The sequence below is a fragment of the Hyla sarda genome, chromosome 9 (genome assembly GCF_029499605.1).
Source record: "Hyla sarda isolate aHylSar1 chromosome 9, aHylSar1.hap1, whole genome shotgun sequence".
Classification (NCBI taxonomy): domain Eukaryota; kingdom Metazoa; phylum Chordata; class Amphibia; order Anura; family Hylidae; genus Hyla; species Hyla sarda.
The window spans coordinates 159054452-159118276 of record NC_079197.1 but is presented as its reverse complement, the minus strand read 5'-3'; the positions used below and the strand labels follow the sequence as shown (position 1 = coordinate 159118276).

At 45.3% G+C, this 63825-nt stretch overlaps 1 protein-coding gene across 1 annotated transcript; it reads left to right on the top strand.

Moving 5' to 3' along the window:
- The first annotated feature begins 3221 nt into the window (after positions 1-3221).
- Positions 3222-35808, top strand: GMFG (glia maturation factor gamma). The gene is made up of 7 exons (XM_056539172.1): positions 3222-3364; positions 22153-22249; positions 22342-22391; positions 23463-23514; positions 24651-24731; positions 33641-33714; positions 35655-35808. The coding sequence occupies exons 1-7, from the start codon at positions 3362-3364 to the stop codon at positions 35724-35726; spliced, it is 429 nt and encodes a 142-aa protein (XP_056395147.1). The 5' UTR covers positions 3222-3361; the 3' UTR covers positions 35727-35808.
- The last annotated feature ends 28017 nt before the right edge of the window (positions 35809-63825 follow it).

Genomic DNA, 63825 nt, shown 5'->3' with positions numbered 1-63825 from the left:
TCAAGATGTCTCAGAGTGTGTGCCCAGAGCAGTGGAGGCCTCAAGTGGAGTCCTGCAGCCACAAGTCAAGTGCACAGTTAGCTAAAGTCATAGCCCTGTCAGTCAAGTCAAGTCTGTTGTCTATCCAGCATGGTCTGCACTAAATTCTCCACGTCCACAATCCTGCGAGGTCTCTGTGTCACTGGTCACCTCCTTGGGCCCTGGCTGTACTGCATTGACTGTGTCATCTGTCTTCCCACAGTAAAGCTACCTTTGTCCGTAACTTGGTTTCGGTGTCTTCATTACCTCCGTGCCTAGCCCAGGATCCAGCAGTGTACCTTCAGGTGGTTAAGGCTAAACCACACCCTGGCGTCACAAACACAAGGGGTTAATACCATCTGCCCCTAGGGTAATAACATCTGCCATGCACCACACACCCCGTCATTACCACAACTTTTGGTGTCACAAACAGGATAAGGGTGTGTGCCTTATGCCGCAAGTCCTCCCCTCTAGTCTGAACTGTGTCCAGTATTGTCTGCAAGAAAATTGCATGCCGATGCCAACAAAGTTTGCGCCAGAAAGTGTACGGGACACTTGTGAAATAGAGGTGGAGGTGAAATTCGCACAGAAGTAATGTTACGTTCCAAGATGTCTGTCGTCAAGGGTTAATCTTTTTGAAGAAAAGTGTGCGAAAGGATCCCGCCATGTCCAGCGTCCCGCCCCCGGGCGTGGAAGTCAAGTCGTATTTCCCAGTCCCAAGTGGAACATGAAAGGTCACCCCTTGTTGCCAGGGGGGCAGAAGAAGAGGACACACCGGTGAGACACGTCCGGTCCCAGGCCGGATCATTATTGGCACTATGGAGCGCCTGCTCTGGGCCTCGTGCCCGCAGGAGGCCCCCGTCACACTCGGGACATCCCTATGTCCCAAAAAATCTTTTCAGAACACAAGGATGTCCCCGCGGTTACCTCTCTGCGGCGCCCCCCGCGTTAACTTTAAAAACGCAGCGGCCATAGCAGTAGATCGTGACCCCGGCCCCCGGACCAGAGGAGCGGTGGTCAGAACACTGAAGTGGGGCAGTAAACAGGCATACAGCCTCCAGCCATACACTGTATATGGCTGAAGGCTGTATGTCTGTGGGGGAACTGTACTGTACCTAATGTGGGGAGCTATACTGCACCTACTGTGGGGAACTATACTGCACCTAATGTGGGGAACTATACTACACCTAATGTGGAGGAACTATACTGCACCTAATGTGGAGAACTATACTGCACCTAATGTGGGCAACTATACTGCACCTAATGTGGGGAACTATACTGCACCCAATGTGGGGAACTATACTGGACCTAATGTGGGGGAACTATACTGCCAACCTAATGTGGGGGAACCATACTGCCAACCTAATGTGGGGGAACTGTACTGCACCTAATGTGGGGAACTATACTGCACCTAATGTGGGGAACTATACTGCCAACCTAATGTGGGGGAACTGTACTGCACCTAATGTGGGGGAACTGTCGGGGGAGGGAGGTGGGGGGGGGGGCAACATAATGAAGTCTCCGTCTTCCAGGCAGCCTTAATCTGGCCCTGGTCCCACGCCCTGCTGATGAGGAAGTTCCCGGCCGGCGGCCATTTTGCTGGAGACCAGTATAGGAAGTGGAGCGGAGCTCGACCTCTTCAGTTTTGCGGAAGTTCCTGGTGAGAGCAACAAGATGGCGGATGCGCAGCAGAGAGTCCCAGCAGAGAGTCCCAAGATGGCGCCGGGAGACCGGGAGAGTCGACACGGCCGTGGCGCACGTTTCAGGAGTTAGCGGACCATCTCCAGAAGATCTTCATCAGGGCCAAGGAGGCCTGCCATCAAGTCTCACTGCCCGAGGATCACGAATAGTGGCCTGCAACCCCAGCAGAAGGTACGCCGAAGTCGTCAAGAGAGCCATCGCCTGTGAGGCTGTCACCCCCATACCGGACCTGGGGATCCTGGGCGGAGATCTAAATGGAGGAGACGGAAGTGAGTACCCCAGCCAAGGCCGTGTTTTCTACCCCTCCATCTACCCCCAGTCCAGAGCCAGTGCCCAAGGTCCGGCAGCCCACAGCATGGCCCCAGTGACCACTACTACCCAAGTGGTTATTCGGCGACAAGCCAGCATTAGTCCAGTTCATGATGGACCATCTCATACCCCTGCCAGGGAAGTCCCATACTTGCGTCCTTGCAGCCCAGGCCAAAAAGGCCAAACTTGAGGCCGAAGTGGCTGCCATAATGGAGGAGTTAAGGGAGCAGAGGAGAAGGGAATATGGCCCTAAAGTTATGCCATATGAAGTACGTCATGTCCAGCAACAGGACACCAAGAGCCTTGAGGCCCTACATATCCGGAGGCTAGAACAACCCCAAGAGGGGGAGCCACCCCTAGAATGGCGAAGAGCTACTGTTGTCAAGTTTGACAGATTGAGGGGGTATGGCACATTGATGGACTGCCACCACGGTGGGACTATTCTGGTCAACAGGAGAGCGGTGAAGAAAGACTACCTCCCTCGACCTCTACACTCCCTAGAGAGCGGGGAGATTGTAGAATACACCCCTGTACAGAGCCTGCGAGGGGAATGGGCAGCAGCCGTCACCAGGCCCAATAATCCTACGCAAATCCCCTTGGCCTATTTCCCCTCTGAAGATTGGGACTCAGATCTATTTGGTCTCCTACCACCAAGCATCAAGGGGAAGATCATCCAAGAAGACGGGCACTAAATTCTCCCGTCCACTACAAGTCACTGCAATCCTGCGAGGCCTCTGTGTCACTGGTCACCTCCTTGGGCCCTGGCTGTACTGCATTGACTGTGTCATCTGTCTACCCTCAGTAAAGCTACCATTGTTCCGTAACTTGGTGTCGGTGTCTTCATTACCCCCGTGCCTTGCCCAGGATCCAGCGGTATACCTTCTGGTGGTTAAGGCTAAACCACGCCCTGGCGTCACAAACACAAGGGGTTAATGCCAGCTGCCCCTAGGGTAATATCATCTGCCCTGCACCACACACCCTGCCATTACCACATTATATATGGTAAAATCTAACGATTGGATCCCTTTAGGGGCTAAATGATTAAATTAGTGTTGTTTTTTCTTTTTTGTAAATACTGTAAATTGTCGCTTGAAAGGGAATTTTTTTCCGGAAAGTTTTTTTTCCAAAAAAAAAAAAAAACTAAACAAAAACGAAGCTGGTGTTCTCTGTGATAACAGGATGTGGTACAGAACATGTGCTGAGACAGTGCTGCACTGTGCAACATCCCCCCCACCGTCCCTCCTGCGCCTGCCCCCCACATCCTGCTGTCATCCAGGTCAGGGGTACAAATTCGGCAGACAGGAACCTGGTCACAGAGGAGACGCCCTGCAGGATGGTAAGATGCCTCTGTGCTTAGCCTGACAGATTGTATCTTCTTAGAGCAGTGTTTCCCTCCAGCTGTTTGCAAAACTACAACTCCCAGCATGCTGGGAGTTGTAGTTTTACAACAGCTGGAGGCACCCTGGTTAGGAAACGATGCCTCTGTTACAAATTACTAGAATCTAATGTTTGTTAATATGGTCATGTTGCTACTTGCGACACAACGCGACTGCGAAGCAACAAACACCCAAAATCCATCTTTGATTGATTTGGCTTTTTTTTTTTTTTTTCAACTGTAACGAAATTGCGCAATTTTTAGAAACAAGTCGTACGAGTATTTTGGTTGCACGACTAGGATGTGAATCGGTGTCGTGTGACACATGTAGGCCTAGCCCTAAAGTGGGGAACTAGGGGGGGCAGTATTTTTCTATAATACAACTTGGCGAAATTGTTCTTTTATGCAATCGTCTTATCTCGTCTGCCGGGCCGGAGATTTGTATCATGAGATACTTGAGGCACGTACAAAGCGCAATTGTGAAAGATCCTTGTCTGATATATGCAGGACTGAGAACGTCTATTGAGCAGCCTTATACAGTGGTCCCTCAACATACGATGGTAATACGTTCCAAATGGACCATCGTTTGTTGAAACCATCGTATGTTGAGGGATCCGTGCAATGTAAAGTATAGGACAGTGGTCTACAACCTGCGGACCTCCAGATGTTGCAAAACTACAACACCCAGCATGCCCGGACAGCCAACGGCTGTCCGGGCATGCTGGGTGTTGTAGTTTGGCAACATCTGGAGGTCCGCAGGTTGTAGACCACTGTTAGAGGAAGTTGTACTCACCTGTCCCCGCCGCTCTGGACCGTCACCGCTCGTCACTGCTGCCCTGGATGTCGCCGTCCATCGCTGTCGCCGCGTCCCCGAGGTGTCCCCGACGCTCCGGCAAGGCCTCTGCTTCCCCGGCATCCGCGCTCTCCATCGCCGCCATCACGTCGCTACGCACACCGCTCCTATTGGATGACGGGTCGGCGTGCGCAGCGACATGATGATGATGATGGAGAGCGCCGGCGATGCAGGGGATCCCGAAGAGGACGCGCCGGAGCCCCGAGGACAGGTAAGTGATCGTCAGCGGAGCACACGGGGCACAGTAAACGGCTATCCGGTGGCAGCTAAAGCAGTCTGCGCTGCCAGATAACCGTTTATGCGATGGCCCCGACATACAAAAGCATCGTATGTTGATGTTGCCTTCAACATGCGATGGCCTCTGGGAGGCCATCGCATGTTGAAATTATCATATGTCGGGGCCATCGTAGGTCGAGGGGTCACTGTATGTACATCACTAAGCAGTATGAATGCAATAGGCTATGGTACAAATAATCGCTATATATACATATATATATATAATCCCTATCTTATAAATGATATGAATTATCCCTATCTTATATGTATCTTATTGAGAAGTAATATGAATGATCCCTATCTTCTATGTATTATATTGAGAAGTAATATGAATGATTCCTATCTTATATGTATTATATTGAGAAGTAATATGAATGATTCCTATCTTATATGTATAACTCAGCAGTGATATGAATTATCCCTATTTTATATGTATTATATTGAGAAGTGATATGAATGATCCCTATCTTATACATATTATATTGAGCAGTGATATGAATGATCCCTATTTTATGTGTATTATATTGAGCAGTGATATGAATGATCCCTATTTTATATGTATTATATTGAGCAGTGATATGAATGATCCCTATCTTATACATATTATATTGAGCAGTGATATGAATGATCCCTATCGTGTATGTATAATATTGAGAAGTGATAAGAATGATCCCTACGTTATATACATAACACCGAGCAGTGATATGACTGATCCCTATTGTCACGATGCCGGCTGGCAGGTAGTGGATCCTCTGTGCCAGAGAGGGATTGGCGTGGACCGTGCTAGTGGATCGGTTCTAAGTCACTACTGGTTTTCACCAGAGCCCGCCGCAAAGCGGGATGGACTTGCTGCGGCGGTAGTGACCAGGTCGTATCCACTAGCAACGGCTCAACCTCTCTGACTGCTGAAGATAGGCGCGGTACAAGGGAGTAGGCAGAAGCAAGGTCGGACGTAGCAGAAGGTCGGGGCAGGCAGCAAGGATCGTAGTCAGGGGCAACGGCAGGAGGTCTGGAACACAGGCTAGGAACACACAAGGAAACGCTTTCACTGGCACGATGGCAACAAGATCCGGCGAGGGAGTGCAGGGGAAGTGAGGTGATATAGGGAAGTGCACAGGTGATCAGGCTAATTGGAACCACTGCGCCAATCAGCGGCGCAGTGTCCCTTTAAATCGCAAAGACCCGGCGCGCGCGCGCCCTAAGGAGCGGGGCCGCGCGCGCCGGGACAGGACCGACGGAGAGCGAGTCAGGTACGGGAGCCGGGGTGCGCATCGCGAGCGGGCGCTACCCGCATCGCGAACCGCATCCCGGCTGGAGGCAGTATCGCAGCGCCCCGGGTCAGTGGATCTGACCGGAGCGCTGCAGTGAGGAGAGTGTAGCGAGCGCTCCGGGGAGGAGCGGGGACCCGGAGCGCTCGGCGTAACAGTACCCCCCCCCTTGGGTCTCCCCCTCTTCTTAGAGCCTGAGAACCTGAGGAGCAGACTTTTGTCTAGGATATTGTCCTCAGGTTCCCAGGATCTCTCTTCGGGACCACAACCCTCCCAATCCACTAAAAAAAAGGTTTTCCCTCTGACCTTTTTTGATGCCAGAATCTCTTTGACGGAGAAGATGTCCGAGGAGCCGGAAACAGGAGTGGGAGGAACAGATTTGGGAGAGAAACGGTTGATGATGAGTGGTTTAAGAAGAGAAACGTGAAAGGCATTAGGAATACGAAGAGAAGGAGGAAGAAGAAGTTTGTAAGAGACAGGATTAATCTGACACAAAATTTTGAAAGGACCAAGATAGCGTGGTCCCAACTTGTAGCTAGGGACACGGATATTTAGCGGAGAGCCATACCTTGTCTCCAGGGGAAAAAATGGGAGGAGCTCTTCTTTTCTTATCCGCGAACTTCTTCATGCGTGATGAAGCCTGTAAGAGAGAATTTTGGGTCTCTCTCCATATGATGGAAAGGTCACGAGAAATTTCATCCACAGCGGGCAGACCAGAGGGCAAGGGGGTAGGGAGGGGGGGAAGAGGGTGACGGCCGTACACCACGAAAAATGGGGATTTGGAGGAAGATTCAGAGACTCTGAAGTTATACGAGAATTCGGCCCATGGAAGGAGATCTGCCCAGTCATCCTGGCGGGAGGAAACAAAATGTCGTAAATAATCACCCAGGACCTGGTTAATTCTTTCTACTTGTCCATTGGATTGGGGATGATATGCAGAAGAAAAATTTAGTTTAATCTTGAGTTGTTTACAGAGAGCCCTCCAGAATTTAGACACGAATTGGACGCCTCTATCCGAGACGATCTGCGTAGGCAACCCGTGAAGACGAAAAATGTGTACAAAAAATTGTTTAGCCAACTGAGGCGCTGAAGGAAGACCAGGAAGAGGGATGAAATGTGCCATTTTGGAGAATCGATCAACGACCACCCAAATAACAGTGTTGCCACGGGAAGGGGGTAAATCAGTAATAAAATCCATACCAATCAGAGACCAAGGCTGTTCGGGGACAGGCAGGGGATGAAGAAAACCAGCGGGCTTCTGGCGAGGAGTCTTATCCCGGGCACAGATAGTGCAGGCTCGCACAAAGTCCACAACATCCGTCTCCAGAGTCGGCCACCAATAGAAGCGGGAGATGAGTTGCACAGATTTCTTGATGCCCACATGACCTGCGAGATGGGAGGAGTGACCCCATTTGAGGATTCCGAGGCGTTGGCGTGGAGAAACAAAGGTCTTTCCTGGAGGAGTTTGCCTGATGGAGGCTGGAGAAGTGGAAATCAGGCAGTCAGGAGGAATGATGTGTTGCGGAGAGAGTTCAACTTCCGAAGCATCCGAGGAACGAGAGAGAGCATCGGCCCTAATGTTCTTATCGGCAGGCCGAAAGTGAATTTCAAAATTAAATCGGGCAAAGAACAGAGACCACCGGGCCTGGCGAGGATTCAGCCGTTGGGCAGACTGGAGGTAGGAGAGGTTCTTGTGATCGGTGTAAATAATAACTGGAAATCTTGATCCCTCCAGCAGATGCCTCCATTCCTCAAGTGCTAATTTGATGGCTAGAAGCTCTCGATCCCCGATGGAGTAGTTCCTCTCCGCCGGAGAGAAGGTCCTAGAAAAAAAACCACAAGTGACAGCATGCCCGGAAGAATTTTTTTGTAGAAGAACAGCTCCAGCTCCCACTGAGGAGGCATCAACCTCCAATAGGAAGGGTTTGGAAGGGTCAGGTCTGGAGAGCACGGGAGCCGAAGAAAAGGCAGACTTGAGTCGTTTAAAGGCGTCTTCCGCTTGAGGAGGCCAAGACTTGGGATCAGCATTTTTTTTGGTTAAAGCCACGATAGGAGCCACAACGGTAGAAAAATGTGGAATAAATTGCCTGTAATAATTGGCGAACCCCAAAAAGCGTTGGATAGCACGGAGTCCGGAGGGGCGTGGCCAATCTAAGACGGCAGAGAGTTTGTCTGGATCCATTTGTAGTCCCTGGCCAGAGACCAAGTATCCTAGAAAAGGAAGAGATTGGCATTCAAACAGACATTTCTCAATTTTGGCATAGAGTTGATTGTCACGAAGTCTCTGAAGAACCATACGGACATGCTGGCGGTGTTCTTCTAGATTGGCAGAAAAAATCAGGATATCGTCCAGATATACAACAACACAGGAGTATAAAAGATCACGAAAAATTTCATTAACAAAGTCTTGGAAGACGGCAGGGGCGTTGCACAGGCCAAAGGGCATGACCAGATACTCAAAGTGTCCATCTCTGGTGTTAAATGCCGTTTTCCATTCATCCCCCTCTCTGATGCGGATGAGATTATAAGCACCTCTTAAGTCCAGTTTAGTAAAGATGTGGGCACCTTGGAGGCGATCAAAGAGTTCAGAGATGAGGGGTAGGGGGTAGCGGTTCTTAACCGTGATTTTATTAAGACCGCGGTAGTCAATGCAAGGACGTAGGGAGCCATCTTTTTTGGACACAAAGAAAAATCCGGCTCCGGCAGGAGAGGAGGATTTACGGATAAAGCCCTTTTTTAAATTTTCCTGGACGTATTCAGACATGGCAAGAGTCTCTGGGGCGGACAGAGGATAAATTCTGCCCCGGGGTGGAGTAGTGCCCGGGAGGAGGTCGATAGGACAATCATAAGGCCTGTGAGGAGGTAGAGTCTCAGCTTGTTTTTTGCAAAAAACATCCGCAAAGTCCATATAGGCCTTAGGGAGACCGGTTACTGGAGGAATCACAGAGTCACGGCAAGGGTTACTGGGAACCGGTTTTAGACAGTCCTTGGAACAAGAGGGCCCCCAACTCTTGATCTCCCCAGTGGACCAATCCAGGGTTGGGGAATGAAGTTGAAGCCAGGGAAGTCCAAGGAGAATTTCAGAAGTGCAATTGGGGAGGACCAAAAGTTCAATCCTCTCGTGATGAGATCCGATGCACATTAGAAGGGGCTCCGTGCGGAAACGTATGGTACAGTCCAATCTTTCATTGTTTACACAATTGATGTAAAGGGGTCTGGCGAGACTGGTCACTGGGATGTTGAACCTGTTGACGAGAGAGGCCAAAATAAAATTTCCTGCAGATCCAGAGTCCAAGAAGGCCATAGTAGAGAAGGAGAAGGCAGAGGCAGACATCCGCACAGGCACAGTAAGACGTGGAGAAGCAGAGTAGACATCAAGGACTGTCTCACCTTTGTGCGGAGTCAGCGTACGTTTTTCCAGGCGGGGAGGACGGATAGGACAATCCCTCAGGAAGTGTTCGGTACTAGCACAGTACAGGCAGAGATTCTCCATGCGGCGTCGTGTCCTCTCTTGAGGTGTCAGGCGAGACCGGTCGACCTGCATAGCCTCCACGGCGGGAGGCACAGGAACGGATTGCAGGGGACCAGAGGAGAGAGGAGCCGAGGAGAAGAAACGCCTCGTGCGAACAGAGTCCATATCTTGGCGGAGCTCCTGACGCCTTTCGGAAAAACGCATGTCAATGCGAGTGGCTAGGTGAATGAGTTCATGTAGATTAGCAGGGATTTCTCGTGCGGCCAGAACATCTTTAATGTTGCTGGATAGGCCTTTTTTAAAGGTCGCGCAGAGGGCCTCATTATTCCAGGATAATTCTGAAGCAAGAGTACGGAATTGTACGGCATACTCGCCAACGGAAGAATTACCCTGGACCAGGTTCAACAGGGCAGTCTCAGCAGAAGAGGCTCGGGCAGGTTCCTCAAAGACACTTCGGATTTCCGAGAAGAAGGAGTGTACAGAGGCAGTGACGGGGTCATTGCGGTCCCAGAGCGGTGTGGCCCAAGACAGGGCTTTTCCAGACAGAAGGCTGACTACGAAAGCCACCTTAGACCTTTCAGTGGGAAACTGGTCCGACATCATCTCCAGGTGCAGGGAACATTGGGAAAGAAAGCCACGGCAAAACTTAGAGTCCCCATCAAATTTATCCGGCAAGGATAGGCGTAGACCAGAAGCGGCCACTCGCTGCGGAGGAGGTGCAGGAGCTGGCGGAGGAGATGATTGCTGAAGCTGTGGTAGTAACTGCTGTAGCATAACGGTCAGTTGAGACAGCTGTTGGCCTTGTTGCGCTATCTGTTGTGACTGCTGGGCGACCACCGTGGTGAGGTCAGCGACAACTGGCAGAGGAACTTCAGCGGGATCCATGGCCGGATCTACTGTCACGATGCCGGCTGGCAGGTAGTGGATCCTCTGTGCCAGAGAGGGATTGGCGTGGACCGTGCTAGTGGATCGGTTCTAAGTCACTACTGGTTTTCACCAGAGCCCGCCGCAAAGCGGGATGGACTTGCTGCGGCGGTAGTGACCAGGTCGTATCCACTAGCAACGGCTCAACCTCTCTGACTGCTGAAGATAGGCGCGGTACAAGGGAGTAGACAGAAGCAAGGTCGGACGTAGCAGAAGGTCGGGGCAGGCAGCAAGGATCGTAGTCAGGGGCAACGGCAGGAGGTCTGGAACACAGGCTAGGAACACACAAGGAAACGCTTTCACTGGCACGATGGCAACAAGATCCGGCGAGGGAGTGCAGGGGAAGTGAGGTGATATAGGGAAGTGCACAGGTGATCAGGCTAATTGGAACCACTGCGCCAATCAGCGGCGCAGTGGCCCTTTAAATCGCAAAGACCCGGCGCGCGCGCGCCCTAAGGAGCGGGGCCGCGCGCGCCGGGACAGGACCGACGGAGAGCGAGTCAGGTACGGGAGCCGGGGTGCGCATCGCGAGCGGGCGCTACCCGCATCGCGAATCGCATCCCGGCTGGAGGCAGTATCGCAGCGCCCCGGGTCAGTGGATCTGACCGGAGCGCTGCAGTGAGGAGAGTGTAGCGAGCGCTCCGGGGAGGAGCGGGGACCCGGAGCGCTCGGCGTAACACCTATCTTATATGTATTATATTGAGAAGTGATATGGCTGAACCCTATCTAATATGTATTATATTGAGAAGTGATTGAATAATCACAATTTTATATGTATCATATTGACATATTGAGCAGTGATGTGAATGACTCTTATCTTATATGTATAACACTGAGCAGTGATATGAATGATCCCTATCTTATTTGTATTATACTGAGAAGTCATACAAATGATCCCAATCTTATATGTATAACTCAGAAGTGATATGAATGATCCCTATTTTATATGTATTATATTGAGCAGTGATATGAATGATCCCTATCTTATTTGTATTATACTGAGAAGTCATACAAATGATCCCTATCTTATATGTATTATATTGAGAAGTAATATGAATGATCCCTTTCTTATATATATAACTCAGCAGTGATATGAATGATCCCTATTTTATAGCTATTATATTGAGCAGTGATATGAATGATCCCTATTTTTTATGTATTATATTGAGAAGTGATATGAATGATACCTATCTTATATATATTATATTGGGCAGTGATATGAATGATCCCTGTTTTATATGTATTATATTGAGCAGTGATATGAATGATCCCTATTTTATATGTATTATATTGAGCAGTGATATGAATGATACCTTTCTTATACGTATTATATTGAGCAGTGATATGAATGATCCCTATTTTATAGGTATAACACTTAGCAGTGATATGAATGATCCCTATCTTATACGTATAATATTGAGCAGTCATATGAATGATCCCTATCTTATACGTATTATATTGAGAAGTGATATGAATGATCCCTGTTTTATATGTATTATATTGAGCCGTAATATGAATGATCCCTATTTTATATGTATTATATTGAGCAGTGATATGAATGATACCTTTCTTATACGTATTATATTGAGCAGTGATATGAATGATCCCTATTTTATAGGTATAACACTTAGCAGTGATATGAATGATCCCTATCTTATACGTATAATATTGAGCAGTCATATGAATGATCCCTATCTTATACGTATTATATTGAGAAGTGATATGAATGATCCGTATCTTATACGTATTATATTGAGCAGTGATATGAATGATCCCTTTCTTATATGTATTATATTGAGCAGTGATATGAATGATCCCTATTTTATAGGTATAACCCTTAGCAGTGATATGAATGTTCCCTATCTTATGCATATTATATTGAGCAGTGATATGAATGATCCCTATCCTATATGTATTATATTGAGCAGTGATATGAATGATCCCTATCTTATACGTATAATATTGAGCAGTGATATGAATGATTCCTATCTTATATGCATATTATATTGAGCAGTGATATGAATGATCCCTATCTTATATGTATTATATTGAGCAGTGATATGAATGATCCCTATCTTATATGTATTATATTGAGCAGTGATATGAATGATCCCTATCTTATACGCATAATATTGAGCAGTCATATGAATGATCCCTATCTTATACGTATTATATTGAGCAGTGATATGAATGATCCCTATCTTATATGTATTATATTGAGCAGTGATATGAATGATCCCTATCTTATATGTATTATATTGAGCAGTGATATGAATGATCCCTATCCTATATGTATTATATTGAGCAGTGATATGAATGTTACCTTTCTTATACGTATTATATTGAACAGTGATATGAATGATCCCTATTTTATAGGTATAACACTTAGCAGTGATATGAATGATCCCTATCTTATACGTATAATATTGAGCAGTCATATGAATGATCCCTATCTTATACGTATAATATTGAGCAGTGATATGAATGATTCCTATCTTATATACCCTTCACATTTTTGTAGATATTTTATTATATCTTTTCATGTGACAACACTGAAGAAATGACCATCTGCTACAATGTAAAGTAGTGAGTGTACAGTCTGTATATCAGTGTTTAAAGGGGTACTCCAGTTTAGGAAAATGTATGAATAGGGGATAAGGGTCTAATCACAGAGGGTCTGACTGCTGCGATTCCCCGCAATTTCCTGCACAGCGCTCCAGCTTTCCAATTGGATGTCGAGACACCCCCTCTATGCATCTCTATGGCAAAAATCTTAATCCTTCCAGTACTTATTAACTGCTGAATGCTACTGAGGAAATTCCTTTCTTTTTGGAACACTGATGACATCACGAGCACAGTGCTCTCTGCGGACATCTCTGTCCATTTTAGCAACCGTGCATAGCAGATGTATGCTAAGGGCAGCATGGTGGCTCAGTGGTTAGCACTGCTGCCTTGCAGTGCTGAGGCCTTGGGTTCAAATACCACTAAGGACAACAATAAATAAAGCATTATTATAATAACATCAGCAGAGAGAACTGTGCTTGTGATGTCATCAGAGAGCATTCCAAAAAGAAAATAATTTCCTCTGTAGTATTCAGCAGCTAATAAGTACAGGAAGGATTAAGATTTTTTTAATAGAAGTAATTTACAAATATGTTTAACTTTCTGCCAACAGTTGATTTAAAATAAAAAAGGTTTTCACCGGAGAACCCCTTTAAAGGTAAATCAATGTTTCCCTCTCAAATCTGATCACTAATCAGGGCAGCTGTCCTTTGTGCCCAATACTAGTGTACCTACTGCTGTGTGTCTACAGTGCTACAGTGTAATCTCCCCTCCTGTCTCCAACAGTAGCAGCTCAATGCTTAGTGTAACCCTTTCCTTGATCTTAATGCTGCTGTGCTCACAAAGCACCAAGCATCTGTGTGCTACACCTAATAAGATAGTCATTGCACTGCAGATGTGTGGTAGGGCGCGGAGTGTGTGTGGTGCAGGGCAGATGTTATTACCCTAGGGGCATATGGTATTAACCCCTTGTGTTCGTGACGCCAGGGCGTGGTTTAGCCTTAACCACCTGAAGGTATACCGCTGGATCCTGGGCTTGCCAAGGGGGCAAGAAAGACACCGACACCAAGTTACGGACAATGGTAGTTTTACTGAGGGCAGACAGTTGTTACAGTCTATGCAGTACACCCAGGGCCCAAGGAGGTGACCAGTGATGCAGAGGCCTCGCAGGTTTGCTGGGACTTGTAGTAGACTGGAGAATTTAGTGCAGACCATGCTGAGTAGACACAAGACTTGACTTGACTGACAGGACTGTGACTTCAGCTTACTTGCACTTGACTTGTGGCTGCAGGACTTGACTTGAGGCTGCAGGACTTGACTTGAGGCTGCAGGACTTAACTGGTGGCTCCAGGACTTGACGTGAGGCTGCAGGACTTGACGTGAGGCTGCAGGACTTGACTTGAGGCCTCCACTGCTCTGGACACACACTATAGGTGTGACTTGACTGGACCTCAGCACAAAAAGAGAGCAGAGCCCAATGAGAGCGAGGTTAGCTCCAACCAGGGCTTATATGGAGGAGACTAACAGGGAGCCCATAGGTCACCTTTGGGGTCAGCTGGTCACTGGTACCTCCTGGGTAGCAATCACATGGTACATTTCTTAAAGGTACAATACACAATATAATACATAACCTATTTACATGGGGGAAACAACTGCAGGGGGCCCTGGGGACACTGAGGGACACTGCCTGACAGGACAGGGAAGGAACGGGGAAACACCATCCTGTACTGGGCCACAACAGATGTATAGCCCAATGTGACCTCTACCTAAAGTGATGTACTATTGTTAAAGCTAGAAGAAATCTTAAGGGTCGCGATGTCGCAGCTAGTACAGCACCAAACACCCCTTCGATCTCCTGAACGGGGCCTTGGCAGTCTGCCGGAAGCTGTCATTCCGACCCTCGCAGGAAGTCGCCGCCGACACGCCCCCATCTCTATGGGATACATGGAGGGGGCGTGTCAGCCACCGATCTGTGCAGGGGTCTGTATGCCCACTTTCAGCAGACTGCCGGGGCTCCATTCCAGAGATCGCAGGGGTCACAGCGGTCGGACACCCCCACAATCTATAACTTATCCCCTAGCCTTTGGATGGGGGATAAGTTATGTTTCACTACTGAACTCCTTTAAATCAGTTTTTTTCCAAACAGTGTTCCTCCAGCTATTGCAAAACTACAACTCCCAGCATGCCTGGACAGCCAACGGCTGTCCAGGCATGCTGGGAGTTGTAGTTTGGTTACAGCTGATTGGGAAACACTTCTTCTAACAGAGCAGAAGAAGCCTGAGCAATATGGCCGACTATAATAATATACAAAAAGTGAAATAAAAAGGATCTAAAACGTAGGCGCCACATTTCCTTTAACAGGACACTTTAAGGCTTAATCCAGAAGACATATGGCTAAATTCTAGCACTTTGATATAGCAGAGCCGGTGCTAATTTGCAGACATTAAGCGAACGGGCCCCCCCCCGCCCGTCCGCATCTTAGCGATATGTCTGACTGCTGGTTTGTAATTCGATAATGATATCTAGGACGCCTGGTACAGACTGCGAATCTGCCAGGCCTAACGTTATAATTACTGTAAGCACTTAGTACATAAACAGATACGAACGATCACAAGTGATTGGAATACGGTAATGAGGCCCGGGCACCAGGAATGGCGCGGCATACTAAGCTGGGTGGCGCGCACGTCTGTACTTATTATCCTGGACATGATATACGGCTCCGGACGGCGCTGCCTTTTGGACATGTCACCACGATCTGCGTTTGGCATTATTATGCATTGGCTTTTTTTTTTTTTTTCCGCGAAGGTCTCTGATGTATTATAGCCGCCGCGGTGCATTGTGGGTAACGCCGCAGCTTCAAAATAACACATAGACGAGCGCACAGTCATAACGCATTAATAAAGCATGAAAGAGAATCTGGAGAATGCATGAAATTTAATGGCTCGTTCTCCTCGCTCATTTCTGGCATGCGATTTTTTTTTTTTTTTTTATTACTTTTTTTTTCATTTTTAAAGTGGTGAGTGTAAGGAATGAGCCATACTGCCACCTAGTGGAGTCCTACTAGAACTACAGCTTGTTTTACTGCATTGCAATTTCACCGCTTGGACCAAGTTGTTCTAATGCTGCCCGTACATATTAGAGATTTGATGGTGGATCCGGAAGCTGCCAACAATCTTACTTGGCCAATAGGAGAAGAAACAGCAGATTATTTCTTTGCTTTTAAATTGGCTAAACTTTATTTTCTTCAGATGATGTTTTGATATATATATATATATATATATATATATATATATATATATATATATAGCAAAAGGAGAATACAGCAGCACACTGCTAGCACAAAGATATAGATAAAACATGAGTATATAGATAGAACATGAGTATATAGATAGAACATGAAAAGCTATACAGCTGTAATGCAATAAATGAAGATATGAAACTATGAAATTATGAGGTACTTAGCTTGCAAATTTGGTGCCAAATAGCTTGGACCGTCCCACCACGATAAGGTGACCTCATTCTGGGACGGACCCTACACTGTGAATATGCCTCTGTGTGAACAGTTCAGTAAGCATGGCAGGATCTGAAACATCCAAGACACCTTATATATACACACCTGATAGAGGTGGGTGGGGTGCAAGGCCAACATGGAGGTAGCCACTCCCCCGTATGTGTAATACAACCAAAGAATAAGTTGGCCAGCACTATTAATTCCAAACTATTGTATAGACCTGGCTTGCAGGTGTAGGCTGCTGGGCTAAATATACAGCAACAGGAGAATACAGCAGCACACTGCCAGCACAAAGATATAGATATATATAAAAAAGAGAAGGCCTGACTCACGGACTCATCAACGCCCAGCCTAAACCCTTGGCCCTAGAAAGCTGAATTTTTTTTACAGGTGTTGTTTTTAAGACGTAGACAAGGAATAAGAAATTATTTTTTTTAAATTCAACCCTTAAAGGGGTACTCCAGTGGAAAACTTTTTTTTTTAAAATCAACTGGTGCCAGAAAGTTAAACAGATTTGTAGCCTAAAGTCTATGTGCGTGTTCTACGCCGATACAACCCCAGGAAAGGCAGGGGGAGAGAGGCCGTCGCTGCCCGCTTCTCTCCCCCTGCCTTTCCTGGGGTCTAGAGCCCTGCTGCCGGCCCTTCTCTCCCCTGGCTGTCGGCGCCGCTTCTCTCCCCCTGGCTATCGGTGCCGGCAAAGGGGCGCCGGCACCGATAGTCAGGGGGACAGAACGGGCAGCGGCGCTGATAGCCAGGGGGAGAGAAGGGCCGGCAGCAGGGCTCTAGACCCCTACTCTGGACAGTTCTTAAAATGGACAGAGACGTCAGCAGAGAGCACTGTGGCAGTGATGTCAGCAGACGGCTCTGTGTTCCAAAAAGAAAATAATTTCCCCTGTATTATTCAGCAGCTAATAAGTACTGGAAGGATTAAGATTTTTTAATAGAAGTCATTTACAAATTTGTTAAACTTTCTGGCACCAGTTGATTAAAAAAAAAGTTTACCACCGGGGTTAAAAGGGGTTAAAAGTTTGTATGGAAGTCCGTCATTTTTGAAGCTAGAAACATGAAACTTTGTTTTTAGGCTAGCAATTAGAGATAAAGAAACTAGTGTGTTAACGTTTTCAAAAATTCCACCCCTGAAGGGGTGAAACGGGGGTTCAACGTTTGTATGAATCAACCCCTTGCCGCAGAATTCCGGGTATACCCTGCGCTGCGGCACGGGAGGGTTGTGAAGCGTGCTCAGGAGCTGAGCTCGCATCATACCCACACGGTCCTGGCTGCTATCAGCAGCCAGGACCCGTGGCTGATGTCAGATATCCGGCATTAACTCTTTAGACGCAGCGATCAAAGTTGAAAGAATTCGGGTTGTTTGGATGCCCGTAGACTTTACCCAGAGCGGCTTCATTATTATAGGATCTTAAATAGTAAATCTATGTTACCCCAAATTTAACGCGAGCGAAGCCGCGGGCAAAAGCTAGTTCAATTATATATATGCTAGTGAACTTTAAAGGGGTACTCCTGTGGAAAACTATTTTTATAAACTGGTGCCTGAAAGTTAAAAAGATTTGTAAATTCTATAAAAAAAAATCTTAATCCTTCCAGTACTTATCAGCTGCTGTATGCTCCACATGAAGTTGAGTTGTTCTTTTCTGTCTGACCACAGTGCTCTCTGCTGACACCTCTGTCCATGTTAGGAACTGTCCAGAGCAGGAGCAAATCCCCATAGCAAACCTATCTTGCTCTGGACAGTTCCTGACATGGACAGAGGTGTCAGCAGAGAGCACTGTGGTCAGACAGAAAAGAAATTCAAAAAGAAAAGAACTCTGTAGCATACAGCAGCTGATAAGTACTGGAAGGATTAAGATTTTTTTTTAATAGAAGTAATTTACAAATCGGTTTAACTTTCTGGCACCAGTTGATTTAAAAAAAAATAGTTTTCCACCGGAGTACCCCTTTAAAGGGGTACTCCGCCCCTGACATCTTATCCCCTATCCAAAGGATAGGGGATAAGATGTTAGATTGCCGCGGTCCCGCTGCTGGGGAGCCCCGGGATTGCCACTGCGGCACCCCGCTATCATTACTGCGCAGAGCAAGATCGCTCTGTGCGTAATGACGGGCGATACAGGGGATGGAGCAGTGAGACGTCACGGGTCCGCCCCTCATGACATCACGGCCCGTCCCCTTAATGCAAGTCTATGGCAGGGGGCGTGACGACCGCCACGCCCCCTCCCATAGACTTGTATTGACGGGGGCGGGCCGTGACGTCACGAGGGGCAGGGCCGTGACGTAACGCTGCTCCGGCCCCTGTATTGCCCGTCATTACGTGCAGAGCGATCTCGCTCTGCGCAGTAATGATAGCGGGGTGCTGCAGCAGCGATCCCCGGGGTCCCCAGCAGCGGGACCACTGCGATCTGACATCTTATCCCCTATCCTTTGGATAGGGGATAAGATGTCTAGGGGCGGAGTACCCCTTTAATAACAAACATGTCAGTGTATCATATCAGTAGGGTTGTAGGGTTCCATAGAGGACAATACCGCAACTCGGACACTGGTGACTGGCAGAATGGGATTGCTGCTAGGTTGAAAGGATAAGCATAGAACAAAGCTTGTATCAAGAAAAGTTAAGATAAAGAATGTTAAACCGTGGTTTAAAGGAGGCTTTAGGGTGCCGATCTGTAATCTAAAAATATAGGGCAGTGTTTCCCAACCAGTGTGCCCCCAGCTGTTGCAAAACTACAATTCCCAGCATGCCCGGACAGCCAAAGGCTGTCCGGGCATGCTGGGAGTTGTAGTTTTGCAACAGCTGGAGGCACCCTGGCTGGGAAACACTGCTATAGGGGGTGCAGCAGTAGCAATCACATCAGGGTCCTGGTGCCTAAGGGGGCCCCAAAGCACATCTGCCCCATCAGATACCAGTATTATAATTGGCACATGGGGCCCTGTTTCAGATTTTGCATCTGGGGCCCAGAAGCTACAAGTTACGCCTCTGCTAAAAAGAATGTGGGAATGGCGCTCCTGGAGGAAGGCCGGGCAATGTTTGCGGTTGCAGGAATAAATAAATTGCCTAAAAGAGATAGATAATCCGACACTTGCATCACTAGGAGCTAATACACACTCAGAGGAGGGTCAAAGCCGAAACTTTCCGCACCTACTCTGATGGCGGCGCTGCTCAGTCCATGAGTACATAGGAATCAGATGATGACAGATGATGGCACTCACCATTCAGAGGTCTTTATTGCGACAAGCGGTGCAGACAAACTTCACGTCGCGTGAAACAGTCTGTCCCGGTAACCCCTGCCATAGCTGCTTCCGCCTGCTGAAGGCTGTCTGCACCGCTTGTCGCAATAAAGACCTCTGAATGGTTAATGCCATCTTCTGTCATTTCTTCTTTTGCACGAGGAATAAAGAAGTGACTGTTTTGGATGTTTTTTTTGTATTGATTGTTAATAAAATGTGATTGTTATCTAAAAACATAAAGGGTTATACCAATAGTGTCTCTTATGGGGCAAACATCAACAGTACAAAAAGTCAGAGAACCATTAAAGGGGTATTCCAGGCAAACACTTTTTTTTATATATCAACTGGCTCCGGAAAGTTAAACAGATTTGTAAATTACTTCTATTAAAAAATCTTAATCCTTCCAATAGTTATTAGCTTCTGAAGTGTTCTGTCTAACTGCTCAATGATGATGTCACGTCCCGGGAGCTGTGCATGATGGGAGAATATCCCCATAGGAACTGCACAGCTCTCGGGACGTGAGTCATCAGAGAGGAGTTAGACAGAAAACAGCAACTCAACTTCAGAAGCTAATAACTATTGGAAGGATTAAGATTTTTTAATAGAAGTAATTTACAAATCTGTTTAACTTTCCGGAGCCAGTTGATATATAAAAAAAAGTTTTTGCCTGGAATACCCCTTTAAATTAATATCCTGTAGGTACAAAATTTGCTCAGTGTTAAAGGGGTACTCCGCCCCTAGACATCTTATCCCTTATCCAAAGGATAGGGCATAAGATGTCTGATCGTAGGGATCCCGACGCTGAGGACCCCCGTGATCTCAGCTGCGGCACCCCAGACATCCGGTGCAGGGAGCGAACCGCTTCGTGCTGGATGACCGGCGATGCGGTGGCTCGTGCCATCACGGCCACGCCCTCTCAATGCAAGTCTATGGGAGCGGGGGTGACGTGAAACTAGTTGCCTCTTATTGGTGTGCCCCGCCTCTGAGAGCTTGCCGCCTCCCACTCCCCGCTATGTTTCACTGCTATGTTTAAGGAAGTAAAGTCTCTGAGATGCTGAAGAAATATTGGGGTGAGTGCAACTTCATTCATTTCTTCTATCAGCCACTATTCGTACCTTTACATTTACTTGGAGTCTGCACCCACAAATACAGCTGCACGCAGTTAACACCTGTGTAACTGGAGCCATAATTGGGATCGCGTTGCATATACAGTGCCTGATCGACTTTCACATTTACATATACTTTATGAACAATAATGAGTTCCTAAAAGTTCACTTGGTTAGTTTGCCCAATCAGTGTAACAAAACATGCAGATCTTAGACTGTGGAGAAAAAGTATCCGGATAAGTGAGAGGTCACTGCGGAACAGCTTGTTTCTGTAACGGGTGTGTCTATCTCTTGCTCTAGCAGCAGTTTCAGCCCCTCCTGTTCTTCGGCGTCGCCCATCACTGTGACGTCCGGCCATTCATTTTCTGCCCTAGCTGGCTTATGTAAGCAGCACTCTGTCTCCATTTTCTTGCTTACGATAAAGGAACTTACTGTCTGCCTCTGGTTTACTTTTTCTCCTGTGTATCTTGTTTATATTCATGGCCTGTTTCCTTACTACTCTATTGCATTCTGATTCTGTACAGTACAGCTCTCTCTGTTACCGACTTGGCATGTTTGACCCTGACTATGTTTGTTTGTGCATTCCCTGTTTGTGCTCCTATTGCTGTTCTGGTGTTTGTTAACCCTTTTGTGCCATGACCTTTTTTTCTGATTTCAATACCGAGTTGTTTGTTACTTTGACTTTGAAACCCCCTGCACCTTAGGAGCGTAGGGACTAGCACCATGGTTGGGGCCACTCTATTTAAGAGGTGGACACCCCAAAAGGCAGGGACAATGGGTATGAGTAACTTCAGTGCCTCACATCTCTGCCATGTGTAAAGCAGGGTGTCTGGCGTCCGGCATAGTTTCCCACCGGCGGGCACCAGAGGGAAACTGATGCTAGAACTGATACTATTCATTTCACAGTTCACAATTATCCAGTGTCTCAATTTGAACACCGGATCGTTGAACATGTCGGACGGCACCACACAGGAGAATGCAGCTTGTCCAAAAACAATGGATGCCGGATGCCATACAATGCTAATGACAGCTGATGCACATTGCCATTTGTGATGAGCGGCGGGGGCCATATTCTAATTTGCGATATTTCGTGAATATATGGACGAATATTTGTCCTATGTTCCTGAAATTTGCATATTCGCTATGTTGGTTCTCTTTTTTTTTTCATGTGAAAATTCGTAATGAAATTCGCATAGTGCGCATGTGCAATTATATCTTTCACCTAAAAGAAGGGAGGGATCAGTGTCCTCTGACTGGAAGTGCTGATATTTGCGAATATTTGTGAATATTCGCATATGTTCGAAGAATATTTGTCATTACGAATATATATCACTATAGTCTAAATATTCTCGAAATTGCGAAGTGCCGATATTCGCGGTAAAAATTTGCATTTCGAATATTCGAGCTCAACATTAGTTGTCCTCAGTTGGGGCATCAGTTGCGTCAGGGTCTAGGCTGAGTTGACCAATGCTGGATGCCGGACATGTGTACCAAGCCTAATAGTTTCCTTGACTTTTCTTTTACTCTTCTTTTATCACAGTCAGACTCTTTGGTGGTATGTGATGTGGATCCTGATCTCAAGGAAAAGCTGAGGAAGTTTCGTTTCAGGAAGGAGACCAATAATGCCGCCATCTTGAGTGAGTGATCAGCTGTGAGTAAGACGCATATGGGATGTTTCTCACAGCATGTTTTGACGTGCAACTACTCACCAATCTTGCCTCTTTCTTAGTTAAAATTGACAAGGAGAAACAGCTGGTGGTCTTGGAGGAGGAGTTTGAGGTAGGTCATCCAAAAATGTGTTCGCCTACAGTAGAGTAGTTAAATATTACATTAGGCAAAAGAGAACATTTTTTTTTTTTTTTTACCAACCATGTAAAATAGAATCCAGGTGGTCTAAGCTTGGACACATGAAGTGGGGGTTTTGTGAGAGAATGAAAGGAACACTTGGGGGCACTATAACACATACAGTATGTAATGCAGGGGTCTCAAACTTATCTGGGGGCCGCTAAAGGTAGAGGCTGGGTGAGGCTGGGCCGAATGAAGTATGCCACAAAAAAGAGTCATAAGGTGTCTCGAGGAATGCTGGGAGTTGCAGTTACTAATTGCAGTGCCCAGCATGCCCTGATACAGCCTATGGCTCTGTAGGTGACCCAGAACTACAACTCCCAGCATATTGAACCATATACGGTACTACTATAGAGTGCAGCATGCTGGAAGTTGTAGTTTTGGTCAGCTGCAGAGCCATAAGCTGTATCAGGACAAGCTGGGAGTTGCAGTAACTAACCACAATGCCCAGCATGCCCTAATACACCCTATGGCTCTGGAGCTGATCCAAAACTATTACTCATGTTGTACCATTACATCACACATTTGCGAAAGGCTTGGCATCCCGAACTCACAAGTGGCACTGTGTGGCAGCCTGAAATGTTGCAGAGAGACACAAACTCTGCCGCGCTCCTCTCCGGCGGGACCTTGTGACGTCATTGATGTCTTGCTTCATGGTAACAGGCGTGCCTGTGTGCGACACGCACGTATTTTACCAGATGCCCCTGCACTGTTACAGGGCCCTGAGTAACTTATGGGCTGGGGAAAGGGAGGTGTTCTGGGGTCTGCCCCTGGTTGGGCCGCATTGACACTAAACTTTGCTGTCAAGTAGCGGGCCGCAAAATATCGTTCCATGGGCCTCAATTTACCCACGTTAAGCAAGTTTGAGACCCCTGATGTAATGCATTGTTATAGTTATGTTTTGCCTGATCTTACAGAATAAATTCATATCTCCCTATTGGACAACCCTTGTTATCCCTAAAATCTCAGAAAAACCTGTGACCCATTTATATGTTTGTGTTTTAGGACATTTCCCCAGATGATCTACAGAATGAGCTCCCAGAACGTCAGCCTCGATATCCTTACCATTTTAGATCAGTACAAATCCTTTTTGAAAAAAGAGGAACCTGAGGCCTCTCCTGACCTGTCTTTTAGTAAATCCCTGTATTCCCCTTAAAATAACAATGGAACATTGGAACATCTTTTCCTTTCTATCTACCTACAACCTATCTATCCATCCATATTTATCTCTTCTATCTCATATTTTTCTATCCATCTATCCCTCAAGTTGTGGTGAGGGTGTGATGAGGGCAGATGGAATTACCCTAGGGGCAGATGGCATTAATCCCTTGTATTCGTGATGCCAGGACAGGGTTTAACCGCTTCTCCACCCGAAGGAATACCGCTGGATCCTGGGCTAGGCACGGGGACAAATAATTACTCCGATGCCAAGTTACGGAACAACAGCAGCTTTACTGAGTCCGACAGATGTCTATGCAGTTTGGCTAGGCCCATGGGAGGGACCAGTGACTTCTGAGACCACAGGGCTTGCTGGGACTTATAGTGGACTTGGACAATTTGGATGCAGGCCATGCTGACTTGAGACAGAATGACTTGGACTGACTTGACTATGACAGACTATGACTGATTTCACCCCTTCTGTAGCTTACCAGGCTTTGACTTGACCCGTGGGGCAATGGACTTGAGAATCTGTGGCTGCTGGACTGACTTTAGGCCTCCTCTGGACTCCAGACACACCTAGGACTTGACCTTGCTGCACTCAGCTAAGCAGGAACTAAGAGAGTGAGCTAGCTCCACCCAGGGCTTATATGGGGGAGACTAGGAGGGATCTCATAGGTCATCCTTAGGTCACATGGTCACTGATACCTCACTGGGTTACAATCACATGACAACTGGTTAATCACATGACAACTGGACTTAAAGGCAAAACACATTTCAGGTATAATACATTATATAACAGGCATATAAATGAATAGACAATGGAGGGGGGGGGGGGGGGGGGCAGGGGACACTGTATGGAGGCTTCCTGACAGGGCAGAAAGGGTACAACTCCTGTACTGGGCCACCACACATCCATCTCTTCTATGTCATATCTATCTATCTGTTTATCTATTATCTATCTGTCTCTCTGTCTATCTACCTAAACATTACATACAAATAATTATCAGTAAAATCCTTAACATAATCCCAAATTCCTTGTGTATAGTTATAAGTACCAGCACGATGATGGACGTGTCTCTTACCCGCTGTGTATGATATTCTCCAGCCCAGTAGGTGAGTGAACAAACTATAATGTTAATACTATGGATGAAATCCACTGAAATGGACACCTTATTTACTCCTTGCCATTAGGGGTCACCAATTTACCCTTGATGGGTGGGAGGTCACCATCTGGTCTGACCTTTTATAACATGGCCCACAGTGTTTGTTGTCACATGTTTGAACCACTTACCGTATTTTTCGCCCTATTGGATGCACCGGCGTATAAGACGCACCCAATTTATAGGTGAAAAATAAAAAAAAATTAAGATTTTGAACCCAATAGTGGTCTTCAACCTGCGGACCTCCAGATGTTGCAAAACTACAACTCCCAGCATGCCCGGACAGCCGTTGGCTGTCCGGGCATGCTGGGAGTTGTAGTTTTGCAACATCTGGAGGTCCGCAGATTGAAGACCACTGCAGGAGGAGGTAATACTCAGGTGTCCCCGCCGCTCCGGACCCGTCACCGCTGACCTGGATGTCGCTCCATCACTGTCGCCGTGTCCCCGTCGCTCCGGAACGACTCTGCTGCCGGCCGGGTATCCTCGCTCTCCGTCGCCGTCATCACGTCGTTACGCACGCCGACGCACGTACGCGACGACGTGATGACGAGGAAGGAGAGCGCCGGCATACAGGGGATCCCTGAACGGAGAAGACACCGAGGAGGCAGGTAAGGTCCCTCCCGGTGTCCTGTAAGCACTAACCCGGCTATTCAGTCGGCTGTTGGGGACCGCCGCGGTGAAATTGCGGCGGTCCCGAACAGCCCGACTGAACAGCCGGGTTAGTGTCACTTTCCCTTCAGACGCGGCGGTCAGCTTTGATCGCCGCGTCTGAAGGGTTAATACAGGGCATCACCGCGATCGGTGATGTCCTGTATTAGCCGCGGGTCCTGGCCGTTGATGGCCGCAGGGACCGCCGCGATAGGGGTGTATTCGCCGTATAAGACGCACCGACTTTTCCCCCCCAGTTTTGGGGAAGAAAAAGTGCGTCTTATACGCCGAAAAATACGGTATAAAGTTTGCCAGGCTTGTGACTACTAGAAAAAAAACATATCCTGCCCTTGAGAAAACTTTAACAATATTAATAAGCAACTCAACGAGTCTTCTCCTTAGGACCACTATCTGTTAGCCAGAGGACAGAGATATTGCAAGAGAAGCTCTTGCCTTGGAGGACCCAATGTTACTGTGTATTACCTGGTCATCCATACCCACCATGCAATACCACATTATACCTGCAGTGGCCGCCAAAATAATTTTCATTTACAAGAAGCCATACAGTTTTTGTAATTTAAATTTAAATGGACACTGTCAGATACATAAACTTTTGAGATGTTGTAAAGCATAAAAAACCTATAAGTTTTGCAATTGCTTTCATTAGAAAATTTTCAGTATTTCATACTGAAAAAGCCAGTCAAACAACTGCCCCCCCCCCCATGCCTGCTTGGACACATACTAGTCCTGCTGTGTCCATGCATCATCACCTATGTCATGGACACACTTCCTTGATTGACAGCTGTGAGTGCAGGACTCACAGCTGGAGGAAAAATCCTCCCACTGTCAGCTTGTGTCCCGCTACTGTCAGTGAGGACAAGCTGGGAGTTGTAGTTTTGCTAATGCTAGGGGAGATGTGAGCAGACAGCATACTGAGGGAGGGGGTGGAGATCTGCACAGTGAGGCCACACCCCCTCCCTTTGAGAGGAATTCAAACTATTGAGCTAAATTAAAAGTGTAATAAAAAATAAATAAAGGTGCTAGACACATAAAAATTAGATGTACATGGTCAGGATTAGGTACTGAGTGATATATTTAAAAAATAGTTTTTTTGTTGGATCTGACGGGTACGCTTTAAACTTTACTCCCATCATGCCATGCCATATGTACAGAGTTCATATTATTTTCATACCTGGGATGGGCATTGTCCGGTTCTCACTGAGGCCATGGTCACCATAGAAATAACAAAATAAGAGATTCTCCAGCTCTACATAAAATTTATGCAATCTTTAATATTCAATTAACGCGTTTCGGACACTTCTTGCATCCTCATTCATGGCTGTTTAAAGTGATCAATCTGTCCGCATGAACAGTATAATTTATCCCCATAATATTAAGGTGGCCAATACAGGTGACAGCAATTTCGATTCCCTGATAGAGGCCATGAGCCTCTATTGAAAAATATTGCAGTTTGCCATTTTACAGTCTAAAAAACAGACAAAAAACTGTGTGTGACCAAGGCCTAAGCCTTCATCAGCTCCATGAATGAAACAGCAGTGCTCATGCTCAGGTGCAGGGGGCTTGGGACCCCCATTCTTGGGATCGGTGGGGTCCCCAGTGATCTTACTTTATCACCTATCCTGTGACCTGTACCTTTGCGCCTGACTTCCGATAGAAGATGGAGCTGCCGCAGTTCCCATCTATATTCCCCTTCAACTTTTACAACTACAATAGTACAAATAATAACATTTTAATAGCAATCGGGGAAAACTATTTTATTTTACTGCTGAATAACTCTGTGAAACATGCTGCTTCTTAATAAATGATTCTTAAGGATTTATCTTGAGCTAAAATTTCCCATAGTGCTGTACAAATTCATCAATATTACATAAGGGATAATTGTGACGATGATATCAATAGGACACGTTCACAAACAAACAAGAGAGTGTTTTACAGTGTGTTTTTTAGGTAAAAACCTCAAATTTTACTTTAAAGTGTTTAAAGGGGTACTACCCTGGAAAAAAAAAATTCTTTAAATCAATTGGTGCCAGAAAGTTAAACAGATTTGTAAATTACTTCTTTAAAAAAATCTTAATCCTTCCAGTACTTATCAGCTGCTGTATATGCTCCACAGGAAGTTCTTTTATTTTTGAATACCTTTCTGTCTGACCACAGTGCTCTCTGCTGACACCTCTGTCCATTTAAGGAACTGTCCAGAGTAGGAGCAAATCCCCATAGCAAACCTCTCCTGCTCCGGACAGTTCCTGACATGGACAGAGGTGTCAGCAGAGAGCACTGTGGTCAGACAGAAGGGAAATTAAAAAAGAAAAGAACTTTCTGTGGAGCATACAACAGCTGATAAGTACTGAAAGGGTTAAGATTTTTTAATAGAAGTAATTGACAAATCTGTTTAACTTTCTGGCACCAGTTGATTGGTACCCCTTTAACCCATTAAAGCGCAACTGTCATAAAATCTGGGAGCAATAACCTGCACACAGCCTTTGTACTGTGTGCAGGTGGTGGGTATAGCAATGTTTTTACCTAATATTTGCAGGCTTTCATGACCCCCCAAAAATGCTTTTGATCAAAGCCACTGACGATCAGATAGGCATGGCATGAGTTACGCGATGCCCCGCCGCCGCCACGCCCACCCCATGTCAGCGCTGGGACCACTGTGCGATTGACACACAGGTCCCAGCGCATGCGCCCTTCACCTAATCTAACATGAGCGCCGTGCGCATGTGTCATCCAGCTAGCACTGCGCAGGCGCACTGAGGAGAAAGACGGCGGCAGAAGCAAGTGCTCGCTGGGGGAGTGCGCGCTTGCTGGATGACACACAGCGGTGCACGTTAGATTAGCTGAAGGGCGCATGCACTGGGAAAATCACACAGTGGTCCCAGCGCTGACAAACAGGGGGTGGGCGTAGCGGCGGCGGGGCATCGCATACCTCGCGCCACGCCTATCCGACCACCAGTGGCTTTGATCAAAAGCATTTTTTGGGGTCATGAAAACCTGCAAATATTAGGTAAAGACATTGCTATACCCACCACCTGCACACAGTACAAATTTCATGACAGTTGCGCTTTAAGGACCCAGGGCGTACTTGCCCGGCACGCGGTGGGGACCAGACTGGGATGCCTGCTGAAATCATTCAGCAGACACCCTGTGCAAACCCCTGAGACCCCCCCCCCCATGTCGGCAATCGCCACAAATCGTCGATCAATTAAGATTGGCGATTTGCTACGATTCCAGGTCAATCAGGTCCCCGATGGCCCGGTGACCCGGGAAAAAAAGGGTGATAATGCAGTCTGAGATGGCACCTATCACCCTATAGCAGCAGGAGTGAGGTGGCACTGGTGCTACCTCATGATCATCCAGATTCGTTGGCCGGTAACGGACTCCTGCTGTGGGGGTGTCCCTAACGGCACCCGCTCCGTCCCTATTCCGGAGGGCGAGAGAGGGTGTCGGGAGTCCTCACCTGGACCTGGGACCCATGATTCCCGGCATCGGTGCTGGGATTGGAGCCCCAGGAGCTGAGACAGCGGCGGCGGCAGGCAGGTTCCAGCAGAGCCATGCCTCCTGCTGCTGCCTAGCAACAACTCCCAGCATGTACAAATGGGCATGTTGGGAGTTGTAGTTTTGCAACAGCTGAAGGCACACTAGTTGCGAAACACAGAGCTTGTTACCTAACTCAGTGTTTCGCAACCAGTGTGCCTCCAGCTGTTGCAAACTACAATTCCCAGCATGCACTGAAAGACTGTAAATGCCTGGAGTTGTAGTTTTGCAACAGCTGGAGGAATACTGGTTGCGTAGCTCTGAGTTAAGTAACAAACTGTCAGTGTTTTGCATCGAGTGTGCCTCATCCTGTTTCATAACTACAACTCCCAGCATGCACGAACAGCCAAAGGGCATGCTGGGAGTTGTAGTTTGCAACAGCTGGATGTCCCCCCCCCCCCCCATGTGAATGTACAAAGTACATTCACACGAGCGGGGGTTTACATTGAGTTTCTCGCTGCAAATTTGAGATGCAGCAAATTTTCCGCTGCAGCTCAAACTCCCAGCAGGAAATTCGCTGTGAACCCCCGCTCATGTGAATGTACCATAAAAACACTACACTACACCTACACAAAATAAAAAGTAAAACACTACATATACATATACCCCTACACAGTTTCCGCCCCCCACCCCCTTCCAATAAAAATGAAAAAGTCTGGTTCCAAAATGGAGCTTCCAGCTCTTGCAAAACAACAACTCCCAGTATTGCTGAACAGCCATTGACTGTCCAGGCATGCTGGGAGTTTTGCAACAGCTGGAGGCACCCTGTTTGGGAAACACTGCCTAAGGGTAATTTAAGTATCGGAGGCAAGTGTCATTCTTGTATTCGGGTCCTTCCCTATGCAAACCTTAATTTAGGTCTCAAATGCGCATGCCGTTCTCTCACTTCGGAGCCCTGTCATATTTCAAGGCAACAGTTTAGGGCCACATATGGGGTATTTCTGTACTCGGGAGAAATTGCCTAACACATTCTGGTGGACTTTTTCTCCTTTTACCCCTTATGAAAAGGTAAAGTTGGGGTCTACACCAGCATGTCAGTGTAAAAAAATGTAATGCTGGTGTTGCCCCATACTTTTAATTTTTACAAGAGGTAAAAGAAAAAAAAGACCCCCAAAATTTGTAACACAAATACTCCTTATGTGGACGTAAAATGCTCTGCGGGCGCACAACAAGGCTCAGGAGTGAGAGCGCCATGTACATTTGAGGTGATTTGCACAGGGGGTGGCTGATCGTTACAGGGGTTCTGACATAAACGGGAAAAAAAACACCCACATGTGACCCCATTTTGGAAACTACACCCCTCACGGAACGTAGCAAGAGGTAAAGTGAGCCTTAACACCCCACAGATGTTTGAAGAATTTTTCATTAAAGTTGGACGAGAAAATGAAAAATGTTCATTTTTTAATTAAATTGCTGGTGTTATTCCAAATTTTTCATTTTCACAAGGGGTAATAAGAAAAAAAGCCCCCCATAATTTGTAGCCCCATTTCTTCTGAGTATATAAATACCCCATGTGTGGACGTAAAGTGCTCTGCGAGCAAGAGAATGAGCACCATTGGGCTTTTGGAGAGAGAATTTGGCTGGAATTGAAGGCCATGTGCGTTTACAAAGCCCCCATAGTGCCAGAACAGTGGACCCTCCCCCACATGTGACCCCATTTTGGAAACTACACCCCTCACGGAATGTAATAAGGGGTACAGTGAGCATTTACGCCCCACTGGTGTCTGACAGATTTTTTGAACAGTGGTCCATGAAAATGAAAAATGTATTTTTCACTTGCACAGCCCACTGTTCCAAAAGTCTCTAAAACCCCAGTGGGGTGTAAATGTTCACTGCACCACTTACTACATTCCGTGAGGGGTGTAGTTTCCGAAATAGGGTCATGTGTGTGTGTGTGTGGGGAGGGGGGGGGGGGCACTTTTCTGGCACCATGGGGGCCCCTGACTTTTATTCCAAGCAAATTTTCTCTCCAAAAGCCCAATGGCGCTCCTTCTCTTCTGAGCATTCGTAGTGCGCCTGCAGAGCACTTTACATCCACACATGGGGTATTTCCATACTCAGAAGAGATGGGGTTACCAATTTTGGGGGGCATTTTCTCCTACTACCTCTTGTAAAAATGGTACATTTGAGGAGCATTTTAGTGAAAAAAAAATTACATTTACACATCCAACTTTACCGAAAAGTCGCCAAACACCTGTGGGGTGTTAAGGCTCACTGTACCCCTTGTTACATGCCATGAGGGGTGTAGTTTCCAAAATAGTATGCCATGTGGGGTTTTGTTTGCTGTTCTGGCACCATAGGGGCTTCCTAAATATGACATGCCCCCCAAAATCAATTTCAGCAAAATTCACACCCCAAAATACCATTGTCGCTCCTTCGCTTCTGAACCCTCTAATGCACCCACAGAGCACTTGACATACACATATGAGGTATTTTCCTATTCCTGTGAAACACCTAAAGGGTTAACAAACTTTCTGAATGTAATTTTGAATACTTGGAGGGGTGCAGATTTTATAATGGGGTCATTTATGGGGTATTTCTAAGATGAAGGCCCTTCAAATCCACTTCAAAACTGAACTGGTCCCTGAAAAATTCTGATTTTGAAAATTTTGTGAAAAATTGGAAAATTGCTGCTGAACTTTGAAGCCCTCTGATGTCTTCCAAAAGTAAAAACATGTCAACTTTATGATACAAACATAAAGTAGACGTATTGTATATGTGAATCAATATATAAATTTGGGATGTCCATTGCAAAGTTGAAAAAAATGCAAAATTTCTAATTTTTCAGCAAACTTTGGAATTTTTCACCAAGAAATGATGCAAGTATCGACAAAAATTTACCACTAACATGAAGAAGAATATGTCAGGAAAAAATTATCTCGGAATCAGAATGAAAAGTAAAAGCATCCCAGAGTTACAGTGGGGATCAAAAGTTTGGGCACCCCAGGTAAAAATTTGTATTGATGTGCATAAAGAAGCCAAGGAAAGATGGAAAAATCTCCAAAAGGCATCAAATTACAGATTAGACATTCTTATAATATGTCAACAAAAGTTTGATTTTATTTCCATCATTTACACTTTCAAAATAACAGGAAACAAAAAAATGGCGTCTGCAAAAGTTTGGGCACCCTGCAGAATTTATAGCATGCACTGCCCCCTTTGCAAAGCTGAGACCATCCAGTGTCATGGATTGTTCTCAATCATAATCTGGGAAGACCAGGTGATGTCAATCTCAAAGGTTTTAAATGCCCAGACTCATCTGACCTTGCCCCAACAATCAGCACCATGGGTTCTTCTAAGCAGTTGTCTAGAAATCTGAAACTGAAAATAGTTGACGCTCACAAAGCTGGAGAAGGCTATAAGAAGAGAGCAAAATGTTTTCAGATGCCAATATCCTCTGTTCGGAATGTAATTAAGAAATGGCAGTCATCAGCAACAGTGGAAGGTAAAGCAAGATCTGGAAGACCAAGAAAAATATCAGACAGAACAGCTCGCAGGATAGTGAGAAAAATAATTCAAAACCCACGTTTGACTGCACAATCCCTCCAGAAAGATCTGGCAGACACTGAAGTTGTGGTACACTATTCCACTATAAAGAGATATTTGTACAAATATGGTCTTCATGGAAGAGTCATCAGAAGAAAACCTCTTCTACGTCCTCACCACAAAAATCAGGGTTTGAACTTTGCAAATGAACATATAGACAAGCCTGATGCATTTTGGAAACAAGTTCTGTGGACAGATGAGGTTCAAACTGAACTTTTTGGCCGGAATGAGCAAAGGTACGTTTGGAGAAGAAGGGGAACAGAATTTAATGAAAAGAACCTCTGTCCAACTGTTAAGCATGGGGGTGGATCAATCATGCTTTGGGGTTGTATTGCAGCCAGTGGCACAGGGAACATCTCACGAGTAAAAGGAAAAATGGATTCAATAAAATTTCAGCAAATTTGGATGCTAAATTGATGCCATCTGGGAAAAAGCTGAAGTTAAAGAGAGGATGGCTTCTACAAATGGATAATGATCCTAAACACACCTCAAAATCCATGGGGGATTACATCAAGAGGCATAAACTGAAGGTTTAGCCATGGCCTTCCCAATCTCCTGACCTCAACTTAATAGAAAATATATGGATAGACCTTATAAGAGCAGTGCGTGACAGACAGCCCAGAAATCTCAAAGAACTGGAAGACTTTTGTAAGGAAGAATGGGCAAAGATACCTCAAACAAGAATTGAAAGACTCTTGGCTGGCTACAAAAAGCGTTTACAAGCTGTGATACTTGCCAAAGGGGGCAGTACAAGATATTAACTCTGCAGGGGGCCCAAACTTTTGCAGATGCCATTTTTTGTTTTCTGTTATTTTTGTTGACATATTATAAGAATGTGTAATCTGTAATTTAATGCCTTTTGGAGATTTTTCCATCTTTCCTTGGCTTCTTTATGCACATTAATACAAATTTTACCTGGGGTGCCCAAACTTTTGATCCCCACTGTATTAATGCTTATAGTGACAGATTCAGATTTTTTTCACTTTAATGGATGTTCTTGGTAGAAGTATCTGCTCCTGATGTTTTAGAATGTACATGGAGTTTATATTATAATTTGTTACAGGAGAATGTCTAATTTTCCTATTGTTCTCCCTGTGCCTTTGTCACATGCAGGATGTAAGCCGGAGCAGCAAATGATGTACGCTGGAAGTAAGAACAGACTGGTACAGATTGCTGAGCTCACCAAGGTAGGAGGACAGTAGGAATGGGCACATTCTAGATGCAGAGACTGCTGACAAGCATCATGGGAAACAAATACTTATCATCATGTTCATATGGGGGGTGGGGGAGACACGGGGGTACAGAAGAGAACATACAACTCCCTGCACTTGTTACCCAGTTTAGACTTAAATCTAGGTCCCTAGGGCTGAAAGCAACATTGCCAACCTGTAGGTCAACAACGCCAGACTTCTAAGGTTGGCAAAGTGTGGCTAATTCTTATATTAACTGAATCACTTCCTCTCACTCCATGTCTATGAATTACATAGATTTCATAACCAGTCATGATTAAGTCTCCCCATGCTCGAAACCCGTCGGCATCAGCTTTGCTGTATTTCTATATGTACTGTTGCCCTAAATAAAGAAGCCTCTATTTACTTTTACTCTACAAGTAGCAATGTTTCTTGACTTCTTTTGGATCAGTGGGCGGCTGCATTTCTCCTGTGGTGGCGCTACAGGGGAATGGAACCAGTGGAATTTCCTTAGAAATAGCAGCCCATCGCCAGGGGTTTCAGCACCAGGACATTGTGGGCTCAGTCTATTTTCAGGAGATTCTCTAACATGTAGAGATTGTTTTATGGCTTCCAGTGCAGTGGTCTCCAAACTGTTGCAAAACTACAACTTCCAGCATGCCTGGACAGCCAACGGCTATCCGGGCATGCTGGGAGTTGTAGTTTTGTAACAACTGGAGGGCCACAGTTTGGAGACGACTGATTCAATGTCTAGTAAAACTAGTTGACAACCCTTACAGGAGCTGGAATGGAGTTAGAAGGATCCATTGACAATGAGCTGATCATAATGGGTCCCTCTGTTGGGACTCCAAGAGATCAGTGGTGACTGGTGGGGAAAACCCCACAGCACCACCCCATAGATAGATTTCATGAACGGTCATGATTAAGTGTCACCATACCTGAAACCCGTCGGCGTCAGATACACTGTATTTTTTATATCTACTGTTTTATCTACACCATGTACTGCTTCATTTCTCCTGTGGTGGCGCTACAGTGGAATGGAACCAGTGGAATTCCCTCAGAAGTAACAGCTGGGGGTTTCGGAACCAGGATATTGTGGGTTCAGTTTATTTTCAGGAGATTCTCTAATATGAAGAGGTTGCTCAAAGTGGACAACCACTATCATTTTTTTTATGGCTTCCTGTGCAGTGGTCTGCAAACTGTGGCCCTCCAGCTGTTGCAAAATTACAACACTCAGCAATGTCCATTCATATTTATGAGTTGTCTATGTCATGCAGGACAGAACAGGTCCCCCATAGTGAAAAATGCCCTTTATAACTGCTCTTCAGTCATAAAGGGCATAGAGTATATATAAGAGAATAGAGTATATTACCATAGGGTTTTCTAACCCATTCTCTCTTATATTGCACCTTAAAGGGGTACTCCCCTGGAAAACATATTTTTTTTTTAAAATCAACTGGTGCCAGAAAGTTAAACAGATTTGTAAATTACCTCTATTAAAAAAAATCTTAATCCTTCCAGTACTTATCAGCTGCTGTATGCGCCAGAGGAAATTCTTTTCTTTTTGAATTTCCTTTCTCTCTGACCACAGTGCTCTCTGCTGACACCTCTGTCCATGTCAGGAACTGTCCTGAGCAGGAGGAAATCCCCATAGCAAACCTATCCTGCTCCGGACAGTTCCTAAAATGGACAGAGGTGTCAGCAGAGAGCACTGTGGTCAGACTGAAAATAAGTACTGGAAGAATTAAGATTTTTAAGTAGAAGTAATTTACAAATCTGTTTAACTTTCTGGCACATGTTCATTTAAAAAGAAAAGAAAATGTTTTCCAGGGGGAGTACCCCTTTAATAAAAAATGGGGGTAAATACCTTTGAGGTTCATTACACAAATAACCCGACAAGTTTCTTTTTTTTTCTTCTACAATGTGATGTTGCGCAGGTGTTCGAGATCAGGACCACCAGTGACCTGACAGAAGAATGGCTGAAGGAACGTCTGTCTTTCTTCCGCTGAGAGTGACCTGATTTTACATTTATCGAGTCCTTTTTTTTGACTAATAAACACAACCTCTTCTTACATGCCTGTGTATTGACGTGTTCTCTGTTGAAAAGAGGGAAGTAGCTTCCAGCGAGTTCAGGAAACATTCAAGACAAACATGAAAGATCAATCTGGTCTCCTCATAGAGGGAATTATCATTGAGATGATGCTTCAGTGGCACTTGACTCTCCCACATAACTCCATGCTTTCTACTCCAATGGGCGGCACAATGTCAAGTGGCCCTTAGACTGGAGCAACGTTGTTTACTGTTTCCTGCAGATCAATTTGGCCCAATGTCAGTCTATGGACATCCGCATGATCAAATACTGCAGTATATCCCACATACTCGATACTTTTAATTACCACTAAATTAAAAAGTGCTGACTATCTATCTATCTATCTATCTATCTATCTATCTATCTGTCAATCATATCTATCTATCTCATATCTATCTTTCTATTTATCTCATATCTATTTATCTTATATTTATCTCATATCTATCTATCTATCTATCCAAGAAAAAGAATAACAACAGCACACTGCTAGCACAAAGCTATATATGAAATATGACATGTTTAACTTAATACTGCAATACTGCTATGGTGAAAAATAGAGGCTCTTAGCTTACAATTTTTCCACATAGTGTGTACCATCCCACCATGATAATGTGACCTCATTTGGGATGGAACTTACACTATGAATATGCCTCCCCTAGGCTAGCACTAAGCCTGCAATTTCTGGCATGTAAGGTCTGGCACATCCCGCACCTAATGAAATGGGTGGGGTGCACGAACCAACATGGGGGCAGCCACTCCCCCCATATGTGCAGTACAAAAAAGGTAGAAATTGGTCAGCACTTTCACATTGGTCAGCCTCCATGTTTGTTCGTGCACCCCATCCATTTCATTAGGTGCGGGATGTGGCAGACCTTACTTGCCAGATATTGAGGCTCAGTGCTAGCCTATGGGAGGCATATTCATAGTGTAGGGTCCATCTCAAATGAGGTCACCTTACATGGAGGGATGGTACATGCTATTTGGCCAAATGGTAAGCTAAGAACCACTATTTTTCACCATAGCGGTATTGCTAACTTTATCATGTCATAGTTCACATACAGCTTAGTGCTAGCAATGTGCTGCTGTTATTCTTGCTTGTATTTGTAGTTCAGCTGCAACAGCGTGCACCTATATACTTATTTCATACAATGGTTGTGTGTCAGAATGTGATGACCAATTTCTACCTTTTTTTTGTATCTATCTATCTATCTATCTATCTATCTATCTATGTCTCATATCTATCTATCTATCTCTCTATCTCTCTATCTATCTATCTATGTATCTATCTATCTATCATCTATCTATCTATCTATCTATCTATCTATCTATCTATCTCTCATATCTATTTATCTTTCTCATATCTATCTATCTATCTCATATCTATCTATCTATCTATCTCTCATATCTATTTATCTTTCTCATATCTATCTTTCTATCTATCTAGACAAAAGGATAAGTTAGCCAGCACTATTGATTCCAAGCTATTATATGGACCTGGCTTACAGGTGCAGGCTGCTGGGCTGCTGGGACGGTCCAAGCTATTTGGCTGCCAAATTGCAAGCTAAGTACCTCACTATTTCATAACTTCATAATTTTATATTTCCATTTATTACACCATAGCTGTATAGCTTTTCATGTTGTATCTATATACTCATGTTTTATCTATTCTTTGTGCTAGCAGAGTGCTGCTGTATTCTTCTGTTGCTATCTATCTATCTTTCTCATATCTATCTATCTCATATCTATCTATCTATCTCTCTCTCATATCTATCTACCTCATATCTATCTACCTCATATCTATCCAGTGGCTTTGCGACCCGGGGGCGGGGGGTGCGGGCCGCACCGGGTGAAACCAACCAAGACGCTCCGCAGCACCCCCCCCCCCAGCTACACCGACACCCCCCGTCTGTACCCGACCGGCAGCACCCCCCATCCCCCCCCCCCTTCACCTGCGCTGTGCGCCCGTCCGACAGCACCCCCCCCCCCCCCGGCATTCACCTGCGCTGTGCGCCCGTCAGCACCCCCCCGGCCTTCATTGCCGCTGTGCGCCCGTCCGTCAGCACCACCGTATGGGACGTCAGTGACGTCACTCGCAGGGCGCCAGGAGAGAAGGAGCGCTGCGCTGGATGGGTGAGTGTGTGTGTCTGTCTGTCACTATCTCTGTCTGTGTGTGACTCTGTGTGTGTGTGTATGTATGTGACTCTGTGTGTGTGTATGTATGTGACTGTGTGTGACTCTGTGTGTGTGTGTTTATGTGACTCTGTGTGTGTGTGTGTGCGTATGTATGTGACTGTGTGTGACTCTGTGTGTATGTGACTGTGTGTGTGTGTATGTATGTGACTGTGTGTGACTCTGTGTGTGTGTATGTATGTGACTGTGTGTGACTCTGTGTGTATGTGACTGTGTGTGTGTCTGTGTGTGTGTTGCAGGGGGACCCAGGAGCGCTACACCCCTGCCCACAATCATTTCTTGTATTGGAATTATGTAGGAGGCCTTCTGGTGTGCCAAGTATGCCTTATTTTCTGTGTGTGTGTGTGTGTGACTCTGTGTGTGTGACTCTGTGTGTGTGTGTGACTGTGTGACTCTGTGTGTGTGTGACTCTGTGTGTGTGTGACTGTGTGACTCTGTGTGTGTGTGACTGTGTGTGTGACTCTGTGTGTGTGTGTGTGTGACTCTGTGTGTGTGACTGTGTGACTCTGTGTGTGTGTGTGACTCTGTGTGTGACTCTGTGTGTGTGTGTGTGTGTGTGTGTGACTCTGTGTGTGTGTGACTCTGTGTGTGTGACTGTGACTCTGTGTGTGTGTCTGTCTGTGAGTGTGTGTCTCTCTGACTGTGTGTGTGTGTTTGTGTTTTTTTTTTTTGGGGGGGGGGGGGGGGTTAAGAGAGCGATCTAATGTGGGGAGACTTTGACCCATTGTGGGGAACCTGCAAGGGAACCTGCGGCCTAATGTGGGTTAACTACTACCAAATGTGCGGAGTCTATGCTACCTAATGTGGGGATTCTATGCTACCTAATGTGGGGAGTCTATGCTACCTAATGTGGGGAAACTGCTACCTAATGTGGGGAATCTGTGCTACCAAATGTGGGGAGTCTATGCTACCTAATGTGGGGAATCTGTGCTACCGAATGGGGGGAATCTATGCTACCTAATGTGGGGAAACTGCTACCTAATGTGGGGAATCTGTGCTACCTAATGTGGGGAAATTGCTACCTAATGTGAGGGAACACGTACCAAATGTGGGGAATCTATGCTGCCTAATGTGGGGAAAATATGCTACCTAATGTGGGGGAACTGCTGCCTACCTAAAGTGGGGGAACTGCTGCCTACCTAATGCTCCCCCCCTGGCAGTAGCACCCTCATCATCCACCAGCAACACCCCCCCCCCCCCAGCAGTAGCACCTCCATCAGCAGATCCTGATGGTGGATGATGGCGGTGCTCCTGCCAGGAGGAGGATCCTGCGGATGGATGATGGGGGTGATACTGCCAGGGGGAATGGCCAGTTGCACCCTCATCATCCTCCAGCAACACCCCCCCAGTAGTAGCACCCCCATCATCCACTAGCAGCACCACCAATACCCCCCTCCCGTGGTAATAGCATCAGCTAACGGATGTTGAGGGGTGTTACTGCGGTTGTGGTATTATATTCAGAGGGTGCACTGTATGGCAACGTTAAATTCAGAGGGCGCAGTTTGTGGTAGTATTATATTCAGAGGGTACAGTGGGTGGTAGTATTATATTCAGGGGTACAGTATGTGGTAGATTTATATTCAGAGGGTACAGTATGTGGTGGTATTATATTCAGAATGTACAGTGTGTGGTAGTGTTATATTAAGGGGTACAGTGTGTGGCGGTATTATATTCAGGGGTACAGTATGTGGTAGATTTATATTCAGAGGGTACAGTATGTGATGGTATTATATTCATAATGTACAGTGTGGTAGTATTATATTCAGAGGGTACAGTGTGTGGCGGTATTATATTCAGGGGTACAGTACGTGGCAGATTTATATTCAGAGTGTACAGTATGTGTTGGTATTATATTCAGAATGTACAGTGTGTGGTAGTATTATATTCAGGGTACGGTGTATGGAAGGTTTATAATCCAAGAGTATAGTGTATAGTAGTATTATATTTAGAGGATACAGTGTCTGGCAGGTTTATAATAATAATTGTTTTCATATAGAGGATGAGAATGCGCTGACATAGTGAGGAGATGTCTGGGCGTCACATTCTGCAGAGAGAAGTTTTAGCTGGACCAGGCGGTATGTACTATCTGAATTAGATAAGTGAAGACTATAGAGAAGACGTCACCTGTAGTCACTGATATCATTGTACATTCTCCTCACTATAGAGAAGACGTCACCTGTAATCACTGATATCATTGTGTATTCTCCTCACTATAGAGATGTCACCTGTAGTCACTGATATCATTGTGTATTGTCCTCACTATAGAGAAGACGTCACCTGTAGTCACTGATATCATTGCACATTCTCCTCTCTATAGAGAAGACGTCACCTGTAGTTACTGATATCATTGTGTATTCTCCTCACTATAGAGAAGACGTCACCTGTAGTCACTGATATCATTGTGTATTCTCCTCACTATAGAGAAGAGGTCACCTGTAATCACTGATATCATTCTGTATTCTCCTCTCTATGTCCTATCAGAGCTGTAGTCACTTGTAAGTTCTACAGTTATGGTGAGTGAAACTACAACTCCCAGCATAACCTCACCACTGCTCAAAGGGGTACTCTACTGGAAAACATTTTTTTTATCAATTGGTGCTACAAAGTTAAACAGATTTGTAAATTACTTCTATTTAAAAATCTTAATCCTTCCAGTACTTATTAGCTGCTGTATAAGCGATTCACTGGAAGTTCTTTTCTTTTTTTAATTTATTTTCTGTCTGACCACAGTGCTCTGTGCTGACACCTCTGTCCATGTCAAGAACTGTCCATAGTAGGAGCAAATCCCCATAGCAAACCTATCGTGCTCTGGACAGTTCCTGACATGGACAGAGGTGTCAGCAAATAGCACTGTGGTCAGACTGGAAAGAACTACACAACTTCCTGTGGAGCATACAGCAGCTGATAAGTACTGTAAGGATTAAGATTTTAAATAGAAGTAATTTAAAAATCTGTTTAACTTTCTGGCACCAGTTGATATAAAAGTAAATGTTTTCCAGTGGAGTACCCCTTTAAGTAATTCTGGGAGCTGTATATTTAAATGGTGAAAACTTCCTTAACACTTTCCCATTCTGTGGCAACTGGTATATCTGATTATTATACTGGAATTTCTCACAATGCGCTACAACAGTGGTGTCTGTCACAACAGGCTAAAAACTTACTGGGGGGAGGGGGAGGTATGGGGTGACACCATTTTCTACCGCACCGGGTGACACCAACCCTAGCAACGCCACTGTATCTATCTATCTATCTATCTACCTCATATCTATCTATTGATCTATCTCATATCTATCTATCTAAAAAATATGTTGGCCAGCACTATTAATTCCAAACTATTGTAAAAACCTGGCCCGCAGGTGCAGGCTGCTGGGCTAAATATACAGCAACAGGAGAATACAGCAGCACACTGCTAGCACAAAGATACAGATGAAACATGAGTATATAGATAAAACATGAGTATATAGATAGAACATGAAAAGTTATACAGCTGTAATGCAATAAATGAAGATATGAAACTATGAAATTATGAGCTACTTAGCTTACAAATTTGGCGCCAAATAGCGTGGACCGTCCCACCACGGTAAGGTGACCTCATTCTGCGATGGATCCTACACTATGAATATGCCTCTGTGTGAACAGAACAGCAGGCATTGCAAGGTCTGAAACATCCAAGACACCTTATATACACCTAATAGAGGTGGGTGGGGTGCAGAGCCAACATGGAGGTAGCCACTGCCCCGTATGTGTAATACAACCAAAGAATAAGTTGGCCAGCACTATTAATTCCAAACTATTGTAAAAACCTGGCTTACAGGTGCAGGCTGCTGGGCTAAATATACAGCTACAGGAGAATACAGCAGCACACTGCTAGCACAAAGATACAGATGAAATATGAGTATATAGATAAAACATGAGTATATAGATAGAACGTGAAAAGCTATACATACAGCTGTAATGCAATAAATTTCATCGTTTCATATCTTCATTTATTGCATTACAGCTGTATAGCTTTTCATGTTCTATCTATATACTCATGTTTTATCTATATCTTTGTGCTAGCAGTGTGCTGCTGTATTCTCCTGTTGCTGTATATTTAGCCCAGCAGCCTGTACCTGCAGGCCAGGTTTTTACAATAGTTTGGAATTAATAGTGCTGGCCAACTTATTCTTTGGTTGTATTATACATACGGGGGAGTGGCTACCTCCATGTTGGCTCCTGCACCCCACCCACCTCTATTAGGTGTATATAAGGTGTCTTGGATGTTTCAGACCTTGCAATGCCTGTTGTACTGTTCACACAGAGGCATATTCACAGTGTAGGGTCCGTCCCAGAATGAGGTCACCTTACCGTGGTGGGAAGTTCCACGCTATTTGGCGCCAAATTTTCAAGCTATGTACCTCATAATTTCATAGTTTCATATCTTCATTTATTGCATTACAGCTGTATAGCTTTTCATGTTCTATCTATATACTCATGTTTCATCTATATCTTTGTGCTAGCAGTGTGCTGCTGTATTCTCCTGTTGCTGTATATTTAGCCCAGCAGCCTGCACCTGCAAGCCAGGTTTTTACAATAGTTTGGAATTAATAGTGCTGGCCAACTTATTCTTTGGTTGTATCTATCTATCTATCTCATATCTATCTATCTATTTATCTCATATTTATCTATCTATCTATCTCATATCTATCTATCTATTTATCTTATATATTCTCTTATAAGTGTCCCCAGTATTGTAGCTTAGTCCCCGGGGTCCCATAGTTCAGGTCAGCAGTCTATGTAATCCTATGGTTTGTTACCTTTGATATTGAGGAGGAGACAAAGTTACTTATTCTTCTTATTCTTATTATTACTTAATTGAAAAGAATAATAAGAATATGTAACTTATGATTCCGATGTAAAGTGTTGAGTAAATGAAAAGCAGCCATGAGATCTGATCAGTGCCGGATGTGACTATCACAACAACAAGAAGCTTTTCTCGGGGATTTCTTGTTTTCCTTTACTTAGTAAGACTTTTCTCAGGATAACATCTTGTTCTTTTACAAGGAAGGTGAAAAGATCATCCTGCTCCATAAGGAAGAAACATAAGTGCGCACTATATAATCCCATAAGTATTCTCTGCTATTAACGGGACGGAAGGGAATAATTCAAGAAATGAGATCTCTGCATAGAGTGAAATGTATGTTACAATTATGTGCCGGTCCCACTGGAAATAAAACCAACAAGCCGGCGAACACTGCGAGGCCTTTTATTGAAATTTGTTTGGCGTTCTTGTTGCCTAATTACGTTCATTAGAACATGAATCAGTAAAACACACAGAGATCTGAGCAAAGCAAAGACGCTCTAAGTAAAAATATCTCCATAATATCTACAAAGTGAGGTTGTGAGAGCTATAAGCTGAGTTCTGAGGGAAGGGGGAGGGGGCTATCATGTACAGTGACCCCCCCGACCTATGATGGCCCCGACATACGATAATTTCAACATGCGATGGCCTCTCAGAGGCAGCATCAGCATACGATGCTTTTGTATGTCGGGGCCATCGCATAAACGGCTATCCGGCAGCGCAGACTGCTTCAGCTACCACCGGATAGCCGTTTACGGTGCCCTGTGCCCTTTGCTGATGATCACTTACCTGTCCTCGGGGCTCCGGCGCGTCCTCTTCGGGATCCCCTGCATCGTCGGCGCTCTCCATCGTCGTCATCACGTCGCTGCGCACGTCGTCCCGTCATCCAATAGGAGCGGCGTGCGTAGTGACGTGATGGCGGTGACGGAGAGCGCGGATATCGGGGAAGAAGAGGCCTTACCGGAGCGTCGGGGACGCGGAGACAGCGATGGACGGCGACATCCCGGGCAGCGGTGACGAGCGGTGACAGTCCAGAGCGGCAGGCACAGATGAGTACAACTTCCTCTAACAGTGGTCTACAACCTGCGAACCTCCAGCCTTAAAGGGGTACTACAATGGCCAGCTTTTGGAAGTAAATGTTCCGAACGCTGTTTTCGCACTGCGGGGAACGGCCAGGCCCCTTGTGATGTAATTGTCACGCCCCATCAATGCAAGTCAATGGGAGGGGGCATGACGGCCGTTACGCCCCCTCCCATAGACTTGCATTGGGGGGGGGGGGCATGGCCGTGATGTCACAAACCTCCGCCCCGCATCCCCAGTCATCCGGCACGGAGCGAAGTTCCCTCTGTGCACTGGATGTCTGGAGTGCCGCAGCCGAGATCGCAGGGGCCCCCTGCGGCGATAATAGGGGATAAGATGTTTAGGGGCAGAATACCCCTTTATGGGTCCGATTTATTTTTTATTTTTTTAACTGCACAGACCCTAAAACAGGTCGAATGCAAAATGCTACTATCAGGTCCCGACGGACCCCATTCACTTGCATGGGTCCATCGGCGATCCAGTAATTTTACAGGAATTTAGCAGAGGAAAATAATAGTGTTTGCACTATTTTTTGTCTGCTAAACTCCCGTCCTTCATGCCGGATTGCCAACGGAACTCCAAATAGCAAAGTCCGACGGCAATGTGAACGAGGCCTAAGGAGTTTGGAGGACTTTGCCCAAAAGGTTGTTGCCAGTAAACACTGTGAGGGCATCATGCTTCAAATTCTAGCTCCAAGAAGGAATATTTATTGTTATTTAGGCAGAGGAGGAAAAGCTGAACAAGGACCCCTCTACGTACACTAATATCTTTGTTGATCTATGGTCAGATGTGTGAGTGCTGTGTTGCTAAACACAGAAGTTCTTCAGTGTATGCACTGCGCATAGGGTATTGTGCTGTAAAACCTGGGAGTAAAATTCCAAGTATTTGCACCACAGTAAGCCAACCTGTGTAGGACCTTCACAGTACAAAGCATCTACTCAGACTGTATCTTGTTCTTTTCCTGCAACTGCATTTACATTAATATACCACTTACATGTGCTAAAAGCACACCAGAGACCTCCCAGTCAGATAATCTGCTGGTAAAGCAACTCTTAAAGGGACAGTGACCAACTATTCTCCAATCTGCCTAAAAAGTTTAACATTCTACTTTGAGCTTGAGAGGCTGCATTCTATTTGGATTTGCAAAGACCGTTCAGTAAAATTTCAAGTTATTTCTACGGTATCCAAGTATTCGGAGTTATGATTCCTGAACTTCATGGGAACAGCACCTTTGACAAAAGTATTGTTGGGCTTACAGGGGACCCTGGGGTTAGTTATACTACCCGGCCATGTGACATCACCATCAACATCCTTAAGGGACTAATACTTCTGTGGTGGTCCATTACGGGAGTTGTAACCCCGTTCCCTTGCTGCCCTGTCAGCCTCCCTGCAGTGTCCCCTGCCCCCCCCCCTGCATCTGCTCTACTGTAATTGTATATTATCCCCTATGTTATGTATATAAGAACGTTGTATCTTTAAGAAAGGTTAACATGTGATCACCAGTTGTCATGTGAGTTGTCATGTGATTGTTACCTAGGAGGTATCAGTGACCAGATGACTTAAGGGTGACCAATGGGACCCCACCAGAGTCTCCCCCATAAAAGCCCTGGGAGGAGTCTCTTCTCTCTCTTGGTTCCTGAGTCTTTGCTGAGGTGCAGTCGAGCCTAAGAGTCTGGAGTCATCGGAGCCTCAAGTCAAGTCTGAAGCCACAAGCTACAAGTCTACAAGTAACTATAGTCACAGCTTAGTCTGTCTCCAGTCATGTCAGTCACTGTCATCTATCGTCAAGTCAACGTGGCCTGCACTAAATTGTCCAAAACCACTGCAAGTCCCAGCAAACCCTTCTGTGTAAATTGTTGCCTCAGTTTCCTGTTCTTGGCTGACAGGAGTGGCACCCGGTGTGGTCTTCTGCTGCTGTAGCCCATCTGCTTCAAGGTTGGATGTATTCTGTGTTCAGATATGGTATTCTGCAGACCTTCTATGTAACCAGTAACTGTTGCCTTTCTATCATCTCAAACCAGTCTGCCCATTCCCCTCTGACATCAAGGCATTTTCATCCACAAAACTGCCGCTAACTGGATATTTTATCTTTTTTTCTGACCAATCTCTGTAAACCCTAGAGATGGTTGTGTGTGAAAATCCCAGTAGATCAGCAGTTTTGGAAATACTTAGACCAGTCCATCTGACACAAGCAACCATGCCACATTCAAAATCACTTAAATCCCCCTTCTTCCCCATTCTGATGCTCGTTTCAAACTTCAGCAAGTTGTCTTGACCACGTCTACATGCCTAAATGCATTACGTCGCCACCATGTGATTGGTTGACTAGCTATTTGTGTTAACTAGCAATTGAACAGGTGTACCTAATAAAGTGGCCAGTGAGTGTAGTTTTCCATTGATATGAAGAGGCACCAAGTAATTCCGAAGTTCTCCTGTAGTGGTCACTGCAGGACAAATGTGTGGCCGCCTGTAGCATTCCCTGGTGATAACAACTAATAACTGGAAGCTTTAGCTCAGGGGTCCTCAAACTTTTTAAACGGGGGGCCAGTTCACGGTCCATCAGACCGTTGGAGGGCCGGACTATAGATAACAAAACATGAATAATCTTATTAGTGGACTACCACTTTAAGTACACAGCACAGTTCCCCCCACATTAAGTTGGCAGTATAGATCCCCCACATTCGGTTATAGTTCCCCCACATTAGGGTTGGCAGTACAGTTCCCCCACATTAGGGTTGGCAGTACAGTTCCCCCACATTAGGGTTGGCAGTACAGTTCCCCCACATTAGGGTTGGCAGTACAATTCCCCATTCCCCATTCCCCCACATTAGGGTTGGCAGTACAGTTCCCCCACATTAGGGTTGGCAGTACAATTCCCCCACATTAGGGTTGGCAGTACAGTTACCCCACATTAGGTGCAGTATTCTTCCCCCATATTAGGTTGGCAGTATAGTTCCCCCACATTAGGTAGTAGTTCCCCTACATAAGGTTGTAGTTCCCCCCTACATTAGGTGCAGTATAGTTCACCCACATTAGGTTGTAGTTCCCCCACATTAGGTGCAATATAGTTCACCCACATTAGGTTGTAGTTCCCCCCCACATTAGGTGCAGTATAGTTCCCCCACATTAGGTGCAGTATAGTTCACCCACATTAGATTGTAGTTCTCCCCCACATTAGGTGCAGTATAGTTCCCCCACATTAGGTGTAGTATAGTTCCCCCACATTAGGTGCAGTATAGTTCCCCCACATTAGGTGCAATATAGTCCCCCCACATTACGTTGGCAGTATGTTCCCCCACATTAGGTGCAATATAGTCCCCCACATTAGGTTGGCAGTATAGTCCCCCACATTAGGTGCAATATAGTTCCCCATATTAGGCTGGCAGTATAGTTCCCCCACATTAGGCTGGCAGTATAGTTCCCCCACATTAGGTGCAATATAGTCCCCCACATTAGGCTTGCAGTATGTTCCCCCACATTAGGTGCAATATAGTCCCCCACATTAGGCTTGCAGTATGTTCCCCCACATTAGGTGCAATATAGTCCCCCACATTAGGCTTGCAGTATGTTCCCCCACATTAGGTGCAATATAGTCCCCCACATTAGGCTTGCAGTATGTTCCCCCACATTAGGTGCAATATAGTCCCCCACATTAGGCTTGCAGTATGTTCCCCCACATTAGGTGCAATATAGTCCCCCACATTAGGCTTGCAGTATGTTGCCCCACATTAGGTGCAATATAGTCCCCCACATTAGGTGCAGTATAGTTCCCCCACATTAGGTGCAGTATAGTCCCCCACATTAGGTGCAGTATAGTCCCCCACATTAGGCTGGCAGTATGTTCCCCCACATTAGGCTGGCAGTATAGTCCCCCACATTAGGTGCAGTATGTTCCCCCACATTAGGTGCAGTATAGTCCCCCACATTAGGCTGGCAGTATGTTCCCCCACATTAGGTGCAGTATGTTCCCCCACATTAGGCTGGCAGTGTAGTCCCCCAAATTACGTTTGCAGTATGTTCCCCCACAGGCATACAGCCTCCAGCCATAAAGTATGGCTGGAGGCTGTATGCCTGTGTACTGCCCCATTTCTGTGTTCCGATCACCGCTCCTCGGGTCCGGCCATAGAAGGACGGGAGGATCGGTGGTCAGAACACCGAAGGGACGCGCCGCTGGTAAACACTTACCTACTACCAGCGGGCGCGTCCTTGCTTCTTCTCTTCTGCTCCGCGCTCGGTTGCCATGGGCGCACGCATGGGACGTCAGTGATGTCGCTGTGTGTGCCTGCTCCCGGCGGTCCCCGCATTTTTTAAGTAAAAGCATCTTTCGGAGCACAGGGATGTCCTAAGGCAAAAACACCCGGCGGGCCGTGTAAATGCGCTCCGTGGGCCGCATGTGGCCCGCGGGCCGTAGTTTGAGGACCCCTGCTTTAGCTCCTTGACCCTAGATCAGTCGATTACATGCTGATCCTGCTTGAAAGCAGAGAGAATAACATTTTGGGAGGAGGCTTTATCTCTATGGACCCCAAAAAATTCATATAGATGACATCATTGGGCAGTAATCCCCGACACTTACAGGGGTATATCATGAAAAAACTTTTTTTTTCATATCAACTGGCTCCAGGAAGTTAAACAGATTTGTAAATTACTTCTATTAAAAAATCCTAAACCTACCAGTACTTCTCAGCTGCTGAAGTTGAGTTGTTTTTTTTCTGTCTGACTACAGTGCTCTATGCTGACACCTCTGTCTGTCTCAGGAACTGTCAAGAGCAGGAGAGGTTTGCTATGGGGATATGCTGCTACTCTGGACAGTTTCTGAGACAGAGATGTCAGCAGAGAGCACTGTGGTCAGACAGGAAAGAACAATTCAACTTCAGCAGCTGATAAGTACTGGAAGGATTAAGATTTTTTAACCTCTTAAGGACCCATGACGTAATGGTACGTCATGAGTCCGCTCCCGATCTATAATGGATCGGGCCCGGCCTCTAACAAGGCCGGGACCCGTGACTAATAGCGTGCAGCACTGATTGCGGTGCCGCGCACTATTAACCCTTTAGACATGGCGTTCAGTTGAACACCGCGTTTAAAGTGAAAGTAAAACAATGCCGGTTAGCTGAGGGAGTTGTTCAGGATCGCCGCGGCAAAATCGCGGCATCCCGAACAGCTGTAAGACATGAGGAGGGTCTCCTACCTTGCCTCCTGGTGTCAAATGTATAACTCTGATTGCCAAATGACTCCTTAGTGCCTGAGATCCAGGCATGAGGAGTCAAGCGGCAGAATCATTGATCACTGGTTTCCTATGAGAAACCACTGATCAATGTAAAAGATCAGTGTGTGCAGTGTTATAGGTCCCTATGGGATAACAATGATCAGTGTGTGCAGTGTTATAGGTCCCTATGGGATAACAATGATCAGTGTGTGCAGTGTTATAGGTCCCTATGGGAGCTATAACACTGCAAAAAAAAAGTGGAAAAAAAAAAGTGAATAAAGATCATTTAACCCCTCCCCTATTAAAAGTTTGAATCACCCCCCTTTTCCCATTTAAAAAAAACCCAGTGTAAATAAAAATATGTGGTATAATAAATACATATGTGGTATCGCCGCGTGCGGAAATGTCAGAATTATAAAAATATATCGTTAATTAAACCGCTCGGTCAATGGCGTACGCGCCAAAAAATTCCAAAGTCCAAAATAGTGTATTTTTGGTCACTTTTTGTATCATGAATAAAAAGCGATCAATAAGTCCTATCAATGCATAAATTGAACCGCTAAAAACTTCAGATCACGGCGCAAAAAATGAGCCCTTATACCGCCCCATACACGGAAAAAAATAAAAAAGTTATAGGGGTCAGCAGATGACAAATTATAAACGTATTCATTTTCCTGCATGTAGTTATGATTTTTTCCAGAAGTCCGACAAAATCAAATCTATATAAGTAGGGGATCATTTTAATCATATGGACCTACAGAATAATGATAAGGTGTCATTTTTACCATAAAATGTACTGTGTAGAAACGGAAGCCCCCAAAAGTTACAAAATGGCGTTTTTTTTTCAATTTTGTCTCAGAATGATTTTTTTTCCATTTCAGCGTAGATTTTTGGGTAAAATGACTGACGTCATTACAAAGCAGAATTGGTGGCACAAAAAATAAGCCCTCATATGGATCTTTAGGGGCAAAATTGAAAGAGTTACGATTTTTTTAAGGTAAGGAGGAAAAAACGAAAATGTAAAAACAGAAAAACCCCGAGTCCTTAAGGGGTTAATAGAAGTAATATTCAAATCTGTTTAACTTTCTGGAGCCAGTTGATATGAAAAAAAAAAAATAAAATGTTTATTCATGGAATACCCCTTTAAGATTCTTCAATGGCTAAAGGACAAGCCTTGATAAAGGACCCTGGTCCCTGGGGCATTTGACATCAAACTATGATCCTGTAGGTGGCACCACCCCCAATACATCTCCAGCTCCCTGTCCATGTCCTGTGTGTAGTTCTTACATTTTAAGCTGCCGCATGGAGTCCTTTAAGAGTCACGAAAAAAAAAAAACAAAAAAAAAAAAAAACGCTTGCATTAGAAAGGACATTAAACTCGGGAATAAAAGCTGGAAAATAAATTCCCAGTTGAGGCCTTTAAGAATTGAGAGGCACGGACAAAACAGTCCAGGATAAGCCCTTCAAGAAGATGGATTACACAAGCGCAGGCCTTCTGGGATCCCCGCTATAGAGCAGACAATTTTATCTGCAGTGTAGAGCGCTGATAAGAAGCCAATGTTCCTCTATTCCAGTATTCAGCCTTGTGCTGCCATTACCTGTTCATCACTAATCTCCAGCCTTCCTCCTCCTCCTCCTCTCGTTTCCTAATCCGTCCCGTACCTCACCTGCCATTCTCTTATTTCACCCTTCATAGCGCTACTGACCAGGTATAGGGGAAGAATTGCATATGGGGCCCTCAGAACATGGGAGCCAATAATATGGCAAATCACTAAAGCAGTGTTTCCCAACCAGGGTGCCTCTAGCTGTTGCAGAACTACAACTTCCAGCATTCCCGGACAGCCTTCGGCTGTCCGGGCATGCTGGGAGTTGTAGTTTTGCAACAGACCCTTCTGTCTTTCTGACTTCTCACATCCCCTCCAGCTCTATCTGTATACTGTGGCAAACTCTATGGGATCAGGATATATGGTATCTATACAACTCCCCTCCCAGCTCTATCTGTATACTGCTGCTATCTCTATGGTATCAGGATATATAGTAGCTATACAACTCCCCTCCCAGCTCTATGTGTATACTGCTGCTATCTCTACTGGATCAGGATATATGGTAGTTATATTCCTCCCCTTCCAACTCTAGCTGTATACTGCTGCTGCTATCTTTATGAAGTCAGGATATATGGTAATTATATTTCTCCCATTCCAACTCTAGCTGTATACTGCTGCTGCTATCTTTTTGAGAACAGGATATATGGTAGTTATATTCCTCCCCTTCCAACTCTAGCTGTATAGTGCTGCTGCTATCTTTATGAGATCAGGATATATGGTAGTTAGATTCCTCCCCTTCCAACTCTAGCTGTATACTGCTGCTGCTATCTTTTTGAGAACAGGATATATGGTAGTTATATTCCTCCCCTTCCAACTCTAGCTGTATACTGCTGCTGCTATCTTTATGAGATCAGGATATATGGTAGTTATATTCCTCCCCTTCCAACTCTAGCTGTATAGTGCTGCTGTTATCTTTATGAGATCAGGATATATGGTAGTTAGATTCCTCCCCTTCCAACTCAAGCTGTATACTGCTGCTGCTATCTTTTTGAGAACAGGATATATGGTAGTTATATTCCTCCCCTTCCAACTCTAGCTGTATACTGCTGCTGCTCTCTTTATGAAGTCAGGATATATGGTAGTTATATTCCTCCCCTTCCAACTCTAGCTGTATACTGCTGCTGCTATCCTTATGAGATCAGGATATATGGTAGTTATATTCCTCCCCTTCCAAATCTAGCTGTATACTGCTGCTGCTATCTTTATGAAGTCAGGATATATGGTAGTTATATATACCTCCCCTCCAGCTATATGGGGGACATGTATCATTATTCGTGTATGGTAGAAGCAGTTTACCCCTTTTGCCGAATTCTAAATTGTGCGCAGAAGCGCAATGAGTTTGATAAATTGCGGGCAATTTACCCGTTGAAAAAGGGAATCGATGATTTAGAGCACCTTGCTACGTGCAGTCCAAGATGGCTTATATTTGCGTAAAAAATATGGTCATTGCGCAAGATTTCTGCGGTTAAATGAAATGTACGCAGTTAATAAATGTGTGTATACTAAATATGTCACTCCAAGGTTACACCGAAACCTACACATCTGGAGGAAATGCTCCACCAGAACGTACGCAAAAAAAGATGCAAAAAAACAGCGTGCGCAAAATTTTGTGCAAAAATTTTAACACAAAACAGGGGTAAAATATTTGATACATGTCCCCCTATCTGTATGCTGCTGCTGCTATCTCTATGGGATCAGGATGTATAGTAGTTATACACCTCCCCTCCAGCTCTATCTGTATACTGCTGCTGCTATCTCTATGAGATCAGGATGTATAGTAGTTATACCCCTCCAGCTCTATCTGTATACTGATGCTGCTATCTCTATAGGATCAGGATGTATAGTAGTTATACCCCTCCAGCTCTATCTGTATACTGATGCTGCTATCTCTATGGGATCAGGATGTATAGTAGTTATACACCTCCCCTCCAGCTCTATCTGTATACTGATGCTGCTATCTCTATGAGATCAGGATGTATAGTAGTTATACCCCTCCAGCTCTATCTGTATACTGATGCTGCTATCTCTATAGGATCAGGATGTATAGTAGTTATACCCCTCCAGCTCTATCTGTATACTGATGCTGCTATCTCTATAGGATCAGGATGTATAGTAGTTATACCCCTCCAACTCTATCTGTATACTGATGCTGCTATCTCTATAGGATCAGGATGTATAGTAGTTATACCCCTCCAGCTCTATCTGTATACTGCTGCTGCTATCTCTATAGGATCAGGATGTATAGTAGTTATACCCCTCCAGCTCTATCTGTATACTGATGCTGCTTGCTCTATAGGATCAGGATGTATAGTAGTTATACACCTCCCCTCCAGCTCTATCTGTATACTGATGCTGCTATCTCTATGAGATCAGGATGTATAGTAGTTATACCCCTCCAGCTCTATCTGTATACTGATGCTGCTATCTCTATAGGATCAGGATGTATAGTAGTTATACCCCTCCAGCTCTATCTGTATACTGATGCTGCTATCTCTATGGGATCAGGATGTATAGTAGTTATACACCTCCCCTCCAGCTCTATCTGTATACTGATGCTGCTATCTCTATGAGATCAGGATGTATAGTAGTTATACCCCTCCAGCTCTATCTGTATACTGATGCTGCTATCTCTATAGGATCAGGATGTATAGTAGTTATACCCCTCCAGCTCTATCTGTATACTGATGCTGCTATCTCTATAGGATCAGGATGTATAGTAGTTATACCCCTCCAGCTCTATCTGTATACTGCTGCTGCTATCTCTATAGAATCAGGATGTATAGTAGTTATATACCTCCCCTCCAGCTCTATCTGTATACTGCTGCTGCTATCTCTATAGGATCAGGATGTATAGTAGTTATACCCCTCCAGCTCTATCTGTATACTGCTGCTGCTATCTCTATAGGATCAGGATGTATAGTAGTTATACCCCTCCAGCTCTATCTGTATACTGATGCTGCTATCTCTATAGGATCAGGATGTATAGTAGTTATACCCCTCCAGCTCTATCTGTATACTGCTGCTGCTATCTCTATAGAATCAGGATGTATAGTAGTTATACCCCTCCAGCTCTATCTGTATACTGCTGCTGCTATCTCTATAGAATCAGGATGTATAGTAGTTATACACCTCCCCTCCAGCTCTATCTGTACACATTTTTTTTAATACTTTATGGGGAGATTTATCATTGCTTTTAGAGCATTTTTTTTGTATGTTTTGGCACAAATCAGGCACAAGCAGCATATTTAGCGACTTTTATGCGTTTTTTGATATAGATGTGGTGTCCTGGCACATGACCTGTCCTGTACCATCCTTAAGTCCCCTCAGGAAGAGTCCCTTAGGTCCATAGGGCTCTCCTGCAGGGCTCCCCCCTTGTTGCCTGATATCAACGCAGTGTATATTCATTATGTGCATCTATTGTTTATATGTATAAAGTTGTACAGTTTGTATAAAATGCATAGAACCTTCCTTGGTCATGTGACCTACTGTCATGTGATATACCCAGAGTTCCATGGGCACAGGAACCCCAGGCATTAGCAACCAATGGGCTTTAGTCCAGCCCCCTAGTATATAAGGGTCTGTAGTCTCTCAGTTAGATCTCTTATTCCTGCACTCTCTTAGTTCCTGCTCTTGTTCCTGCGCTCTCTTATCTTCTGGACCTTAAAAAAGCATAAAGTCCTGTATACTGCAAATTCAGAACCGCAGCCACTTCTAAAATGTGAGTTACAATTCTCTCTACAAATCCAGTGACTACTACTCAGCTAAGGAATACATTAGTAGCACAGCGGCCTGCACAAATATCTCAATAACTACAAGTCCAAGCAAGCCTGTGAGGTATCCTGTGTCCCGGTTGCCTCTGAAGGAAACTGCATTATTGTAAAGACTGTTTCCTAAACATTTCAAGTAAAAGTTCCAGTTTATGCAGAATCCTTGCTGTGGACATTTCTTTATTACGAACCGTTTATGGGTTGGTGGATGGCAGTTACCAAACCGGAATAACCACATCCTGGTGTCATGAACACTAAGGGGTTAACAACATCTTGCCCCCAGGGTTTATACCACCAGACCCTGCTACATACCGCAACACCCCAGTCACCACATAGACAGTTTCACTCTTTTTTCCTACCTGTAGAACTTTTCCTTTCTGACCATGCAGTGGTCCCGTATTTATCATTTGCGACTTTTGTCAAAAGGTACTTTTTTTTTAGGCGCAAAGCTACACCCCCTACCAGCAGGCGTGAGAATCACTTCTATCTTTCACAAGTTAACCTTTAACCCATTGTGGACGACAGCGTCCCGCTCCCCTTCTATGACGCGTGTTCAGGAGCTGAGCGCAGGTCATAGCTTGGTGGTCCTGGCTGCTATCTGCTACCAGGCCCCATCTCTATTGCCAGACTGCGCAAAATCCATCATCCTGCTGCACCTTCTTGATAAATAAGATGGACGCTAGTCAAACCCACCGCCCAAATAAACGTGGGGAAATAGCTCTACCATAGACATTCTGTGATAAATCTGGGCCTATGTTTTTTGTAAGGAAATATCGCTATAATGCGAATGTGATTTGATTGATAATCACAATTGATGTGTTTTAGGAAGATTGAAAATCTTTAGGATGTGTTTACACTTTGAATTCTTACTACATTTTCACCCATTTTTGCTACATTGTGGCTTTTTCTGCAGCGATTTTCTAAAATGTTTTTACAGTAATGTTTTTGCACATATAACACAATACGTGCCATGATTTTGAGAAAATCACAGCAAAAAACAGAAAATGCAACAAGAAACATAATTTCTAATCACACACCGTTATATATATAGTATACACCAAGCACACACACTACATACATCCCCGCCACCCCCCACACACACCCCCTCCCACCCCTCTCCCCCACCACCGCCCCCCGCCACCGTAGAAAAAGGCGATGGCTCGCCGGGCATTTTCGGTAGCGGAGGCATACGCTTTTCTTGCCTCCGACTCCGAATCTGTCAGTGAGGACGATGAAGATCCAACATTCCTGTGTTCTTCATCGTCCTCCTCATCATCTAGTACTGATGATGAGCCCCCTGCACGGCGGCGGAGACGCCGCCAGGCGAGGCCACGCACCCCCCATGAAAGTGCCCCAGTGGCTGGCACTAGTGCGAGTGGTGATGCCGCTCGTACTAGGAGTCCGACCCCCCAGGCAATTTTACCGGAGCTCCCTTCCGGTGAACCTGTCTGGAGACCCCCAGAGGGTTATCAGCCACGGATTCCGGAGTTTGTTGGCGACTCCGGAATCCGGATTGACACGGCTGGATTCACTGAATTTGACTTTTTCAGTTATTTTTTCAGTGACAGCCTGGTCAATCACATGGTGGAGCAGACGAATCTGTACGCCAGGCAGTTAACCGCCCACCACCCTGATTCTTTTTTGGCCAGGTCCAATGAATGGTACGCTGTCAGTGCAGCAGAAATGAGGACATTTTGGGGCCTCGTGCTGCACATGGGCCTGATCAAAAAGCCAAGTGTCAGGCAGTACTGGAGCGGGGACGTCCTATACCCGACCCCGCTGTACAGTATGGCCATGGCACGGAAGCGGTTCGAGGCCATTCGGAAATGCCTGCATTATGCAGATAATGCGGCATGTCCACCCCGAAGTGATCCCACCTATGACCGGCTTTACAAAGTGAGGCCGGTCATCGATCACTTTGGGGCCAAATTTTTGGAGGCCTATGTACCGCTTAGGGAGCTCTCTGTAGATGAGTCTCTCATCAGTTTTAAGGGGAGACTCATCTTCCGCCAGTATATTCCCTCGAAGCGGGCGCGATATGGCGTGAAGCTATATAAACTTTGTGAGAGTACCTCCGGGTACACTCTCAAGTTTAGGGTGCATGAGGGACGAGATTCCCGTATTGAACCCCCAGATTGTTCCCCCACTCTGGGTGTTAGCGGGAAAATCGTTTGGGACCTTATGTACCCATTGCTGGATAAGGGTTACCACGTGTACGTGGACAACTTTTATACCAGCATCCCTCTCTTCACATCCCTTGCCGCCAGATCGACGTCCGCTTGTGGGACCGTGCGGAAGAATCAGAGAGGCCTCCCTCTAAATTTTGTTCAGACACCTATGCCCAAGGGTGAGTCCCGTGCCCTTACCCATGAAAACCTGTTGCTGGTCAAGTATAAGGATAAGAGGGATGTCCTTATGCTGACCACTATTCATGGTAACGGCAGCTCACCTGTCCCTGTGCGAGGTACCACAACACCGGTCCTCAAGCCCGATTGTATTCTGGACTACAATCGGTATATGGGGGAGTTGATCTTTCTGATCAAATCCTGAAGCCATATAACGCCATGCGGAAAACACGGGTATGGTACAAAAAAGTTGCAGTCTACTTGGTACAGGTTGCCATGTACAACTCTTTTGTACTGTACCAGAACACTGGCAACACAGGGACATACCTTCAGTTCCAAGAAGAAGTCCTAAAGGTCCTGATCTTTGCTGACCGGAAAAGAGCAGGCCGGAGTTCAGAAGGAACTGGAGTAATAGGTGCCAGGATCGTCCCAGGCCAACACTTTCCAGGTGAGGTCCCCCACACTGGAAAGAAGGGACGATCCCAGAAAAAATGCAGAGTGTGTAACAGGAGGGGGATACGGAAGGACACCACCACTCAATGTGACACTTGCCCTGATCATCCGGGCCTCTGCATTAAAAACTGCTTCAGGGAGTATCACACTTCCATGCAGTACTAAATGTTCCCTTTTCATTTTAATTTTCCATAATTTGACCCCAATGTACCAAGTCCAGAGTACATTCCAAGTTTTAACCCCATAAAACCACTAAATTGCCCAAAAAACTCTCATAAAAAAAACCAAAAACTGATAAGACCTCTGGGGGTATTTTTTTCTCTGGGTCATGGGTCACTGAGTCACTATCATCGGGGACTTTTTATGTTGCCTCAAATGTGCAGTGTCCTCTATCTCCACCTGAGCGGGGTGCGCATTTGAGGCAACAGGTTAGGGACGGCCATACACATCACATTCCCAAAATGATGATTCAGAGCATAGGGTTTGGGGTGGGCATATTTTTTAGTTTTGGCTATGCTCTGGGTCATCATTCTGGGAACATAACCTGTTTTATCCTTTTATGTCCCACTGTACCCCTTGTTAGTTATTAGCGTACCCCATATAATGACCCTTGAGGGGGGGGTCCCACTGTTCTGGCTCCATAGGCAGAAGCTCAAGGCCCCTGACTGCCCTCCTGTTCCTCCGTGACCAGTGTGCACCCGGAGATCTGTTTTACGCCCAGATATGAGGTATGTCCTTTTTCCAAAGAAATGTATTTACAAATGTAATTTATTTTTTTTTGCTTTTCTGGCAGTAAATGCGACATGCCCCCCCCCCCCCATTTCAGCAAAATTAGCAAATGTGACTCTTTCTCTTCTGAGCATTGTAGCGCTCCTGCAGTGCATTTGACGTCCACTTATGGGGTACCTCCATACTCAGAAGAGATGGGGTTACAAATGTTGGGGGGTATTTTATGCTATTAACCCTTGCAAAAATGTGAAATTTGGGGGGAAACACACATTTTAGTGAAAAAAATATATATTTTTTTTACATATGCAAAAGTCGTGAAACCCCTGTGAGGTATTAAGGCTCACTTTATTCCTTGTTACGTTCCTCAAGGGGTCTAGTTTCCAAAATGGTATGCCATGTGTTTTTTTTTTTGCTGTTCTCGCACCATAGGGGCTTCCTAAATGCAACATGCCCCCCGAGCAAAATTTGCTCTCAAAAAGCCAAATATGACTCCTTCTCTTCTGAGCATTGTAGTTCACCCGAAGTGCACTTCAGGTCAACTTATGGGGTACCTCCATACTCAGAAGAGATGGAGTTACAAATTTGGGGGGGTATTTTCTGCTATTAACCCTTGCAAAAATGTGAAATTTGGGGGGAAACACACATTTTAGTGAAAAAAATATATATTTTTTTTACATATGCAAAAGTCGTGAAACCCCTGTGGGGTATTAAGGCTCACTTTATTCCTTGTTACGTTCCTCAAGGGGTCTAGTTTCCAAAATGGTATGCCATGTGTTTTTTTTGCTGTTCTGGCACCATAGGGGCTTCCTAAATGCAACATGCCCCCCGAGCAAAATTTGCTCTCAAAAAGCCAAATATGACTCCTTCTCTTCTGAGCATTGTAGTTCGCCCAAAGTGCACTTCAGGTCAACTTATGGGGTACCTCCATACTCAGAAGAGATGGGGTTACAAATTTTGGGGGGTATTTTCTGCTATTAACCCTTGCAAAAATGGGAAATTTGGGGGGAAACACACATTTTTGTGAAAAACATATATATTTTTTTTACATATGCAAAAGTCGTGAAACCCCTGTGGGGTATTAAGGCTCACTTTATTCCTTGTTACGTTCCTCAAGGGGTCTAGTTTCCAAAATGGTATTCCATGTGTTTTTTTTGCTGTTCTGGCACCATAGGGGCTTCCTAAATGTGACATGCCCCCCAAAAACCATTTCAGAAAAACTCACTCATCAAAATGCCACTGTCGCTCCTTCCCTTATGAGCCCTCTACTGCGCCTGCCGAACACTTGACATACACATATGAGGTATGTCCTTACTCGAGAGAAATTGGGTTACACATTTTAAGAAAATTTCTCTCTTTTTACCCCTTGTAAAAATGCAAAAACTAGGTTTACAAGAACATGCGAGTGTAAAAAATGAAGATTTTGAATTCTCTCCTTCAACTTGCGGCTATTCCTGTGAAACACCAAAAGGGTTAACAAACCTTTTGAATGTCATTTTGAATACTTTGAGGGGAGCAGTTTTTATAATGGTGTCATTTATGGGGTATTTCTAATAAGAAGGCCCCTCAAATCCACTTCTAAACAGAACTGGTCCCTGAAAAAATCAAATTTTGAAAATTTTGTGAAAAATTGGAAAATTGCTGCTGAACTTTGAAGCCCTCTGATGTCTTTCAAAAGTAAAAACTTGTCAACTTTATGATGCAAACATAAAGTAGACATATTTTATATGTGAATCAATATATAATTTATTTGGAATATAGATTTTCCTTATAAGCAGAGAGCTTCAAAGTTAAAAAAATGGAACATTTTTAATTTTTTCATCATATTTTGGAATTTTTCACCAAGAAATGATACAAGTATCGACAAAATTTTACTGCTAACATAAAGTAGAATATGTCACGAAAAAACAATCTCGGAATCAGAATAAAAGGTAAAAGCATCCCAGAGTTATTAATGCTTGAAGTGACAGTGGTCAGATGTTAAAAAAATGGCCGGGTCCTTAAGGTATATTTGGGCTGGGTCCTTAAGGGGTTAAGCATTATTTAAGCAAAATTTGTAACCCCATCTCTTCTGAGTATGGAAATAACCCATGTTAGGACGTAAAATGCTCTGAGGGCGAACTGCAATGCTCAGAAGAGAAGGAGTCACATTTGGCTTTTGGAAAGCAAATTTTGCTGAAATGGTTTTGGGGGGGCATGTCGCATTTAGGAAGCCCCTATGGTGCCAGAACAGCAAAAATACCCACATGGCATACTATTTTGGAAACTACACCCCTCAAGGAGCGTAACAAGGGGTACAGTGAGCCTTAACACCTCACAGGTATTTCACAACTTTTTGTTAAAGTTCACTAAAATGCTGTTTTTTCCCCAAATTGTAAATTTTTACAAGGGGTAATAGGAGAAAATGACCACAAAAATGTGTAACCCCATTTCTTCTGAGTATGGAAATACCCCATGTGTGGACGTCAAGTGCTCTGCAGTCGAACTACAATGCTCAGAAGAGAAGGAGCGCCATTGAGCTTTTGAAGAGTGAATTTGTTTGGAATGGAAGTCAGTGGCCATGTGCATTTACAAAGCAACCTGTGGTGCCAGAACTGTGGACCTCCCCACATGTGACCTCATTTTGGAAACTACACCCCTCACAGAATTTAATAAGGGGTGCAGTAAGCATTTACACCCCACTGGCATTTAACAGATCTTTGGAACAGTGGGCTGAGCAACTGAAAAATTAAATTTTTCATTTTCACAGACCACTGTTCCAAAAATCTGTCTGTCACCTGTGGGGCATAAATGCTCACTGCACCCCTTATTACATTACATGAGGGGTGAAGTTTCCAAAATGGGGTCACATGTTGGGGGATCCATTGTTCTGGCACTATGGGGGCTTTGTAAATACACGTGGCCTTCAATTTCGGACACATTTTCTCTTCAAAATCCCAATGGCACTCCTTCTTTTCTGAGCATTGTAGTGCGCCCGCAGAGCACTTTACATCCACATATGGGGTAAGTTCTTACTCAGAAGAAATAGGGTTACAAATTTTGGGGGGCTTTTTTCCTATTTTCCCTTGTGAAAATGAAAAATTTAGGGTAACACCAGCATTTTAGTGAAAAAAAATTATTTTTTTCATTTTCCCATCCAACTTTAACGAAAATGTGTCAAACACCTGTGGGGTGTTAAGGCTCACTATACCCCTTGCAGTTTCCAAAATGGGGTCACATGTTGGTATTTATTTTTTTGCGTTTATGTCAGCACCGCTGTAAAATTAGCCACCCCTGTGCAAATCACCAATTTAGGCCTCAAATGTACATAGTGCGCTCTCACTCTTGAGCCTTGTTATGCGTCCGCAGATCCTTTTACACCCACATATGGGGTATTTCCGTACCCAGGAGAAATTGGGTTACAAATTTTGGGGGTCTTTTTTTCCTTTTACTGCTTGTGAAAATAAAAAGTAAAGGGCAACACCAGCATGTTAGTGTAAAAAATTTTTTTTACACTAACAGGCTGGTGTAAACCCCAACTTTTCCTTTTCATAAGGGGTAAAAGGAGAAAAAGCCCCCAAAATTTGTAGTGCAATTTCTCCCGAGTATGGAAATACCCCATATGTGGCCCTAAACTGTTTCCTTGAAATACGACAGGGCTCTGAAGTGAGAGAGCTCCATGCGCATTTGAGGACTAAATTAGGGATTGCATAGGGGTGGACATAGGGATGTTCTATGCCAGTGATTCCCAAACAGGGTGCCTCCAGCTGTTGCTAAACTCCCAGCATGCCTGGACAGTCAGTGGCTGTCCAGAAATGCTGGGAGTTGTTGTTTTGCAACAGCCGGAGGCTCCGTTTTGGAAACACTGCCGTACAAGACGTTTTTAATTTTTATTGGGGGGACAGTGTAAGGGGGTGTATATGTAGTGTTTTACCCTTTATTATGTGTTAGTGTAGTGTAGTGTAGTGTTTTTAGGATACATTTGCACTGGCAGAGGTTTACAGTGAGTTCCCTGCTAGGAGTTTGCGCTACGGAGAAAAATTTGCTGCAGCTCATACTTGAAGCAGGAAACTTACTGTAAACCTGCCTGTGTGAATGTACCCTGTACATTCACATGGGGGGGCAAACCTCCAGCAGTTTCAAAACTACAATTCCCAGCATGTACTGACATACCGTGCATGCTGGGAGTGGAGGGGCAAGCTGTGCATAACTAGCTTGCCCCCTGACTGGTGAGCAGTAAGAGGTTAAGAAATATACAGGCAAGGTTTTTAGCCCCTTCCCCCGCCTGTAAAACTTGTCAGTGGCTATAGTGGTATGTCCCATGGGGGGGGGGGAAGGAGTGCACCAATCAGGGGTTTAATAGTTTCCCGGGCTTTCAGGGGCCCTCCCCTGGGTATTTATAGCTGTGGTGCCTCCCTTCCCCCCTCAATCTGCCCAGGACCCGGAGTTTTGTCTGATGGTTGGTATGTATCTGCCCCTTATATTATGGCCCGAATGGAGCAGGAGGGTTAGGGCTGGCATGCTCGCTTGTGGCTGAGCTGGCCTCCCCTCCTGTTGCACCCCGGCGTTGGGTTCGGGAGGCTGGCGGACCTCTCACCCTCGCACAGTACCGCCCTCCTTCCCCCTGTCCTGCCCTCCTTCCCCCTGTCCTGCCTGTTCCTTTCATCCTCTTCCCTGCCCCGTTCCTTTCATCCTCTTCCCTGCCTCGTTCCTTTCATCCTCTTCCCTGCCCCTGCCCCTGGCCCGAGCCCCCTCCCCAGGCGTGCTCCTTATGAGCGCGCTTTGCCTCCTTCCCCCCTGTTACTGTCCCCTTCGTCTCTGCGGTGGCGGCCCCTGGGTGGCTGCTGCTGTTTTTATTGCTTTGCGCAAATGGACGTTTATTAACGTCCATTTGCGTGTCCCCAGCTGTAATGCGCACTCACAAGTTGAGCGCGCATCATTGCCAGTGGGTCCCGGTTGCTATTAGCAACCGGGACCCATGCGAATGCCGGACGTCGCCGATTGGGCAGATGTCCGGCATTGCCTTTTTGGACGCGGCGATCAAAGTTGATCGCCGCGTCTGAATGTGTATGTACAGGCGTCCCGGCTGCTCAGTTGGGCTGATCGGGACCATCGCGATTAAATCGCGATGTCCCGATCAGCTGGAACGCAGCAGGAGGGTCACTCACCTGCCTCCTGCGCGTCCGCTCGTGGATTGATTGCTCCGAGCCTGAAATTCAGGCTTAAGCAATCAATCACCGATAATCCAGATCATGTGTAAGGATCTGTGTTTGAAGTGTCATAGCTCCCTATGGGAGCTATGGCATTGCACAAATAAAAAAAAAATAAAAAAAGTTTTGTTCATAAAGATATTTTACCCTTGCCATAATAAACGTTTGGATCACCCCCCCCCTTTTTCCCCAATACATAAAAGCAAGAATAATTAAAAATAAATAAATGTAAAAAAAATAAAAAAAAATAAAAAACTGTATTACAACAAGCATACACATATATGGTATTGCTGCGTGCGCACATGTCCGTACTATATAAATATATAATCGATTGCAGCGCTCCATCAATGATGGCGTACGCGCAAAAAAATAAATAAATAAAAAATAAATAAATTACAATAAAATATAAAAGTACAAACTGTAGATTTCAACACACATACGCATGTGGTATCGCCATGTGCGTCAATGTCCGAACTATCAAGATATATCCTCATTTGATCCGCACGGTTTAGGGTGTAAGCGCAAAATAATAATTAAATATATAAATTCTACAGCCCCATATAGCGTATTTTGGTCGCTTTTTATACCTATTAAAAAAAAAAAAAAAATATATCACAAC

Coding starts and splice junctions, on each gene's coding strand:
- GMFG (XM_056539172.1), top strand. Junction 22,250..22,341: donor CAATAATGCCGCCATCTTGA/GTGAGTGATCAG, acceptor CCTCTTTCTTAG/TTAAAATTGACAAGGAGAAA. Junction 24,732..33,640: donor GATATTCTCCAGCCCAGTAG/GTGAGTGAACAA, acceptor TGTCACATGCAG/GATGTAAGCCGGAGCAGCAA.